At 38.5% G+C, this 72,089-nt stretch overlaps 2 protein-coding genes and 1 long non-coding RNA gene across 5 annotated transcripts in view; 2 read left to right on the top strand and 1 right to left on the bottom strand.

The window, feature by feature from the left end:
• Positions 1-14,978: 14,978 nt before the first annotated feature.
• On the bottom strand, positions 14,979-51,342 carry Gycalpha99B (guanylate cyclase 1 soluble subunit alpha 2). Its single transcript, XM_018023133.2, has 11 exons — positions 50,224-51,342; positions 31,467-31,540; positions 30,472-30,557; positions 19,722-20,067; positions 19,008-19,389; positions 18,534-18,713; positions 16,941-17,079; positions 16,696-16,862; positions 16,462-16,605; positions 15,557-15,711; positions 14,979-15,461 (listed from the first exon to the last, which is right to left on the bottom strand). The coding sequence occupies exons 1-11, from the start codon at positions 50,446-50,448 to the stop codon at positions 15,263-15,265; spliced, it is 2,097 nt and encodes a 698-aa protein (XP_017878622.1). The 5' UTR covers positions 50,449-51,342; the 3' UTR covers positions 14,979-15,262.
• A 1,722-nt stretch (positions 51,343-53,064) lies between these two features.
• Positions 53,065-53,924, top strand: LOC113464210 (uncharacterized). Its single transcript, XR_003389055.1, has 3 exons — positions 53,065-53,409; positions 53,522-53,679; positions 53,836-53,924. It is a non-coding gene; the product is annotated as an uncharacterized LOC113464210 (long non-coding RNA).
• Positions 53,925-68,543: 14,619 nt separating this feature from the next.
• Positions 68,544-72,089, top strand: part of Gycbeta100B (guanylate cyclase soluble subunit beta-1-like) — a 22,501-nt gene continuing 18,955 nt past the window's right edge. The window contains exons 1-2 of one of the 3 annotated variants that reach the window (XM_018023091.2): positions 68,544-68,658; positions 68,898-68,971. In XM_018023091.2, the coding sequence (XP_017878580.1) occupies positions 68,656-68,658; positions 68,898-68,971 (77 nt within the window). In that variant the 5' untranslated portion in view covers positions 68,544-68,655. Of the gene's footprint in view, positions 68,659-68,896; positions 68,976-72,089 lie in introns of those variants that run through there. The other 2 variants (XM_026812824.1, XM_026812825.1) reach the window with 2 other exon arrangements.

The following is a 72,089-nucleotide window of genomic DNA, read 5'->3' as shown; positions in this document are numbered from 1 at the left end:
ATTAGAGGCTGTCGAAGTAACGGCCGATGTATTTCCAATATCGGAGCGGCTCTAGAGAAGCCGAGGTTGAAGAAAAGTTTCACGTTACCCGGATACCGAAGACGAGAGGCCATCTCGCGTATATAATCAGCCTGCCTCAGCGTGCACCTGGATGCAACGACTGTTGCAGTACATGCATTCAATTCGATTGGTGTGCTTCAAACGAATAGAAGGAGACTGGAGAAAATATGACTAAATATTCAAAATTTGCTGAATCATTGAGTATAAATATAAATTAAGAGCTATTTTAACAGGTAGAACAATGAATATTGTCACAATAATAACTATACATTGTATTTATTATGTTCCTCGTATAAAATCCATTTGCACGACTGGGATGAACAGGGAAATGCAATTTATCCATGTTATATCGATTTGTTGTTAGTTTACAAATGTAATCAATATTATCATTGAAGTGAAATACATACATCGACCTAATATCTTTATATTCATAATGAAACATGTACAATCGATTACGAATTAAATAAATAATCATGAACATTAATCATAAATGACGACTTCGTGAAAAAACTAATTTACGACAAAAATGAGGTTTACATTTAATAAACGAACTACGGTGCAGTGTATGCACACTTTGAATTATTGTAATAATACATTGAATATATGTGCATTCAAAATTTAACGATTCAGCTTTATAATGAAAGTAGTCGAAAACCGTTTGGTCCGTGGACCTTCAATTAAAATGCATAAAAAGCCAGCTGAAGGCGACTGTAATCAGATAGCATTCTGAACTTGATCGAGAATGCTTGTCGCGAGAAAAACAGGTTATAGATCAGATTACTAAGAAATAGAGGGGTTTCTTTCACGCTACAGCATCGGAGCATGGAGCACGACAACTTGTCATACAAATGGAAATATGCTTCGCTTTGCAAACATTGTATAGCTCTGCCCGTCGTAAAGTATTTAATTCCGCGCGATTCTTACACAGATTCGTGCAAATTATAACTTCTCATGTCGCACAATGCGCTTTTCACGTATGTAATCAGCGCTGATTGTTGGGCAAACGCGAGCAGGAGAAGGAAACCGCGTTGTCCCAAATCATCAGAAAGCTACTTGTTTTAACCACCTATTGTTAGCGTTGCCAATATCACAGTTTGGATGTGTTACGAGATCATTTGGTTTTACACAGACAGAAGCGACAATAAATGAAGAATTAATTGTAACTTTCACGCAATACATATTAAACAAATCAAATCTCGTGCATCTCAATTAAGTATTACAACAGGCAATAACAAAGCGTGAAGTTATTGCTTAAAATTAAAATCACCTAAATAATAGTATGTACATCTGGATTAATTAAATTTCGCGATTGTTCAGAAGCGCATGATTTCTTAATTGAACTAAGCGAAACACACGTGTCTCTCGTCCTTCCTATCCTCCTCTCTTCCTATTCCGCACCACGTTACGCGACGATATTACGAATGCACAAGCAGCGATCGTAACGTAGCGTACATTATTACGAGCAAACGTAACAAGCCACCCACGTAGCCACTCAACTATCTTGAGTAGAGCATGGAAAAAGGAAACGCGTCCCGCTTGCCTGGATGCAATCAGACAAACGCACTTGGCTCGAGAACGCGCGTATAACAGCAAGGCCATCGATATAAAAGTCTGTAGGTTGCCCCCAAGGCTGCAACGTGCGGGAAAACGTGAGACGGACCAGTCGACCTACTATACAACCTACCATTATTTTTTTTCGTTTTACCAAACTGCTGATTGAGAATACGCTCGTGTGTTATTATCTGAGATCGTATCGAATTGCGCAGAAAGAGAATACCCAGCGCTTGTTACGATAGATGCATAGATATTGCTAATGCCGAAGCGTGCTTTTCTCAACAAATGAGACAAAGTGTGCTCGGATCATTAATACTGAACGGAGATGCATGTTGTGTAGAAAAAAAAACTATCAAATGATTGGCAATCTATATATATAACTGATGAGTAAGAAATTCTTCGTTCCGATCTAGACGGTATACATATAGAAGATAGAGGATTACTAATAAATATACTGTATTACATTCATCGAGCTCGGCATTTTTTTGTAAAAACTTAAACCATAGTAATATACATGTATAATGTTTACTATAAGTGCAAACTCAATATAAAATTGTCTAATAATAAGCTTATTGGACATTGCATTTTGCTAAAAGAGACTAGAAAAGATTCAATTAAATATAAATATGAATGTTAATAAACAATACGGATGTTAATAAGATGAAAATGTACATGAAAATACACAGGTATAGATACCCATGCACACACAATGTGTGCTAACTGTGTATTGCATGAAAATCTTAGACCGCGATCAGTCGTACCGAGAGAAGCAATTTATATTTCAACACAGTAGGTATGTATGTACGTGCGAGTGATCGGAAGTAAATCGAACTCCATAATTGATTCGGTCTTCGAATAAATGCGGTCGAAATTGTGAACGAAGAACAGAAAAAAGGAGATTCGAACAATACACGAAAGTATGAATTGTTTGAACCAAGACCCAATTATTTTTTCTCGAGTCGATGCACCGATGAAAAGCGCGTACATACATACATACATACATACATAGGTATTGTTCATATAAATCTGGTTCCAACAAAACGCGACTCGACATCGTGTCCTTTCACAAGGGAAGAACCTCGTAAATTATTTCCATTATGATATTTCCACACGTAATCTTGATATATTTTACCGGGCGAGCTATCATTTATAATCCATTTCATGAAAAATCCAAAGTCACCGGAAGGATCGTTATTATGCAAGCCACGGTTGGCTCTCGTAATTCTTCGTATTACGAATGCACGAGGTGAAAGTGTAAATCGTGTTGACAGAGCATAATGATTCGAACGTGACAGTATTAAACAATCATATAGAATATAGATATTTCACTTCTTTATAGATACGATTTTCGCGGAAGGATTTCCGTTTTCCTTCCGCGTCAGAAGAAGGTATGGCATTAAAGCCGTATAAAATTCTGAGCATTTTATTGTTCTTCACCCGTTTCGAATCGTATTAAAGAATTATGGGGGCCAGATGAACGCTCCATTTTGGCCAATATACAATATCGACAGCTAGCGCACACACGATGCAATTTTCGTCGAGGATGAAAAAGAGAAAAGAAAGGAAAATAAGAGTGATGGAAGTAGCGAGGAACGCGTAACGTAGCCGCGGCTTCTAACGGTTATGGCTGGTAACGACGGACTTTTATCTCATGAGAATATACCGAGCAATTTCTGTAAAAAATAATACATTTTCCGCGTCACGAAAAATTTCTAGTTTCTATTATCAGGCATGTGGATCGCGCTCGCGTGTTACACTTACATCTCGGCGTCAGAGTCAACGAACCACTGTACTTAAAGGCGAACCTTAAATCAGATTATCGTGTGCATTTTCCTAGCCGGTCGAGTCAGAATGTAAGGAAACATGATTCGTCCCAAGAACAATCGTACTGCTTCTTTAAACCGGACAACGAAGATTTTTAACCTTACCAAATTAATCTTGCACCGGTGCGATTTCTTAACAAATGCGCTATGATATACTTTTGTTTTCAGCAACTCGGAAAACTCGATAGGAACAGAAATTAATTGTAATAATGTCACCTATTATTGTAATAGTGAGATTCATGGAGCCCCCTATATAAAAATCTGTTGTTAACTTGCAAAACATAAACTAGTTTTCGACATACGACGAGTATAATAAATACAGTGCATGTAACTGTTTGTTCCACATTCGACGCGGAGTGCATCGTGATTTTTGGCTTGTTTTCGCCGGTGCTGCTTTTACAAATTTACGATGTGTGCGGCTTTTATCGAGGAACTCGACTGGTATGATTCACGAGATATTATGACAATGTTTACAGACAGCAAGATCGCAGATCGAACGTGACATATCAAACTTTGATTGTAAGCATCCGTCATTGATTTACGTTTGCCACTGGAGTTATTAATATGCATAATCTGATTTTTGTTCTCGAAAACAACATTACCTCTATATAGAGGACGTGTGTTTTTGATCCTTTTTCCCCGTTATTTTCGTATAATACACTCATCTACGCTGATGGCGTCACCAAGTTTAAGCCCAGCAGTCCATTCCATAAGGACGCGCGTTGAATTTGACGCCGTTTCGACATTTTCAAGATTTCCTCGCGATAAACTCAATGGACCTTTCACTTCGACCTGCATTTCGGCGCTTAAAATAACCTTTCTTGACCTGTTCACGCCAATGCTGGCACACTTTAAGCTTCAATGCATTACCATTGTCTGGTTAACCTTCTCGTATGAGGCATTACCATTCACGGTATACACGGGTTGTATAAAGAACTCTTGGAGCGAATACGTTTTTAATTCGAAAATTCGCAACACAAAGACAATTACGATTTTCTTCACGGACAGCATATTATTATACCTCGGTATAAATGCAATTCGCCGCAAAACAAAGTAAATAGAATAAAACACGCTTCTGAATTTAAGAACGCATTCACATTACAAGTGGTAGCCGTGGTTTGATATAACGAACTGTAGTTTTTTTCACTAATCAATGCAATAACTTTTTAACATTGGAGAGAACTATATCGTAACGAACAAATGGAAACGTACGTAAAATATAAATTCTATCTGCTCGTATAAAATTATTGTTTGTTATAAATTTTAATTCCTCTATGAATTTAATAAACAGTACAATATTCACTCAATTTCGTTAATAACAAACACTTGTGATAAAGAAGACATGGAAATTAATTTCATGGAGCTATCGATACGTTTACGAATTCTTTTAGACGTAAAGTGCTCAGAAATTAGTTTGGATTTCAATCAGATTATATCGGCTAGTTGAACATCGTAATCAATTTTCGTGAATCGAATGAAACCAGCATTGTGTGTCCAAGCCATACTACTCAAGAAGCTATTCTCCGGCTCTCCACATCTCATTATCGCTTATGACATGATGCACATGGACTTAATAAGCGTAAGTGCTTCGAAGTGCATCGGGATATCAAAAACATATATTAACACATAATTTATTACATAATTAGAAATAATTTTTATACACTACCGATCTACTTTATATTTTCACTAACTTAAAATTGCATGCCTGTTTCTTTCGATATAACATAAAGTTTCACAAGACTTATGTTATCACACATACAATATCTACCAGAGTACACATAACTACAAACATGTGTTAAGAGAGGTTGAATTTTCGATTTACGGGGACACCTTACGATATACCGATAAAGATAATCCAATACTAGAATACTGTTTCCTTAAATCGGCATTCAGTTCCTTGCAGACAGATAACAACTGGGAAGTAAAACGAAATCCATGGAACGTTTCATTGTCAGCATATGCGGCAATAAAATGAAAAGGCGGAACCATTAGCTAGGGCACACACATGTGGCGCGCGGCCAGCCGTTCGGGCCGGTAGTGCGTGGCATGTATGGGCATTCGTCACTTTCTGAATGGATTTCAAAAGCGCGTGAGTCAGCCTCTTCCTGGAAAGTTGATGCCATTTCAGCGTGTACGGAAAACTAAAGCGAAATAAAGCATGACTAACGACTCTCCGGCAGATTTACGTGCGTGGCTAGCAAACTCGGAAAGCCAACAAGCAACCATGCACGCACCCTCGGCTTTTCGACCTGTTTTTCGCTCTTCGTTCATCTTTTTTTTCATCTATGTTCTATCTTTTTTTACCCTGTCCCATCCTTTCACTCGCTCTCTGTCTTTCTCTGTCGTAGTTCTTGTTCTATCGCACCAGTGTCATCCGAAATACGCTCTCACCGCACTGCACATAACGTGCGTACCATACTACCTGAGACATTTCGTGTCACCATTTACCGGTCGCGTTTCCGTCTAGCCGAGCATATAGCTTTTCGTGGATAGACGGGATTTCCTATCTTACTACGAGGATTCGTTATAGCAGCCACGACAGGCAGCTAACAAAAACATCGCTGACAGGAAGAATTTTTGCCATGGAATGTGCGTGTACTCCGAACTCAACTTGTGACGCGGTTTCGATGTCGAGACGCTTTGCAGCCGGATGATATCACGCGTCCGGTTACCACGTTGTGTACGAAAGGATGCAGAAAATTCGTGCTGCTTTTTGATTCAGCTTATATGTATAATATGCGAATACTAATAATTGTAGATATGTATTACATTTTGATGAGTTTGTCAGATAATTAAAAATTTCTACTTCTAAACTGATTATCTACACTTCGTGATAAGCTAGTTGAATTAACCATTTTAGTTTTGCTACGCTTTCTGTCAAATTTAAGGCCAGTAGAAAGTAATCCGAATTTCATTATTTCCCAGGCTGGATTTAGTATCATAATTATAGAACACTTTTCACAAAATTTAAGGAGTACATAGTGTTCATCTACTTATCTCGGAATATCTTATATGTAAAAAATAGAAGATAACAGCTGCAGAATTTAAACACAATGCAAATCAGAGACACGTATGAGCAATTTACACCATCTAATTCTCCTGAGTAACCATAGTTGTAACATATAATGTAATCCTTCAAAAAAAAGAATGATAGCAGTGAAAATTGTCTTAATGACAGTAGTTTTAAAATTACGGAAGAAAGTAATTTCAAGAACGAAATCATTTTAATAGCAGAATAATTCGATGCTGCCACATGCAGCTTTATCGATAGAATTAACGGCTCTGTAGAGAGACACCGGAAACGCTTCATTAATTGAATTCCACTCACTTCTTCAGAGATAATGCATCCTTTCCATTTAAATGCGTTTAAACTCTCAATCTGAAGAAGCTCCTTTTAGCGTTACATATTTTAAACGGTATTTTCATATTAACGGTTGCATTACCACACATTTCCATAATAAAATCCTTCTCGTCTTGTTTGGACAAAAGAATTCTAATAACATATCCGCAGACTTTTTAAATGAAGTCACATAGCACTATTATTGCACGGATTTGACTAAATAAAAAAGAACAACGAGCTTAGTACATGTTTTACCAAGAGATCTCTTAATCTTCCAAAGTTATTACAGTAAAAAAATGCAAAAACGTTACTGAAGATCAAAGCAGAAGCGTTATTTATTATACCAACTCAGAGACTGCATCGAGCACTATTGAGTAAAGCGATCTTGGACCGTGTAGATTTGAAAGGACCCTAACACAATCACTCTATTTGGTGCCGGTTGGGGATCGACGGGTCAGGATCCACACCACTTTCTGGTTGACCGACCTGCTCTCAAATACCTGCGAGCTACAAAATCGTTGCATCGTTCCGAATACTTCGAGTAGTCGAGAAACTATCGCGCTTAGAAAAATCATTTAAAACTTCACGATGTACACAGTTTTTAATGTTTCCAGAAAGAAGTATTCTACGTCCGAAGTACTATATCCGGATTATAGTTTTTTGTATTAATGCTTACTTTGTAAGAGAAGATCTTTCGTGTCAACAGAATGTATTTTCGTTCGTGTATTTCGTTCCTCCAAAAATATTGTTTGCATTTTATTCTTTTTAAAATTTTTCGATTTCATTATGAAGTACAAGGTTGAATGGGGCTAATTGAATTTTCTAAGAGTTTTTTGCTGTAATTTTAACATGTGAAAAAAATGTGTCGAACACAAACGATTTACCGTTATAGAAGTAGAGTACCGAAAAACCGATTACACCGTAACAGAGTAATATTCAGAAAGCGAAAAGCGTATCATAATGTGTCACATAAATCGATCAAATGATTTCTTGTCGATTCTTAGTTCAAGGGACAAGAAGCCTGATTGTGAGAGGAGGAAGATCAACGTTCAAGTTCCTCGTGTACACAGAGGTTCGTGCTCCCGAGGCAAGATTCCATTCCGAGTGCGCCCAAGTTACTCGAAGAAAAGAGCGTGTTCGACTGTCCCGTCTGCCTCGTGTGCCACGGAAATGGTTAGCAAGGTAAGAGATCGACTACTCTTATTCGCGTACATCCCAACAAGGTCATAGGAAGGAAGACGCGGACACAAACGAGACCCCGAAGGATTCGTTAATAAAGTTTTTATTATCATTTCGATATTTTCTTGTATAAATGTCCATCGCGACAAACAAGAGAAACAACAGAATCCCGATTACGTAGGACTGTTAGCAAAAGGATAACTGTCAATCCTAATTTGAACTGGTTTTACTTATAAACCAAATAATTATGTACTATTATTGTACTTTTGCTTGTACGACTGAAGTAAAATCGTTTATAAATCATTTATAATAAATTTCATGACTTAATTAATATAAGATATATCTATGTAGGTATATGTAACGCGACATATAAAAACCAAGAACTCTTCGCGTAGTGTGAAGTAAATTTATGTAAAATACAGAAAAGTGAAAGAAAATGATCACGTGATGTTTGTATTGTACCCTATCGACGTGTTCTTGTATTAGCAGTTCTACGATGAAAGAAAAAAACCGGAAACACGAACGAGTCTCGAGCGCGGTAAAAAAGGTGTACCGAGCTCGTATCGAAGTACAGGGTAAGAAATAGAACAAATCAACACTTACTTCCATACAAGGTGACTGTTCTCCCGTCCCCGATGCTCCAATCTGTCAATCGGAGAAGCCGCCACGAACAATCTTGCTCCTTTTTCTTCCTGTTTCCCCTGACTGGTCGCGAGCAGGACGACGCCGCAGCTGTGGTTCACACAATGACCGATCCACGAAACCTTACTTTAGAACGGCTGCGCCACTCCCGTTTTGATTCTTTTTCCCTCCGTTTTCACCGTAACGCGCGTGTATTCGTGTTATATTTACCGCGGAAGAATCACACTCAATAATAATAAACACTCACTGAGAACGCCACACGAGTAACACGGTGTGCTTCTCCCTCGTGTATATAAAACTTGACGGAGGAAAGAATCACGTGGCAACGCGTTCGACGAACTTACAATTAGAAAGAATCGAACACAACCTCGATCGCAGCGACACTTGCGATCCGTTTGAATTGCACGTTGTATCCTCGCGAAATCGATCTATCTACGTACCTATAAGCGAAACTTATTGGCAATTGTCACTTAGCACATTACGTGTACGCGTAGCACAAAGGGGTACAGAAAATGTCGCGGTGACACTGACGTTGAAATTCCCTTACGGGCCCGATGAGAGACAGAAGATACACGGCAACACGAGCGCACCCACAACTTTCGCGCGCTGCAGACTCCGGCAGACTGAATGTCGTGAGAGTTTTGAGGCTAGCGTGCGCGATTGCTGCGCTCCTGGCGACCGATACCTGACTTACACACCGTCAGGCGTCTTCGGCCGGTCTCCTCTCTCTCTCTCGTCTTCTAACTTTCTCATCTTCCCTCTCTCTTACACGCCCTCTCGTTGTGTGCTCCGATTCCTTACAAACTGGAGTATACATTCCCGTAGTAGTATATACGGGTCGTGCACAAGCTAAATCAAATCCCGCCTTGCTCACCGATGCGGAAAATGCCATCCGGAAGTAACAATCTCGATTTTCGTAAATAATAACGAGGGCACCAACCCTGCGAGTTTGCGTTGTGCATTTTTATGTATGCGAACGCGATCACGTTGAATGCAAAAATTCTCATTCCAAGATTCCTCGTTCCTTGATATCAAAGTTAGATAGAACGATCACAATTGAAGAATATTCGTGTATTACGTTATGACTGTTGTCTTTTTAAGTCAAGTTCGAGCAACTAAAATATCCCAGAGAATTGTAATCTTCCTTCCTTCCTTCTGAGGAAGTCTGTATATTTATGCATCGCGATATTATTGAGTGTATTATAGAAAATACTGAATGTACAATGTAGAATGCAATCAAATTATTAATTAACTTTAGAATAATGTAGGAATGTAAATTTTAATCAGAATGATTGGCTGCGTGGTTGGCTGTTAACTCGTTTAGTATACATTCAATCCTCAGTTTGTTCATCACTCTCACTTCACCATTTCTAGGAATTCTACGCCCGCTTTAACAAATCGTGCGACACATTCACATGACAGTAGGGCAATTAGAGTAAACAATTTTTTCGGCTTCTAGGTAAATACCGAATGTAGGCTATCTACTGCGTAGTATGTAACACTTATTTGGAGCACACGTGGTTCAAATTATCTATAAGCTTGTAAATTCAAAAATTGAAAATTTACGCGTGATTGATACATATTACATACTATCTTCTGTGGGTGAAATGAAAGTGCAGTAATCTGCACTTATATAAGTAAAAAATGGAGCCTCGGTTACAATTTTTCATTTTTCCGAATTTTATATATTATCTTCCAAATTCGTCAATCGAATCAAAGAATCAACAACAGGACTTTTTTATCTTAACAGCATTGAATATTTTTCTTTCCTCTCGCTTTAGGGCCATTATTTAATACATAATAGTGTCAAAGTAAGTCAATAATATGTCGAGACTCTTCGATACCACACATACATAAAAATCAGTGTATATGCATTGTATATGTATGTATAGGCTACTCCTACACGTTTGCTTTTGGCAATTGTATTTTTCACCTTCATAATTTTTGAACACGTGGGAAGTTAATCGGAGAGATTGTAGGAGTATAAAGCTCGAGGAAACAATAGTCATTGTGTACGAACGATTAAATGCATAGACGAAAATATTGAAACTTATAACTCTGATACACGTTGTTGAACGTGTATGAAAATTATATGTAAATTCGTACTGTTACGAAATTAGAACAAACAAAAGTAATGAAAATTATTTTTAATAGTTGCAAATTATTGCAGATATATTCTTGAATTGGCATTCTCTATTTGAGAAATAATTGCTAACAGTTATCTGTAAACATAAATTGAAAAGAACGACGTATTTCATAGACTGATAAAAAGTTAGTATCAGATCGAGAACTAATTCTTGGACAGTACATATGCGATTAATTGGCGCTAATGTTTTTAACATAATAATTAATGTTAATGGGAAGGACGTGGCGGAGTGTCGGTTGAATTTTTGTCTGCACATATCAGTGTACACCATTTATTAAAGGCAATTGAATAAATTACGTTTCAATCACTGTGGTCCCCTCGTTCTATACGGTTTGTGCATCGTTCCACAACCTCTTCTCATTCACGGCAATAATATCTATTTATGATTTTTAATGCGTTGCGCATACACGCGATTAACCGAATCAGTTTCTATTTTATATTCCTCGGAGAAACATTGTTTGGCAATGTTGTTTTGTTGCGCATTGTCCGAGAACATTGTTTGCCTGCAACGTACTGCGCTTGATACACACATGCTATGAGGAATTATTATAGTTAGAGCACCCGGTGCTTTGCGTTTGGAAATTCGGTGACGTTAGCCGGCTACAAAACGTAGCGCACGTATAATATAAGTTCACCCGAACGCAACAAATTTTTGCATCTGTAATATTGACCGCGAACACGTTCGTACGTACCTAGGTACGTACGTGTACGTGACTCTGGGCACATCAAATCGACAGGATGACGTGCTATTCGAGATTTGCTGACTTTTATTGTTCTCTTTTATGCGTTCGCATACTGCATATCTACACTATCTTTGAGCATCATTTATTTTAGCATGTGGTCGTGTACAGTAAACTTCTAAATACAATTTGGTAAAATATTAAAAGAAATATTTAATTTCAAAGTGAAACCGAGGGTCACGAAGACACGATATTTAGAAATTGCATTAATTTATATTTTCTGAATAAAGCTGAGTACGAGTCCTATGAATTATGCACTGAATTGCATTTTTTACTCTCACTATTAAATTGGGTGCATATTTCTTTCGGTATATTATATTTACTTGATTCTATTTAGCAAAAATCTAGTAAACGGAAAGAACAGGATGTTGGTGTGAAAATAAATTACGGCGTGCTTCTTAATGAAACTTTTGTAGTAGACAGTAGTGCGGTAATTTTTCAGGCCTGTCTCATACTTGTCCTGTTCTCCGTGAAAGAGGACAACCTGGGACTGAAACGTGAAGAATGAAAAACATTTATGTCTCCACGTAAAAAAGCACTCATACGCACAGGATTAAAGTCTAATAATGAAACTAGTTATAACTGAAATTAAGTAACGCATGTTAAATTATTTCTATACATTTAATTTATTACACAAAAATTGATGTCGTGTACGAACGTTAAATCGAAACAATTGTAATTAGTTTCAAACGTTCAGAATAATTCTTAATTTCGTTGAAGTTGCATGAGTTTACCTGGAGCTGCTACAAACTATTAAGAGAATGTAATTAAGGGGAGAATGTGGATAACGCCATGTATACTAAACTGGGGATAGTTGAAACATTCCGTCGCTGGTGTTTAACCACGCGAGTATCTTATTAAAACATTTACATACCCGTGTAAAAATGAAGATTAATTCGCTGATGAATTATTATCCATCTGATTTGCTTCGCGGTTATTTGCTATTCGGAATACTTGAGTGACTCATGAAAATATAAAATAATGCAGTTTTATTCGAAACAATTACACAGACGTGTTCTCATTTTCATTTTTTAATCACAGTTGATCGGCCTTGGAAACACGTTGTTCTCCGCCGTTAATTAAAGTGAATTCGAAACTTTTCGAATTTCTCATATGTCAATGGAAGCTCTGCTTAATTAATTGTCTCAAATGCATGTCGATGATTCTCGAAATGCGTCAAGTGGCCACGAATCGATTACTTCGGTGCATTACCGTACAACGAGCAATCTATTGCAGGGAACCTCCTGGCACACGAACAGTGCATGCACCCAAGTGGAATAATGTTACATTTCGAGTGTAAACCGGAGATACTGCAACTTCAATGGAGAATATATTTATCGAATTCGAGTTATATTCAGAGTCAGGTAGCGGAAGAAAGAAATTATCGCTCACTTACGATTCCCCATTCAATCTAATCACCCATTCATTGTCAAGAGTTTATTCAATAACCATACAAACCGCGACTCTGCGTTTCTATATGTATAATCTATTCGTCCATGTTTCAATTACCTTATTGTACCATTAGGTGCAACTCCCTTCAACTTTTACACTACACTGAAAGAAAGGAACTTGGCAAGCAATTACGGTATACAATACTCATCGTCGTTACGAGAAGATATTCCACATTCTATAATCCCTCTGCAGATACGTGTATTTCTCATTGTACATCACCTAAGTTATTATTCCTGTATGCATATGTACTCCTTCTCCTCTCTCTCTCTCTCTCTCTCTCTCTCTCTCTCTCTCTCTCTCTCTCTCTCTCTCTCTCTCTCTCTCTCTCTCTCTCTCTCTCTCTCTCTCTCTCTCTCTCTCGTATTTCTCACTTTTTTTGTATTCTAGTATCAGAAAACTCCGACTGTCCCATTCCGTGAGCTGGTTCGTTAGTTTCACCGGGCGTTTGATTACGCGGCATTGCCGGAAGGGCCAATGTTTAATTTCTTTCTCTTTGCACGGCCGCGGGTCTGGTTACAGTGAATGGCAGCATAAGAAATAGTAAAGGTACGTTTACACAGGCAGGGCACGCGAGAAAGCACGCGACTGGATATACATACAAGTGCACACATTTTCCCTTTACTTGTACCAACACGAACGAAAATCAAAGAACGGGGAATAGTGCCGGCTCTTTTGTAATTCCTTTCTTGCCGGCTTTTTAGTTTTACGTTGTTCCCCGATTTCCTTTGTGGCCACTGGTGAAATAACGCAGGCACAACGCCGCATAACCGAAACCAGTCACAATAAGGACCGGTACTTTACTTATTAAACAATAATTAACGATCATTTTTTCATTTATATGCATGTATTTATCCGAGTATGTTGGATGGCAAACACAATTTATTTATTTTAGGAATAACATATACATCGGAGCAAGTGAATATGTACGAATAAAAAAATAATATATACTGCAGAATTTTTCAATAATTGTGTTCTATAAACGTTTGCAGGGAAATAGGGCAAATTAAACTCTCCGCGGGGTTTAAAAAAATGCACATAATTAACTAAAGACTAATTCAGAAATCATTGTCAGCAAACGATTAAATTTGCATTATTTTTATCTCGCAGCTTTTCTCGCATCTCGCAAGTTAAATACGATAGCTTCGTTTCTTTTCCCTGCTATTCGTGTTTCCTTTCTTTCTGTGTAAATGAAATGATTATTTAAGCGGTTATCAACGTTATGGATAAATGGGAGAAATTAAGGAAAACCGTAATAACCAGGGCCAGAAAAGCAGAACAAACACGTTTATGGGAATGTAACGTTTTACGGTAAATGAGTAATGTTGCGAGACGACTGCACCGATGGAGTCTCGTGTCAAGGAGGAAGAAAAAGTTGGTACTTACCGGACAACGCACCCACCGGGCCGCAGCCCGTAACGATAACCGGCTGCCTCGGTAAAGAATACAAATAGTTCTATTATTTCCGCGAACAAAGAACCGCCTAGTATGAGATTCGAATCTGGAACGAGGCTTATCAAAAATAAAAGCCAAGAAGCCCGGACCGGTCGGCTTCAAAGGGGCAGATGTAGGTAAAGAAACAGGTAAAAAGAACTAGCTTTATATTCCTTTCTATCGACTCGCAGTAAAGTACTTTCACATATTGATTTCCTGCGATTCATGTTGGAAAAATGGAATTTTAACTGGCCTGGTACACAAGCATCGTCTATGAAATAGTTTACTAATCGAATGGTAGATCGCAAAAGTAATTCCTTAGAATTTAATTTTTTTCTTTCGAAAGGAGTTGAATTTATATATAATCCGCGGGATTATACATACATATTTCTAACTCATAAATATGTTAGCAGTTCGTACATGAACTGACGAAGTCGAAATGACGAAATTTATCAATCTAATTTTTATGTCATCAAATCAAACACAACTGTGCGATCCAAGCAATATGTCTACGTAATATGCAATGGTCAAACAAGAATCAATTCATAGGAAATTTTATAGAGTAAACGACGAATATCGAAGGGAATGTTGAAGATTGAATTATACAAACATGTTTATCATACAGATTTATTTACTCATATGATCATAAGTATGTAATAATTGTAACCTAAAACTCTGCGTATAAATATTATGGGTCCAGAAAGTCAGTTAGGCTGGTTAGAATCAGCGTCGTCACACGGTGCCAGTTTGCGTGGAACTCATTAGAAACAGACGTTTACCGGAAGTGTACTTATTTTTAGTTAAGTTACGGACAAAGTAGCGATTGGTACAGTGACATTCACGAACGACGCACATTCGTTGGAATGGCTTCTTATTATCTTAATTTAAATAATATCTACACGTTGTTTCCAATATATTCTCTGATTGCACTCTGAATGTGTAACTCCAAAGGTAAATTTACGTTGACATCCTTGTGCTTGTAGTCCTTCAAGAAGTATGAATTTCCTTCTATGCTAGCCGGAAATTCTTTCGGCAGGAATTCTCTTCCTCGTGATTCGAGGTCAAATCCTGATATGGAGAACTTTAATAAGCTGCTACAAAGACACGTTCATTTATTCAGTTTAATATCTTTTTGTTTAGTATGGCAAAACAAAAATAACATTTTCTTTGAAACGTGAGAATTACTTACTCGTATGTCGTTGGACTAACATGGATGCGAAGTGGTTCGCTTAAAGATTCGAATTTATTGGCTAAGGTTACATTGTGCCCAAAAAGACAATACCTCGGCATTTTTTTCCCAACCACTCCAGCTAATACCATTCCAGTGTGTATGCCGATTCGCATCTAAAGATAATCAGGATCAGGACAATTTTCAATTTCAGTGAAATGAATTTATAAGACGCTAAAACAGGCATGGCCAAGTACATGTGCCCCACTGTAGCTGTTCTCCCTACTTCGTGCAGTAGGCCCAGGAAGCCCTCACATTATTTCAGTATGTTACGTGCGTGCATCATACACACACTATTAACCGTTCGGACTGCGTGCCCCACTCCGGCTCCCGGGCAAGGTCGTGTCGCGCGGCGACAACTTTGGCCATGCCTGCGCTAAAATGTTAATCCTAATAGCATTACATGTCGGAAACCTATTATAAATCCAGTGTAACTTAAAAGATAACTTTGCCCGAATTATTTATCATTATATTTTTTATTGCGAACAAAAAATATTTTAAATGGAAGAAGTTTTGTCTTCATTCTGTGAGAAACAAATATACTATAGAATGGAATGGCGTAAACACATATTTTGCATTATTTTTAATAGTTTAAAAATTTGCCGAGAAATGTTAGAAAAGTCACATGACTATCCTACTCTATCACCAATAAACAAAAACCGAAAAAATGAATTAAAAGAAATGGAACGCGGCGTAATGGCGGAGCTTCGCTCCAGTGCATAACATTGGATCGGGAAAAAAAGTGGAAGAGAAACTATCGATTGCGGTTCTTTCACACCTCAACAGGAAAGTGTCAATCCTTGGACACACTGGATATGTATGTCTGGTAATAAATGATTATTTGAGTATTACAAATGTTCTCTTACCCTTATAGGTTTACCCTTATGAGTCAGGTGGTGAGAACATGCTTGTATCATTTTTAGAGCCATCCAAGCTATTTGTTGTGCATGAGTAGAAGTGTCGCGATGGAGACCACATGCAACGCAATAAGCATCTCCGATTGTTTCTACCTGAAATTTTTATTTCAATTAACAAAGAAATTAGTAGTGGTTAACTGTATGTTTGTTGAGATGCGTTATGCGCGTATGTAAAGTTCGCACCTTATAAACATCTAACTGACCGCAAAATGAATCGAACTGTTCGTAAAGATTTTGAAGCATATTGATGACCATCATTGGCGTCGCGGTGGAACATATTTCCGTGAAACCAACGATATCGCTAAAGAGCATTGTTACTTCGGGGTAGGTCTTCGCCTCGATTGTTTCTCCTAAAAATACAAATTAAGTTAGTAAAATATGAGGATTATTAAAGTACCAGAATTATTGAAATATAATTATATTCTTACCTAGCCACAAGCGTTTCGCTATATCTGGAGGGAATATAAGATGAAGTAAGCTAACGTTCTTCTCTCTTTCTGCTGAGACAGCAAGATTGGCTTCCTCTATGGAACTCTTCAACTTATCCATTCGCCTTCTCAAGCCATCCTAAATATCAAAAATGTACATGATTTATTTTTTTATTACTCATAAAATGTACAAATGACTTTATCTACATCAATTTGAATCGTCTCATTGGACGGTAGCGCCATCTGATAATTAATCCTCTTGTAAGCTACTGTCCTCTATCGTGGAAGAGCAAACATCTCTCTAAAGTGAGCGCCATTTTTAAAAATCTAAGGATGCTAAACACGATCTGCTGCTTATACATATGTATGTATATGCGAGTACCCGAAAATTCGGGTCGGGAATTTTTTTCGGGTTCGAATGGGATTGAAAAAATATGTCAAGCACATTTTGTTCGTATATCCGTAATTTCCAATTCGGGATTCGAGAACTCGACTTGAGATTCAAAACTAAGTTCGATAGCCGTCGTTGAATTCGATGCCGATTATACGTATACCAAACGATATGAAAACACTTTCAAACTTAAAAGTGTAAGGTCTGTTTGAAAAATCCTACTGCGAATGTAATGACGGCTCCCGGCTTGAGTTTCGAGTGCTTAGTTGAATTCGTGTCCCGTAATTATGGGTGTGTACCCGAACAAAAAGTGTTGGTCAAACTTTCGGGATCCCGACCTGAGGCTGAAGTGACCGAAAATTTCGGGTATAGTTCGGTTAGAAAGGGTATACGGAAGTTGTAAATCTCCCATCATAAATTTCGTCATAAAAATTAATACCCGTACTTACCTATTGCGGTTATCCGCTTATTAGGGTCGCCTTTTCCAGATATGAGAATACCTTTTACTGAAGGGTAAAGAAATTTTTATGAAATTCCTAGCTGCGAGAACCTGGAGATTCCTGGCAGTTGGGAATTTCTAAGTTTACGAAGAAAGCGATCAGAATTTTTAGAATTCGCAATCGAGCATTCAAAAGGCAATAATTGCAGTTCTAAGGAGATGACATTAAGTAAATGCGTGTAAAAATACATATATCACTACATCACACTACATATGTATAATAACTTATATAATTGTGAAAATCTCAAGTTTCTCGATACGAATAAACTCGGAAATATATTCAACTGAAATTTATAACGAAGAATCAACACCGGATTTAAAGAGTAGGACACCAAGTAAATTTACTTGACTCGACCCTGACCCGTCTTGAGAAGTAAATCCTACCGGAGATTGTTATTTCGGTAGCTAAGCTGCAATAATTTTTATGACAGTTTTACGAGCTCACTATACCTTTTCCATTAACCATACCCGCACACCCTTAGTATGTATGTATCAAAAATTTCATGGATCATTATTATAAATTCATGCCGTAAAATTTCCCAGAGAAAAATTTAGAGTAAAACGTTTCCAATGCATAGTACGATTTAGTATAATATTGTGTATATAAGAAATAAGAACAAAGGTTATATGACATAAAATAAATGCGAACATAAGGAGTAAGGATAATATCAACTATCAGTATAAAATATGGATCTGATCGTACCTGCGCCCTGGCCTGTTCCCCAACCAGAATAACGTCTCTTGTGGCGTCGTGTAATGGAATATCGGATATAAAAAGTCCTCGACTAGTTAGTCCTTCTAGACCATTAAGGAATGGTGAGCTTACGAATAAGATGGAATCCGACTCCGGACAATGAACCATTTGACCTTTCATTTCTAAACCCTGGAATGATTGATATTTTATCAGCAGCGAAATTCTGGGAACGAGATTCAATAAAGAAATATATTGCAGCGAAACATATTAAATAAGGACTTTTAAAATATACTTGATGAAATAATTAATTTTCGTAAAAAATAAACGTAATAGTTTGCAAAACAATTGAATTTAGAATTTATATATATAGATTATGAAGCTCAAATCTGACGCGTTTATATAAATAAGCGAGTATCGACTTCCGTTACGCGTAACTTTATAATGTCGACTGATCTCCATGCGGAACATAATGTATTCGCGTACCTCCGCTGGATATTTATCGACGCCCTGCGGTCTCTGGAGGGTGAGCACAAACGGTGTGTTTGCACGTTTCAGTATCTCGTGGAAGGTCAGCGTAACTCCGCGTGGTCGTGTAAAAATGAAATACGTCGATATTTCTCTACCCAATCGGTTTAAATGTTGCCCGAAAATTCTCATAAACCCGACTCCGAGCTGCACGAGCTCCAGTTGTCGATCGACTACGAAATGCCATGGGAACGCTTTGCAGAAACTGGCCACCCCTATACGAAGGTCCGTGGCCTCGGTCGACAGTGGACGGAACGGAGATCTGACCGTGTCGACATTATCGTCGATCTCCGAATCGTCGATCGAATGTTCGCTATAACGCTCAGGGGTGATACGATACCTGTGAAACAGTTCATTAAACCGTATTGTATTATAACATATTCGATGAGATGTTAAATAGAATACGTGATGTTCAAGGAGCGGATGCGACAGTGTTTTGCCAAGTTTGTTCAGATTTTTGTAAAGAATTTAAGGACAGCGGATTTAAATTTTTATTCTATTGTTCCTCATTATTAAACGAACCGACTCAGTAAACGAACGCTATATTTCTTTTACATTTCGTATCATTTGTAAATTGTTTTCTTGATGACTCAGTAAATGATCTCGCTATTGTAAACACAAAATTATGTTTAATTACTAACGATAAGATGCGCTAACGTAAGATTCGCTTACCTAAAAAATCTCGTATTGTAGGGATCAGGCAAAATGTATACATTTGCATTGTCGTTGTAGTATTCTGCGGCGATACTCTTCAAGCTACCAACGAGAAGGTATGCGATAGGCGGATGGTCAGTTGTGAAGTGTAGCTCGATCGCTTCCGGGGTAGCGATGCACACGAACTCCGCCTCAGTCTCCGATCCGGATTGATGTTGGACGACGTCATTTACACCATCCAGAGTTGTGAGAAAGGCCGTCAAATCGTTCCCGAGGCAACGAAACGCCCGCTCGAGAAGACCGTCGCGAGCTGTGTGGATGAGATCCTGGCCGAGCTTATCAAAAAATATGCTCACGTCCACATCTGAAAAAGGTACCGCTGAATTAGCTTTGGAACCATCCTTGGAACCTTCGTCGTCGACGGAGCAAACTCACTTACTCCTTGAGAAAGTTGACTTTCTCAATTGAAGAAAGAAAGCTCTGTTAGGAATCTTTTATTCGGAGGTCGCGAATACTGACCTATGTGATTCGAGGTTGAATACTATGTCATATGTCGTATTGTTAGTGTGTCGGTCACTTGACTTATGGTAAGCGCTTGGTGTTCGCTAAGTCTTGAATCAATGATTCATTTACGGAGAGAACACGGATATTCATTTACAGATGAACGACCTCATACGCTGTCCTATCTTTCTAAATTTTATTGATTTTGTAAGATAATTAGGTCAACAAATTAAATATGAAATGTATAACTCGGACATATAGAAATCCTTTCAAAAGTTCAAAGTTTACTTTCTCATCCACCTTTGGCAACGAAGTTCGTGAAGAATATGCGCGAACGCAAGAAACTAGATGCAACATGTAACATTGCTGTTCATCATATGTAGCTCCTCGCTCAGAGTTTTGTGTGTCATTTTATTGGACTTTCCGCCAGAAACAATTTACAATATAGAACAAAGAGCTTTTGACAGTAGTTCCAAGAATTTTAGAAAATCTCGTTGCCAGAAACAAAAGGAATTTTGAACAAAATGCCAACCATCACTCAATCTTATTTTCGAAGAATTAAATCCTGAAGAAAACTTTCATCCCGGCATTATTCAACAGAGTTTATAGCGGAGAAACCTCAGAGACAAAAATCTCTAAGATCTTTCTGTCATATTGGAATCATTTGTCTGGTAAAATTATGGGTAAAAAATATTCCACGAAGAGATTGACCTAATTTCATTAATTTCTTACTTATTATTCAAGCGTTTCGAGTAGAATCCGTAATGTGGTATCATCGAGGTAAAGTAATTTAAAAAATTTCACAAGGCAGATCACGACTTTAACAATTCGTAGACTTTCAGAATTACATTTTTCTTCCCGGTGAACTTTTTCGCCTCGTATCTAATACCGGTCGCACTCCAACTGCCGAAGATAGCAGTTTTCCCGAAGCGAGGATTTTCTAGTTTGGAACTTGGTTCTTTCTGTTCTACTGTTTATAACCGCGGTGTGCAACCACTAACACAAATACCGGGACGCTCTTTTTGTACGCCAACAAACTCACAGGAATGGTCGTTACACAACTCCGATTCCAAATACCATTGGCCAGAAAATTTAATATCTACGAGCTTCGACAAGTCCGAATGATGTTTCCCGGTGGACGCGATTAAAAAGGGAATAAAAATCAGTGTGGAACCGTTGAGTCTCTCTCATTCGACCGGGATGTTCGTCGGAGCAGCCTGAATGCGACGGTAATTTCGCTGACTAGCGACGAATTACTTGAATCGAACCCTTACCCCTGATAAAGACCAAGGCAAAAAGAGAAACAAATATAAATTCCCGATCGTTACACGTAGAGAGCTTCCAATTTCCGATTTCGATTTCGCTTCGCCAACTTCGCATTGTCATTATCCTACTTTCTGTCTACATTTCGTGTGTACTCCGAAATGAAATCGATACACCAATCTTGTCTTTTCTTTTACAACGAAGGAACATTCAAGAACTGTGAAATTACATAAATTTTTTTCTGTAGTCCTTACCTTTTATTATATTTCAGAAATCTCCATTTCGCAACATAATTTTCTGGAAGTACAAGCGCGCATGTTATAAATTCTTCGCGTATCTTGACATGAAGTTTGTGAGCTGCAAATTCCGAACGCGAATTATCGCGTGTACTAAGCGTGCCGATAGGGGTAACGAAGGTTCACGCGGTCGTGGCCGAGGCCGTGTGGTCGATAAACAACCGATAGATTCGAGTTCACGATAGAACGAGGCGGCGCGGCGCGGTGGCTAGCTCTCTTGCAAATCCGGAAATTGACGTCGGCTCCGCTCCGACTACTTCTAATGGCCGCGCGTATTATTTCCCACCGAATGTCACTGGCATTACGCGATAATCGATGGCGGTCGCCCAGTTCGGTATGCAATATACAATATATGTACACAGCCAATCGTCTGGAACATCGCGTGATGCTTCTGTGACATACTGCCAAATCGTCCGGCAAAGCTTGACAAATCGATTGCCCTTTGGCAGCTTTCGTTCGCACCCGGCTATCGATTAGAAAAGGATCGCAATGGAGGTAAGCATGTTCGATTGTGAGGACGTAAGCCGACCAAGAGAAGCAGATCAAACCTTATACGTATGTACTTGCTTTCGGTATCACTTGATCTTGTTGTGAAGAAGATGAGACGTGGACGTAAATGATTTTGGTAGCTTAATGTATAATTTTTGTGATAGCTTACACATCGATCTTTCAATTGACAGAAATTAACATAGTTATTTGGAACTTGAAGAGTTAATGGGAGAATAAAATCTTGCAGATTAATTGACAAAATGGTCGTGATGATGGATGATGGAAAATTTGAAACGTACAGTGTTTCTTGGGAAGGTGAATAAACATCCGAGTTTTATAGGAAAAAGCTTGGCCAAGGTTCTCTCGGTGTTCTTCTATTTTCTTGTTTTGCAATCTAGTGAAGTGGAACACGGAAGCCTTCGAGCAAAGTAACACGCGAAATACATATCCTCTAGGATAAAATACTCTTTCGCACACTGTTCGAACTATAACCAGGATTTTGAAACATTTTTTAATTAGGAGAAAGGTGGAATTTCCTGTTCTATCATTGCAGAAATCCGGAGCCACAGTGACGTACTCTCGTCTATTAAAGGCATGTCGCCTGTTCCATTACCAAAGCGACGTTAAAGCAACAAGAGGACCATACGAAATACCACAGGCTTCTTCACAGTTCACTTTGAGTCGCGTTCCATTGGCAACCAGTATAACAATGCTCAGCCGCGTTTATTTGCGAAACGATTCCGATGTAGCCGCGCGCTGTACTCCCTTTGAGGAAACACTGATATCACGACTGATTGAATCGGAATAATGCGTCGAGTGGTGTCACTGAAAAGCACTAGGCCACGCGTTGTACATTCTTCGACTTCTTTATGGAAACATGATTAACACTTACTATCTAAATGCTTTTTAATTCTGTAAAGATGCTTTATCATCGAGGTGATTTCTCTATATGTTACATATACATATAAAACAGAAATTGAAAACATTTGAACAGCACTATTCAACCTTCTGCTTCGGGAATATTCTAGTGCAGACCGTAATGTATATTATAATGTTTATCGCTCTTCGCCTTCCGGAAACAGTCCTCCACTTCCACAATTAGCCATTTTAGCGATAATCGACTCAGATTCGCCCTTTAGTCTGATTAAAAGAGGTATTTTACTTACTAATGGCCACATGTCCGAAGAGGCGGATTAAGTACCCAGATTCGCTCGTCATTGGAGCGCGCAGTATGGGTAAAAGTAAACAGTGTAGACTGTGCGAGCGAGACAACAATAAAGAGACAAGAAGAAGAGACATAGATAAGACTGGAGGCTGGCGTAGAGCGAGCACTTCTGATAATTGGTGGAGATTGACTCGCGGCCATGTATCCAGAGACTAGTGTATTCGAATTCTAAAATATTTGTCAAGTATTTATTAAACGTGGGGCGTGTTCAGCAAAAATTATTTTTTGTCTGGATTTAGTAGCATTTACGACGAAAACAACGTAAAATATAGACCAGTCTCCGAAAGTTTCTGTCTTAAAGCGTTTCATCACAGCATTTATTTCTCTGTCGCTTATGGACGATGGTAGTGTATCGATCTCGATTGTGTGCTCCATTTCAGTTCGAGTCAATACTAGAAAAAGGTCTAATACGAAGTAGGTACGCCTTTTGGAGGTGAAGCGATTCCGTGGGTCCATCACGATCGCACAAGAAATCCCTTTCGCGCTTCGCCAACTCCAAAGAACGATCTCGTGATATTGCTAGCTTTTATTTCTCCCCCTCTTTCTTTCGCCCATTCTCGTCGCGTCGTTATCGGTAACGTCGGACTAGCACGATACTAGTCCACTTTCCGGAGGACAGAATACGTATACAGCGATCTATTCACCGTAAAATCATTGCAGCCCTTTCAACATTCCACGGACAATTCTAGCGTAAATTATCGGGATGATTATCCCTCTCTACATGTACTAAAAGCTGGGAATTAATTTTTTAACTAGAATAATTGTGTTAATTTCTGAAATTTTAAGATTAGGCTAATAATTTCCTGAGTTGACTCAATTTCGAGCCAACCATATTGTTGATTTACGCGGAAAACATACATCACCAGAATTTGTAAACGCTTTAATAGGCAAATATTTGTAACGTAACGTGTACATGCGACCATAGTCTGCAGGACGTTAATTTCACAAGAAAAACGGTCTCGCTGATAATTTCGTTGTCCCACGTGAAGAATAGCAGCAATAATAATCCGTTTGAAGGCGGTTATTGCATCACATAAAACATGAATCTTTAGCGATGTGTCAAGGGATGTTCCATCTAATTGCAAGAGAGTGGGTTATACAAGGTCGGGCACATGGCTGAAAGTTCGATTTTATTCTAAAATATTATGATCATAATGAATGCATGGTATTAAGTTAGTTATCATCCTTAGTTATCATCCTTAATAATATTATTAAAAAAAATTTAATTTCCGTTTAAAAATATGAGAAATAGCAATAATAAGAATAAATCGAGTGGTTCGATATTTGGTTCAATTCAAGCTACGTAGAATTTATCTTCAGTAATGTATGTCGAAATAATTGCTTTGGGAGTTGTAGCAACGACACCAATTACGTCACTCCAATAATTGAGAGCAAAAATATCTCCGAAATTAATCACGATGAATTAATTCCCCCTTGATATTATGCAACTTTATTTTAGACATTTTTATAGGAACAATTATTTTAAAAGAAATTTAACTGGTTCCAGTCATGTGGTTCACCCTGTATAGTATGTATGCAACACGCTGTGACGCAGTTACAAAGGGTCTACTTGACGTATTGCATGAGGGTACGATGCGTTGAGCTAATTAGTAACAAATTCGTTCCATCCACATCTCTCGTTACCTACTTATAATATAATCTTCTAATTTTTGCCTCATTTGACTCACAACAATGTAACAGAATTCGTGGTATTGCATTGTTCTCCGACGTATAGTCCTCCCCGGAGGAAGACGATTCGACTTATCGATAATTTCCGACAGGATGGTCGAATTTGAATACGTTGCCCTCCATATTGATTGTCCATTATGATTAATAGGGCGTTCGCGGAGCATACTCCACTGTTACTACAGTACTCGGCAACCGTATGCAAATTAGGTTAACATGCCCTCGAAGATGAAGGATCGAGTCAGAACCACCTGACAACGTATATGTATTGCATCTCATCGAACAAACTAGTTGGAATTCTCAGTAAATCATTAAGATCCATCGATGGAGCGAGCCATTATGTCGGTTCTCGTGACGTTCTTTCCTTGCCACTTGATTAAATTAAACTTTTAATGCGACGTTTCAGAATAATCGTTCTTCCTGAACTCGATGATTCTATTTTTTAGTAAATATTCAACACATTTAATGCGATGCATTCATTATAATGATACATTATAATTGTATATTATAATATAAGCGAGATTGAGTCTCTATCACAATAAATAAATACGTTAAAACAATAAATTAATATATTGTCTATCAGAAGCCTAATACAACTTTATCTCAGAGTGATTACCATAATATTGTAATGATCGTAGAATTAATATGGCCAATGGATTGGAATGTACATGCACTTTTCTTATAGCGATTTGAATTGTCCGTGAGTAGATATTATTACTTTAAGTAGCACATTTTCAATTCAAAGGCATTGAGACGAGTTCTTCCCGGGAGCACCTGCGTGGTCGATACTTTCATTAGAGGGGACAAAAAGGCACGAATTAGGCCACTTCATTAGAACCCTGATTTCCATCGCTGTGCTATATAATAAGGTCTACATGTGGATGGCAGATTGGCTCGTAGTTACGGTTCACGTACAGATACACACAGTCGGGAATTTAAAAGTTCGAACGCAATAAACGTCTATCATGGTTAACTGCTCAAAGATAATCGCAATAACTACTTTCTAAGTACTCTCGAACAGTGTCAGCTCGTTTTAAAACCAGTTGCTCTTCGCTCTTCAGCACGCCTGTACGTGCATTATTGAATATTAATGTCACAAGCTTGTATAACATTTCTAGTGTCGTTCAATTTGATAATAAAAATTAAGTAAAAATTGTTGGCTATCTCTTGCATAATTTTCGCTTTCGTTTAAATTGTCCGGAATTTTAAAGATGAATTATCCTGTGGCGTCGATTAAAAATACCACGAAGCTCGTCAAAATGTATTTAAGGTAGTTCTCGTGAAAATTAAAAATTGCCAACTTATAGAATTTATATGAAATAGAGTAAGAAAAAGGAATCAGAAGAGGAGAAATATGTTTAAGGGGTTGACGCTGTAAACTTATACTTAAAACTTTCTTTCTGCTCTCACAATCGGTAAGAACTACAGATGGTGTCTGTGTATTTATACGCAGCGAGCTTTCAGATGCCATTATAGCGACTACTACATATGTTAAAGTTCAACACATAAGACACCTGGCTACTCATTATGACAAAACAAACAATGGAGTTGAATCTGACGAAGTTACTTAAAGGTACGCGTACGTACTGAAAGTAATTATTTAACACCACCTTTCAGATGTCAGCATACTATCACCATCCAGGCACAATGGATCTGTTATACGAGAACTAAAACTTCACCACCAGAGCAAACAATTCCGAACCCGTGAGACTTGTTATAGACGTCTTCAGAATTGGAACGATTAATTTGAATCAGGAAGTCTTATGCAATCTCATAGAAGTTCAAATTTCAACAGACTGAATATCGAATCAACATATGTTCGGTAAATTGTTTTCCTTTATTCTGTTGTTAAAAATTATGCAATCCAACAATATTTTGTGTTTTAAATAACAGCACCTAATATGTTTTGTCTCACATATGGGAAACATTAGCAATCTTATTCTTTTTAGTCTCTTCTATTGTCAAGTACACGTATTTTACTACATTCTTGTCCCTGGGTCCATGTATTCAATATCGTCTCTAACGGAGGCCAGGCGCCCAATATCGTCTCTGTTGAGTCCACTGCTGTCCATATTGTCTTTATTAGGTCACACATATGTCAGATCAACTCAATAGTCCACATTCGCTTCCCATTATAGTTAGGTATAATTATACGTAGTTATATTTGGTTAGATATGCATTTCTCAGTCAGGTCTACACTTTCCTACTTCTGTCTCTTCTGAGAGTGCGGCCCCTTTCATGGTGCGGCCTTACAAATATTTTGACTGCGCGCAACCTGTGCATTAGTACACGGCCGACGTTGCACAGATGAGTATCCGGTCTTAGAAACGTAAATCGAGCAAAATGTTTCCGCCAAATTATGATCGGCGTTTATACGTGGAAACACGATCGCCGGTGAATGCGAATGCAATTTTCGTAGACCACGTTCGTCGAGCTCATTAATCTTCCGCGTTAAAACTAACTGGTGCACGTGCGTGTGTGTGTGTGTGTGTGAATAACCGTATTCCACCGTGAAAACTTTCGCAGGTTTCGAGGATCGTTTATTCCACGTCTCGCAATCTCTTTAGAACTGCGTCATCGAGATAAGGGAGTAAACGTGACTGGCGTAGTTACTGTAGTGTTTTCGCGTTATCGCGAATTCGCATTTCTTCGAGTAATTACGGGTCCAAGTACCTGTACGTACAGCTCTGACTTCCAATTTCCAAGCTTGTGCACGAACACGCACCCTATTTCTCAAGATCTGTGACAGTTATTCACTGAATTTGCAACGGGGGAATAACAAATTAATTCAACTACGATTCAACTTCGATTCACTGCCATCGGAATTGGGGAACTCGTACGATCCTTGGAGATTCAGCGGGCCGAGAAGCATTTCGATTCAACGCTACGCATAATTGGAAGGCTCTGTGAACGTGCTTTCTACTGGATTCAAGAAACTGAATAAGAATGGTGAAAGAATGTTATCAGATCTCGTTATTAAATCGAAAGCGTTGTCCACGAAAGCGTTGACCACCGTTACATTAAGTTTAAAAATTTTTAGTCAGTTAAAAATAAAATAATGTAATTAATTAAGAACATTTAATTGATAATGAAAACAATGGATGATACACGAATGTATTGGTTCTTCGTTATTCATCCAGTACAATTCCTTTTTTCGAATAGTACAATGTACAATGGTGCGCAAAATTTTTTTCAACGTAAAAGCCGTGTTGTATTTTCGGGGCATCGATTATGCAATGAAAATGGACGAAAACGAGCGGAACGGATAAAAGGGATTACAAATTGTGTCCCTGTTACCAAGATGGAATGTCTTTGAATATTTTATATCCGTGGGGCTACATATCGATTGGTTTTCACGCCATTCCGCGGTCATTCAATTAAAAACTCGGTCAAGCCTGTATTAACGAAGTGGCCCGTTATCAACGGCCGCGTGAAGAGTGAAGCGACCAAAGACGCTTAAGGGAGAATCATGAGGAATAGAGGAGCTTAACGAAATTAGTTCTGCATTCCATGAATGAATGGATACGTTTGGCGCTTTCTATTCATCGGGTTCCAATTTTTTTCTCCTCATTCATTCTCCCATTCTTTTCCTTCCCTCAGTTAAAAAGTCGCGACGATGTCAAATTCAGGAAAGAATTATTCAGTGCTTGACGTACAATAAAACAAGTGCAAAATGTAAATCGCTGTATGCACATTTGACGCGATTGTCGATAAAATGAAAATGTCCCATCGAACGTGCGAGCTTATATCAATTTTATTTTACCGTGTCTTGTGCAGTCCCGTAATTCACTATAAAATGTTTTTCTCCGAAGAAACTCGCGTGAAATTGATTCTCGTATCAATCTTGCTCGCGACGGTACACGCGAGAACGACAAAGGCGGCTGCGCGAATTTCTTTCGCGTGACTTGATGTTCCGATACATTAACGGAGGCAACACGGAATTCTGTTTTTCTGTCATATAAATGAACACCGATATACAATATCTATCTCGACGAATAATTAACGAACATCGAATTCATTCACGTTCAATTATTTTATTATGACATAATGTTATACACGAAATTATATTAATTTACGGATTCGAGCCGGCAAAATTATCATTGCATATGTGCAATACGTTTCAAGTTAATATCCAACCGTATATTTCACCATTACAGTGTAATGCGTAATTAATATTCGCGGGCCAATAAATTCGCATGATCGATGAAACGTACAACGTGAGCTTTCGCAGTGTAAAACGCGTGCAACTGCGAGAGCAATCCGAACCGTAAGTGGTCAACACGTGACGCGATGCGATAGAACGACTTGCTACTTCGGTACGCGAAACACGAAGCCAACCAAGTATCGTATAACTTTTCAACTGTAGAGACTTGAGGGAAGATTTGCCGGGTATGGCTTCGGAAAACGGCGAAACGCGAATAATCATCAGGCCGTTCTTGACTTATCGTAACAATTCTAGGAATTCCGATATGTGAAGGTTGCTCGGAACTGCAGATTAATCGACGTAACAGCATAATACTACGGAACAAATAAATTGTGGTATACATATATGTATTACAGATACAAATTCTATATATTTAGTTTAGTTTTTTATGTTTAAAATAATATTTAAGCGCATGTCTAGAGATGACACGCAAAATTTAATAGTGATCAATCACAGTGATCGCAAAATCACAATCGTGATTGTGATTTAACTTCATTCATTGTACACGACCATAGTTTTGATATTTTTATCCCGAGTTACTCATTCCGATGATAATTCTCGGTCTTAATTGGATTATCTCTTATAAAACGATTTAATACAGCTTTGATATAATGTAAATTTAGAATTACGTTGCCGTAATTGTAATTCATTTCATCCTATATGAATTTGTTCACTATAATAAAATAAAATAATACGAATATTTCGTAAAATTAAGTTTAAATTGGACGTAAAATTATACGTGCAGTTCATAATCGTTGATTTATTCCTCAGATTTAATTGTCCCTTATTATTCATTATATAATTTTAGGCGCGTGCAAAGAATAATTAAGTTCGTAATTATATATACATATATCAATCAGTAGCAATAACGAAAAATCACGAATCACTGTGGAAAATTGTTGTAATCGAGGACGAACTTAATCTGATCAGCAGTTCACGCCATCTCCACTCGTGTCAAACGATCCTGAACAATTGACTTAAACTGCTTTACACGATGAACTTAAAATGTGGTGCGATGAAGACCACGGCAATTAAAGTAATGGAGCAGCAACCTCGATGACACACGCCGTTAACGCACACATTCTGTTAGTAATAACGTCTTACCGCAGTGATAACTTAGGGTCTCGTAAATGTCCTCCAGTAAGTTATAGTTCTCCTTGGGGTCAGCGTTGTATAGCACCAGCTTCTCGCTGAAATATTGAGCAAAACAGTTTGCGGTTAGCACGCAGGGAACCTCAATTAGAACTTTCGTTATCGTCGCATCATTAACAAATAAATAATCGATCCGTACGTGCCCCAATGATCTTATACAATACCGTGACGTGAAACGCGTGTGTAAACACAGTGGTTAGCCGTTTCCACGATCAACGCGTCTCATTCGATCTCAATGAAATTCAATTAGCACGGATCAGATGTTCGCGAAACGATGCTTCTCGCCGTTTTTATCGGCTATCTTGTTACCTGAACGACGCGTCGGTGTAATTTCCCGCGTTTATCGGAACATTCATCGGAAAACAGAAAAGGTGGAAATTGTGTTTGACGATTGCCTAAGGCACTCGCGAGAGTACAAAACACACGCGAAACGCGGTATATGCAATGGATGAAAATGATTGGTCGGAACATTATTATAAAACGACGAAAAATCAACAGTTGTATTGCTGCATTAACGCTTCTGCAGAAAAAAAGACTTGTAAGTCTAAATTATTTTAGCAATGTATTATTAAAGTAAGCAACGTTGGAGCAAAGCGAAGAAATCTTATGTTAAGTTAGCAGACTAGATTATGTTATAAGATTTTTGGGACGTCATTTCTGTCGACCCTCATTTAGTCTACTCCTTCAAGTTATTTATTGTACATATACTTCGTGTTCTGATTCATGTCTGTATTGTTAAATATTTTTAATAATTTGTCAAAGTGTTTAAAATACGAACAAAAATATTGTGCAAAGCTACGAGGGTTCCAAACGTTTCAGCAACATGTAGACACAGTATTACTAAAAGAGTTGACCAACTTTTCAATCCTTCCGCTAATTTAGCGCATATTTATTGAAGTGATGGTTACTTTAGAAGCCGCAGAGTATTTGCAGGAAGAAATACTTACAGTGACCTGACGGTTTCGAATGACTCCTCGCCTTTGCTCAAACGGGTCGACAGAGCCAAGGCAACTACTTCATTCTGCAATAAAAACGAAAGTTGTTGTAAAATCGTGGATGTAGAAGTAAACGAAATAAGATAGACATCGTTGAGTGGGACGAAATGTGTATTTTTTTTGTGAAATATACCTATAAGTAAATATCATACGTTGCCACTGAATTCTTAATTAAAATTATGATTTAATTTCAACATTTACTTTCTTTCAGTTTTTTATGCTTGAATTTTCATGAATGGTGCAATAAACTTAATATCGTATACTGTACTGCAGGATAAATAAAAAAATGAACAAGCCACTAATTTAATAATTCATGATAGCATCCAATGCTCTCGGAAGTTTAATCTGTCGCAATACTTCCAATTAACTTAATAAATTGACCGTCGTATTGATTTCACGTAATCTGACCCGGCAAATTGCATCTGTACCAATCCGACTTCGTCGAGGAGATGGAGATTGGAGTCGCGGCAAATAAGTACTTCGAGCCCAGTAACCGTATTTCACTCTCCAAATTCCTTTCGGGTATTACATAAAAACCACATCTGTCACCAAGGTGAAGATCTATACTTTTCGAATAATAAAACAAATTCGTTATTTCAAAGAATCAGGACAACTGTTTCTCTGAGTTCTTATTATTTATTTTAACTTGGACTAGTATATCATTAGCTAAATTTCCATTTAATTTAAGGGGAGTGTATAGATTGCTAAAATCAACGTTTTCCTATCAGGAATTTCAGTGGCAAGAAATGTTTTTGCGTCATGAGATACATAGAATTGTGATAGGATTAATAATCGTCCAAGATAATTTAATAGAGGCATTTCGCATGGAGCTGATCTGGTTTTTAATCGTTAGTTATGACGCGCACTTCGCGGTAGAATTTATGGCCCACACGGTGCTCCAAGCTACAGCCAACTATTCTCCAAAATGTGAGGGTGAGTAGGGGGAAGAATCTCTACTCGCGGAACGATTATGCGAGACATTACTTTGCCTACGTGACCCTTGTTGCATTATACATACATATATGTATATGTAGAATCGTTTCTATGGCCAGTGTCTGGCTCAGAATTTAATTATGATCTGTATTATTCATAAAAGTTTCGCGTCCAAAAATGTCAAATTTTCATTCGCACATGTTTTAAAAAATTATTACTAATGGCTGAAAGATTTCATTGTCTTTTATAAATATTACAAGATACACCGAAAAAAATGATTTGCATAATAGTTTTGCTGGAACTAAAATATTATTGACAGTCCTCTTAAATTCGATTTAAAATGACTTGAACTTTACACGTATAAGTCGCAAAGTTCAGCTACATATTTCATCGTAGTACGTCTCGCAGGATGCAACATAAATTCTTAATACGAAACCACTGGTCCGTAAATTTTGTATTTTGGTTACTTGCGCTTGAGAGTAGCGTACGCGACACGCCAATCGCCGAAAAATACTGCCAAGGAAATATATCTAAAAATACATTCCACATAGGAATTCAAAATTAATGTCACAATGTTTCTTATTTTTCGTATCGGTATGGTAAAAAGTGTCGCGTATTTTACAATTCGACCACATGGAAATGTACTTAATATACTGTTTTGCCTGAACTGAAACCTTATTGAATTTTTCTGAATCAACAACTGAACGTAATAAAAATCGATTTTTTAATAAATACGAGTTTTAAAATAGCATTTCGAAGAACGTTTTGCTTCCTATAACCAAATTCCATGGCGAAATTCCCAGAGCCATAAACAGGAAGCAGCTCTTAGTCAACAAGCGATCGGTATTAGGAAAATGTATTACGTCGAACAAAAGACTGTGAAGCAAAGGTGTCGAGACGAGCCGACATCTTGTAAAGGCGGATCGAACGTTCCTTTGTGAGCCGCGCTTCTATTCGAAAAGATTTTACATGGAAGTATACGAGTTTTTGTCTCGGCAAAGGAACTGGGGCCATCGATCGATAATATAATCTCTATTATCGTCGACGGCGGCGACGACGTCGAGATCGTTACTTCTGTTTGACTTCGATATAGTCGTGCAGGGTGAAAAGTTTCTTCGTCTAAAAGCGGGCGACGCGGAGACCCGCCAAACCGAGCTAACGTCATCGTCTCGATTAAATTTCTTTACCGTCGTGAAACTTACTAAAAAACAAAAATAAAACGATCGAAAGAGCAGGCAAATTTTATTTCTTCGTCACCCTTTGACTTTAGGAGGCTTGACCCAGTTGGATAGGGTCGCTCAAATTAAATTTCCTACGAAACTTCCATAATAGTTGCCCAAACAATAATTTCATCCCAAATCTTTACCTTCAAAAGTTCGAGTGTTCTGTTATTACGTTGAGTATTACGCGCGTTTGCCAATCATAATTGAAATTTATTTTTTTATCAGCTGGGCGAAATTATAGCAACTTATTCTGTACAATCACAACATCAGGTCAAAGTATGATACATATTGGAACTGCATACATAAAATTTTAATAAACAGTGCATAGTTATCAACAAATATTTGTCTGTCCTCCATTTCCGTCTATCAATCAACTTACATTGTGGAACTTTGCAAATTTGTTATGTTTCGCGCTGGATAGAATATCTTCCGCACCTCCTCGCGACACGTGACAGTTTTTCGATGACGTTCGTAACTGTTTTTCCACATGATTGATGAGAGTCGTTCGAATCTCGATACATTTGCGTGCTCATCGATACGTATGCGAAAACCGATTAAAAATAGGTAAATGAATTTTCGCGACAGATCTGGGCTATTAATCGCATGAAAAACGCAGCCGTGATTCCAATTAATTTGTGCAATCGACTACGCGATAATGTTCGATCAATGGGGATACTAATGGAGACTTAATCCGCGACATCGGTTCACTAAATAATGTATTTATCTTCCAGGATGTGATTTTACTAAAGAGAAAACGTTTGTTTGTATGTTAGTCAATATCGGAAAATGTTCCTTTGTCACATAATAAATCATTCTGGTACATGTATGTATGTGTGTTTGCACGACTAAACCGAACAATTTATGTTACTTGAACACGAATAATTGGCGAAAGTTGCATAAATTCGTTGATCATAAATTTTAGTTACGTTTAGACTACCATAAAAATGTAAGTCAAGCACTGAAATTCGGGTGTTTCATCGAAATTGGACGCGAGTAACCAGTGTACACCATGCACTGCGTTAAATGGAATTTGGCAAAAGCAATGGTCGTGCTGGTACATTATGTCTCAATAGTACCCCGATTAAAGCCAAAATCGATAGCTGGGGTAATGGTAAGCTGTAAATGGCTGATCGAATCATTTGCGAAAAGCATGCGCCTTAGAACGAAACGATTCTCAGGAAAAATTTTCTCTCTCTTTCTCTTATTAAACGCATCTTCACGTTGAAAGCATCGCCCAAGTTCCTCTCAAGACTTTTACCGAGTTTTAAAGAGTGTTACGAGGCATGTTTGTTACACGGTCCGTTTTGTATTGCGTATACGTACGTATAATACACATGTACCCCCACCTAGTTTTTCATCCTGAATATGCATTAGAGGTTTCTGTATTCCCGTCTTTAGGCTCGGAGTTTGTTAACATATAGAAGGCGTGTATTTTTCCTTTTCACTGCATGCGTGCAAACATCATTCAGATATTAATAAAAATATCGCATAAAACGTTTCACAAGTAGGACTCTCTAATTTATGAAACTGAACGAAGTTCAGCTCACACGATTATAAAGTATTTTATTAGGTCACAATGAAGTAATATCTTTACTTCCTTTCCACACAAAATGCGCAATGCACAGCTGCAACTTCGGCATAGACGTCGGTGACAGAATTGGATTTCCCGACAGCGTTGAAACGACACGACGCGCCATCCAGTTAAGGTCGCATAAAAAAATACATCACGGATGTCACCGCGAGTCGTAGAAATAAGGTCTGACAGACGTCGCGAATTAATTGTTCCCCTCGGTGACAGAGACAAGTGTAGGGACACCCTCGACTCAATAGGGACGATGCTAAATCGACCAGCGATCATTCCAATTTCGACGAATTGGACGAACGAGAACTTGTAACTTCGTTACTTAGTCAAATTGTCAGGAACCAAGTTTTTTGCACATTCTCGTGATCGTTGTCAAACGAAATTGGCTGCGATCGAAGATTGTTACAAGAGGAAATTGTATTTCTTAAAATGAATGGCGACCGAACGCCGGGTATTATAGACTTATGTACTTTTGTGCATGTCTCAAATGCTCAAATATTTCCTTCATCCCTTGAAACATAAAGGAAGTATATTTCTGTAGACTATCTTTAAAATTTCGTCTTATCGCAAGTTTGCTTATGCGTTTGTGAGAAACTGATCTTGGTGAAGCATATAGTTGATGTAGTAAACCCCAAGGAGTTTGACCACGAAAGTCTGCAGCGTACATACATATGCAGACCGTACTTGGTCGTTGGATCTACTTTAGGTTTCCATTGAGCATTTAGGAGTAGGAAAGAAACTACTTCTGTGAACTCTTGATTTCTCGGAAACTTCGTATCCTTTCTAAGAAATGCTTTCAAGCTAAATTCGTCGAGAATGAAATTGCCGGTATCATCTCATGTTATTTTAAAGGCATACATTTGCGAGCGCTTCTGGCTGAGAGGTTAACAGATGACTCAGAAACATTTCAAGATTTACATTCCATTAAACATCGACAGCCATTCCATGCATATTCATTTTGCGAGGACCCGAGCGTATCAACAAATGTAATAAAAAATTGTCTTGTTCAATTCGATCGGCATGCGAAGCAGAGATCGTCTCGAGCGTGTATAGACTTTGTCGAGCGGCTGTTGAATTTTACAACAATTTATACAAACACCGCGCGAATTCGAATAAACATTTTACAAACGAAATCATTTTACACGCTCGCATTCTCATATTCAGATTTCGTTCGTACTCCGAACGAGCAAATATTGATATAATCGCATGGAAACTGCAAATTTTCATACACGCGGCGTTTATACAATCGACTAAAGGAGTTCGTGCGGAAAATCTGAATATGAAAATCAAACGAACGGGACTCTCGAACCGCGGCCGAACGAAAGATGCCGCCCGGGGGCACCGCGTGAATTTCCGTGCAATCGCGTCGAGCACTCGCGATGATAGAAGAACAATGCGGATTACAACTACCAGCAGCGTTGCGATGCCTTTGTTGTTCGTGCAGTTGCACGGTGCGCTGAAGATTCGTTTCAGATGTTAAAGAGCTACAGTTTAACGAAAAGACGTTTTATTCTATACAGCGTGCATACTTCATACAATTTTCGTTTATCATTTAATATTCGAAAGCGTTTAGATAATTTGTCAAATAATATGCAATGTATAAATAGTAAAGTATTACGGTTTTCAATTAAAACACGTTCAGAGTTTTGTTCTTCATACAGGAAATCCGTGAAGGACAATTACGTAGTCAGGAGCGAACATTTTGAAAAAGCGAAGGAACGTGAACGAAATCAGGTCGGGATGATAGAATTACGATGAAAGGGATTCCGTTCGTACCTGTGTGGCGTCGGATAATATCTACATACTTATTCAACCCATACATCTCTTCTTCTTTATCCTACTTCTACTCTGTCGAGCGCCTAATGCGACTAGAAGCTTCGCTCCATTCGCACAATACAAATCTTTATAAAAACATTGCGACGCGGTGAAATATTACAGTAGAATATGATGATAGGAGGATGTGTAATTAATATAATAGATACAGAGTTGTTTCCTTGGATAGCTTCGAATAGCTTATATTACTCTTTCGTAGGAAATTGTACGTAATTTGAGTAAAATAATATAAACGTGCAATGGAGAACTGGCCAACTAAATACTTGAGGCTATTCATATGGAAGCCTGTATAGAAGCCTGTTATATTCCCAACAATAAAGTATACATTCCAAGTATACATCAGTGTAATCTAATATCATTTATTAATTTATAATATAAACGGAGCTCATTAGTAAACAAGAATTTTCAATAAAATTTTTCTTTGACATAAGTTTCCATGCCTACATGTACATATATCAATTTTTGCTCGAGGCTGTTCATACCGAGAAGCATTGTATCTTGCTCGCTGGTTTCCATTTATTCCTGTATATGTGATCTCCGTTTAATCACGCCCACAGGTAAAGTGAGATCATTTGTCACATTTATACAGTTTGTATGCCATTGATGATATGGAAAGTAGTTGTGCGAAGAAAATTATGTGCAATACTTGGAACAAGTAACGGAAGGAATCGTTTCAGGATTTGAATAGGAGTGGCGCGTTACTCGGGGCGTCTTTTCCTCGCAGGTAAGATTGAAACTACCCTGTACAAAAAGATAACGAGATCTTTTGCTCGAAGATATGCTGAATCTAATAATGCGATGCGCTCTGACGAGTTTTCGACTCTAGCGTCAATTTCCCACTAAGCTGATACATTCACGCTAACAGCCGACAGGGAACGTAAGTTGCCGTTGATCTTATTTTATTGCCGCGTTGTCAGTTTATGGAAAATGAAAATGGCGGAATTGAATCTCGAACGTATTGGGAATAGAAGAGCAGATAAGGCGCGCGAAAAATTGAGCTGGAACGAAGCAACGGGGAAATGCAATTTTTAGACGTGTGAAAGATGAAAATGTCGTGGAAGAGCTCACCAGTTTCTATCTTATCATCTATCTGTGATAAAAATTAGTATAAGACAACATATTTATGATAAATATATTAATAAATTGTTCTATTTTCGGAATCGGAAATTTATACTTCTCGGATGCTTTCCAATTGGAATTTCTAACAAATGGCTGGCTGACGGAGACAGGCAATCTCGTTGTTCTCATGCGAACTGCAAAACAACAGCGAAATCTATTTACACGAAGATGACGACAATATGGAGCCACTTTGTCACTTTCGTGTCACTGTACGTGTACATATAGCATAGTTAAAGGGAATGCATGAGCGAAATTGTCTCTTATTTCAAAGAATTATGTCCGCACTAAAGCATATATAGCATGCAGAATAAATCGACAATTTATTGCTTTACTGTCGCGGAGTAATACGCTGCTTCCAACATGTGGACGGTGAATTCTTATGGACAAAGATGCTTCTCCTTTTTGTTTCTTTTTCGCAATAATATTAGCTGTCTCTTTTCAAGGTACACACACTGTTCTCAAAAAGAGTGTTGCGAATCTTAAATTGAAAATGTAAGTGAGTGTATTCAAACAAATATTCTTCGGACAAAACGAACCGCTAGGGGCAAAACTGAATGAACAGGGTTACGACAGAAGCATTATTCTTTAAGAATTCATTTGCTAAAAGTCAATATTGAATATATGCGTGGCACGAACAACGAGACAATGACGAAGCAACTGAACTCAAAAAGAACTGACGAAAAAAAAAGAAGCAAAGTCTCTTGAAACGATGCAGTGCTCAAAACTTTGCGGAACTACCTCCGGTGCATTCCATTGTTTCGAAGAGAAAATGCAAAACTGCGAGATCAAAATTGTCGTTCCCGCCAGCAACGCTAAATCTCCGTGGAACACTTTCACAAGAGCCTGTCCTATCTCACGCCTACTTTCGGTTAATAGTGCGCGCATTTGTGTGCGGCATATACATGTAATGCGCATTTACTTCAATGCGCGTTGGAAATGCACCTTGCGTTCCGCGACTCAATAAAACTTCTATCTGCTCGCGTTGCAGTTGTGCAACTGCCTATTTAGAGAATGAGTGTCTAGAGAGAGGATTATGAACGTGTCGCGATAAGAAAGGTTGTTCATTCGAGGCGTTTGGAAATTAAGATCAACTCATTATTAGTTGAAATTCTACCAGCAGGCTGATTTTAATTAAATCAGTGAGAACAAAAGTGCGCTCGGATAAGATTGCTGTTCATTTAATTGCTAATACGCATTAAATCTAAAAAATCGTGTATAAAAAAAAGTTTTGCTTCCGAAGTCTCTTTAGAAAGAATTTATCTCACGTAAATACGCGCAATGGATAACAAATACAGTAAACGAAGGCGGAAAGTAAACAGCGCTTGAAAAAATACGCAACGCAAAAGTGCAGCGGTGACGCAAAACATGCAAAACAGGTACGATCTAACGATAGAAAAACAATACAAACGAAATACCATAGGAAGAAAAAGTATATGGCAAAATTGACGATGTGAAGTCGTCAAATATCGTTCACAACGAAGAGAACAATGGTATTCTATACTGTAGGTAACTGTACTGCAAACTGCAACGTCATGAAATTTGTTACGACGCGCAAGGAGCAAAAGAATTTCAAACGCCATCGCACCGTTTTACTACTTTAGAAGGGGTTTTATTAGTTTTTAGTAGCTTTCGGTTATAGCCTGTGAAAATGACTTGAGGAATTATAGCTAAAATTAGTTCAGCGTTGTTTGAATTGCTGTAAATTTTTATACGACGCGTGGTTCACTCTATTCATTTATATCGCACACATACATTTTATGTACACGGATAAATCTGTAACGAACTTTTATTTTGTCGCTCGTCGCGATGCACACATGAAAAACACACCGATTCTCTAATAGCAAATCTGCCAGCTAACATAACAATAAATATCATTGCTTTAATAAATACCATACTAACAATAAATATCGTAAATATCAAGACCTATAGGTAGTTTTTAAACATGTCACAATTTATCAAACATTTGTCTTTAAAAGTGGATTAATCAGATGTGCGTTTCTGCGATGAGGACATCTGACTTGCGAAACGAACAAATTTTTATTTTCCCATTTAGACAATAAAAATATAATCAACAGTTAATTCTGTGCGTCAGACAACAAAAATCAATGAATTACGGTAACAAAATTGATTTTCACCTTTTTTAATCTGAATATGTATCCTTGTTACCGTAAAGCTCGCGACTCGAGATCTCGTAAATCCCTTTAATCCAGCCGACATATGCACCGACAACGATTCATTATTTGAATATCGGTCGCGGTCGATCGGTCGATGTTTCTTCGCGCTTACCGTGGCCCGTAACATCGAATCGATCACGACGTTCCCACAGGCTCGCCGCGGGACCGCAATCGTTGCCCTGGTATTCTATTCGAAACGTACTGCTAGCTGTACGATTATTTCGAGACCCGGAAGCATCATGAAGACGCATATCCTTGTATCGTACTACCGTTGCCTATCATTATGAATGGGTAAGCAATGCATCATTATAGCATAGCTCCGTTCATAAGTCTTAGGACACTCTCAAATGCTTATTGTCGATCCAAAAACCTGACAAATATTTCAATTACGAGGAAACTATTTAAATTGGGAAATCATTCAATAAATTGTACAGACGTAATTGTGCTAAAAATATAATAAATCATGGTTCATTCCAATTTCAGGGAACAGTAGGATCATGTATTTTTTTTTTGTTTTAAAAGTTAAATGGATAAGACCAACTTCCAACCTAAAAGCCACGAGCGACGAAGACACGAGCGGCCGCGTATATCGATCGCATCCAGTTGTATCGCGTGTGTTTTCTATTTGCAATTGGACGGTGACATCGCATCGCGTCGGGCCGACCAAAATCTCGGCCACGGATATTTTAAAGCTAAGTCGGAACTTGTTATTTGTTCTATTTGTACCCGTATTTTGTGGCCGGAAACTAGGCGAGCAAGAGCCGCCTAAGTTATTTATCGCGACTACGTCGCGACCGTGTTGAACTTGTTGATGATAGAAATTTGTTTCCTGATTCTTTGTGAAATGACGGAGAATTTTTGTTTCATCCTGAGCTCAATCCGGAAGTCGATGACGAAGATTTATTGGCGCAAGCTTTTTATCAGAACTCAAACTGTACCGAATACGAAGTGATAAATAGAATTCGGCGGTGTTGGAATCTTTTCGGGAAACGATGCAAAATTTCGCTCAGTTTTTGTGGGTATCCGTTTCTGACACAGTACATGGATAATAGAAATTTCACGAATTGATTCTACTACAAAATTGTCTGGAATATGAAATAATTTCCTTCGAAGTCCGAAGTGTGTTGTATAAAAAGATTATATTTATACACCGCCATTCTGTTGCAATTTAAACTGCTAAATCTAACAATGATTCGATTCTATTAATCTAATACGAAATCAGTAACAGAAACTTTATGGTTCGATTCCTTTCCAGCATTGTAAAGAATTTCACTTGTCAATTTCGTGGTCGCGATGGGAAAGACGCATGGCATTCTCTCTGCTCAGTGATTAGCAGTTGGTTAAATCCTGAGAGAGCAGTCATCGTTCTTTTATGCGCATTAAATGGACTGTAAAATTCAATTTATCGCGGTTCGAATAATGGAAGATTTTCTTGCGCGTAATTCATCTACAACCTCTCCTCGTCTTCACCGATTACTCTGTGTAATGGATATCGCGCTAGAATATTATTTATTCGTTCGTTTGTCATTAGAGTGTGTATTCACCTGAATATCTTGCTTCTAGTAAGTAGATATTGAAAACGAAACCAACATATCAATAAATCCATCTGCAGAGACATAATAATGAAACGCAGGTGGGGACAAAAGATTACTGATTTTTATAATCGTTTCTGTTTAACGCGATAACAATTTTTCTATCAGACATGATACCTGTGTTATCCACCTTATGTAGCAAATATCCTGCAGACCACGTTTGTTCGTGGGTAGAACGGCTTTGTCTTCTTTTATGAGCCATCAACACGCTCTCGGTAAGTAATCATGTTCACTAACACATACTTCTCACTTATAACCCAGCATCATCCAGCGTTCCATACCAGGATAAGAAATACGGAGTGAGACGTAAAACTCAGTAAGCTTGGAGCTTAGTTTGGACAACGCTGCCCTTACCACAAGCGTAGTGTTTGGTGTTTCTTAAGACTTAGTTTCTGATCCAGAGGCAAACTTTAAGATTAAAATTAAAAACAAACGATGCAACCATATGAATTTTAATAAATAACATCGAAATAAATCTTGTTGCACAATTTGTTCAGTGTTTAATATTGAGAAAATTATTAATTTCTTCGATCGTTTTGAATATTGAAATGAAACGAGAAATATTTATTGTGCGATTACCAATGAATAATTATAAAACACGGTACTTATATTATTTGATTTACAGATTTTAATTTGCGCATTAAAATTAAATCGAGAAAAGCTGCTTACATATTCAACTTAGGTTTGCGCTATAATCTGTTCAAACGTATGAAGACGTGGCATAGCACGTGGAACAGGAGACTCAAAACTTGATAAACTTAATATAAGATTTCACTTCATATAAGATGATAATGTAATGCATCTGTTAATACTTTGATGGATTATTCAATTAAGAGCTCACGCATAAAGATCTGTACATATATGCGTTGTCGCATAAGATGTTCTTCGTAATTGGAACGGAACATTAAGGTCACATACGACGCATTCTTCCGATTACATTCCCATCGGACTGCCATTAGCGATTACGCGGCCAAAGTGAATCCTAGTGGAATTGTGGAACTTAAAACGGACGATGTAAAAGCTGCTTGACTAAATTTGCCATGCTCCCAGGATTAGGCAACTTAATTCCTTTAATTCCCGTTTACGAGGCAACAGTGCACCTTGCACAAAGAGAAACGCGACGACGCGGCACGGCGGCGGCGCCTACTGAAAAATTGAATGCGCTATCCGAAACGATGCATCAAAGGTTTATACGAGGTTTGTGCAAAAAGAATCCTACATTGTTCCAGTAACTAATCTTACTACCGAGGACATTTTTGGGAACAATATCGTCAAACTAAACTGTGTTTTTTGAGCACGAGAATGAATCTTCTTTAATATTTTTGGATTAAGTAATAAAAATTGCAAGAAGACAATCTGGAGAATAAGAAGTGAGTCGGAAGGTAAGGAATTTCTATTTGATTTCGTCCTAAGGTCAGTCATCTTTTAGATAGATATCGGCAGACAGAATTCTTTCGTTCTCCATTGCATTTTCTCTTTATTGCAACGGCTCGCTGGCTTTCATTAATTTTTTACGAGTTTCACTCCCTCCAGTATCAGACAATAACCGCCATAGCTGGCTCTTCACTTTCTTTCATTATTTTAATATTTTACGTTCGCATTGTGTTGCAGTCGAAATAATAAAGAAAGCGGACGGTTTACTTTTATCCAATAAGAGTAACATAAATTGCAGAAATGAAGGCAAAGCACAGGAGAGCAAAATCGTATAGAGTATGAAAAATATTTGTTCCAATATTACACTGATATTTTACACGGCATGTTTTTTCATGGAAGTACAATTCTTTTCTTTGAGTTTCGCATATTTCTCGTCTGCTACTACTAGCATTGTCAAGATACATTCGAAGATACGGTTCGAGGATTATACGTATGTATTTATATGTATGTAGTATGTAGAACAACTTATAATATATCCATTATAATGACGTAGTGTTATTTATTAATAATTTCAATTTATTTATTAAATCTGTAAAACCATCTCTTAATTAGATTATACTTTCAACATTTCATTTAAATCTCAAAAACAGAGCATCTCTCGCGAGATGATTATTCGTTCGGTGAAAACACATAATACATTTTTTTCATTTAAATCCTTCATTTTCATTATCGGTAAGAATGTAATAAATGAACACCAGATATGAAGCGGATTGTACGCAAATAACGGGGTTCGGATTTTCATTTTCGAATGCCGTGCCACAATTAAATCATTATAACTTTTTTCGATAGAACGCCACGAGAGCTGTGATTGAATCAACAAGCCGTAAATTCGCCGTAAAAAACGGCGCAAAGTGGAAAAGAATACGACGTTTTCTGACACGATGAAATTAAAAGCGGAACCGGAGAAGCGCAAAAATAATATCTCGCCAACCGCGCCACTTCCTACGTTAATTGCTCTCGACCCTTTTCGGTCGAAGCAACCTACTCCAGCGTTCCTCTTTAAAAAACGTTCGATAATTCTTCTCTCGGGGGGAGGTGGGGGGGGGGCACGAGGAGATAGGGTTTGACTGCTCGAACAATTTTTCACAAAGAAAATGAATTCACATTGTCAATTTTTCTTCATTGTCATTATCATCCGTAATATTCGTTCCCCTTCAATCGCTGACAGCGAATAAAATGGATGCATTCTTAGTGTCACCGGCTTTACGTTTATGGCATTAATTAAAAATTTTCATAATAAATGTCACTTTGTGTTGATAAGAAGAATTTTTATCACAGACAAATTAAGACGTTTCGTTTGTTAAATCTAATTACATTCTTTCTCGATCCGACCATGTCAGAAGGTTTCTACTGTATTTAACCCTTCGAGGAATATTAACGGCAGAATTGTTATTTAGTAACACGTGCTGGTTTCTTTTGGTTTCAGTTTTTTTTATTTTTTAAAATTCTTGTTTCTCAAGAATTCATTAATTCTATCAAAGGTTACTATTTAACTAGAAAAAATTAAGTGCCTGACCATTTTTTGATCATCTTATACATATAGATACATAGATTTATTAGCAAACTTTACTCTTGTTTAACTCTCGTATCACTTTATGACAGTGAGAAGCGTAAGCGAAACGTTCAGGAAATAGAGATGATACGAGTCGTGTGCTTCAGATAGATGAGTGTTGTACACTGGAAGGTGAGTGTTTTTAAGGACGGTCAGTGCGTTGTGAGAGCAATACTGCGACAATATACCGAAGCGGAGAGGACATAAAGAGTTTTTTCGAGCGAACGTTTAAATGGACCGACCGAAGAAAGAGAGAGTGTGGTAGGTGTAAATGTAAAAAGCACAATTGTTCTACTTTAAATTATCTCTTTGCTAACGTGTTACGGGCAACAAATTGTCGGTATTAAACTGAAATTGTTTTTCACTTAAAATTAAACAGGACAGGAATGATTTATCTTCCTTAGTTCCTGGCTTCCGCAGAATGTTTGAAAGAATAAGTGGTGTTTGAATGTTAAACGTGGGATGTAGAAATGTATCTACTAATAAAATGAAATTAAATTTACCTTCATTTTTTTACGAGCCAGGACGACGTATAAGGGAGAGAGTAACGATATACGGCCAATATATTTCCAACTATGAAATACCACCGAACCAATTAATGGCACACAAAAACTAGTTTTAAAGGCTCATTTACTTCACATGATTGAAATCTACGGCGTTATTTATCCAGAGTGCACCGCGTCTTTTTGTGCCATCGCTCGCGATTCAAACTATTGTTTGCTCTCAAACACTGCTACATAGTTACCATCCAGAAGTACATTCTGGGTTACAAGCACGAGTGGCCTGACCGAGACGGAAAAAGTTAATAAAACAACGTAGAAAGCGGCTAAATGGAATTACAATGGGCCGAATTTGATATCCGGAAAATTTAAAGCTCTGGAAATTGAACATCCGATTGTCAGATAAATACGCCTTTCATCGATTCCAATTCTCTAGTGTAAACTTTGTAATCCTTAGTTACATTTATTGTTAATAATACTTAATCAAAATCTGTAGAACACCTTCGATTGAAACGAAAAACTTTGGCGTGTACATTTGTCGATGTGGAATATATAATAGTTTTGCTTGAACTTGTAATGAATCAATTTCGTTTCGTGTTATTTGTGAAATCCATTTTAGATATTGTATACGTATTCTACTGTGTGCTGCGAAAAAATTGTTCACATTGGTTTAAAATGAAAACCAATTAATTTCAAATAAGAGAAAATAAAACTCTATCAATACTTGTCCACCTTGGTTGTCGTTGTTTTTTTAACCTTGTTGCAAATACTGTTTCAATATCTGTACAAAACATTTGGATGAAAAAGCAGTCCCTCGATAACAATTTTCGACGGAGAAAACCCTTTCGCAGCAATTTCACCGTTCGTCCTCGATAGGTATCGATGAGTACTGTCCAACTCCGTTTCGATGGGACTCGCGTGTCCCGTATCGCTCACACGAAACTGACTAGAGCGAAACGCGAATTAACCAACGAGCAAAATCACGATGAAATCATTATATCATTTCTTGGGAAATACTTACATCGCGATTATTTAAAGTCGCGATCGTTGTTAAAAACGCAAACGGTCTTAACTGTGTAACCTGCACGAAGCTGTATTATTCGTTCGATGCGGCGCACTCCGAGTTACAGGAAGGAAACGAAAGCTAAGAATCGCCGTGATTACCATTGATGTTTATGCCAATAAAGTGTCCTCGAGTTCAACAGGTTACGCCTATGAAGCGTCGTTAAACGAAGAACAATTTTATTTCCTTTCATCGAATTTCTTTGACCCTCGCTCCGAGTAAATTTCGTCTAGGAGATCGCGGGAAACTGGCTAGATTACACAGAGTTCAGAAAGAGTATTGGAAATAAGCTTGATATTGCATTCCATGTTCAATTGGTCTCGTTGGTATCACGGATACTCGTTCAAGAGGTTACCATTCTGATCTCTCCTTTTCTGTAATTTTTCTGGTGTTAATTACTTGAAAGTCATTCAAAGACTTGTTAATAAATTGCGTTTGTAACACTGGCAAGACTCAATTGTTTCGAATAGCTGAAGAAACTACTTGTTCTTATTTACGTCTTCTTCTTTGATTTCTGTGTGCAACTTGAATTTATGTTTATATTCCTCGTTTAATTATCTTTTGAATGAATTTTTTTTAAGTGTTTCCGAATGATCTCCATTACATTACTTTATGAACTTGTTACTACCTCTGTAATGCAATTATAATTCTATTACAAACTTCTGCCGAGTTAAATGATATGAAATTCAATCTCTCTCTCTCTCTCTTTGAAACTTATATTAATAAAATGATTATAAAGCATCTAATTATAATTTATCTGTTAAACGAGACTCTTGGCAAGAAAGCAATCGAGCCGAGGAATTGTTCTGAAAATTTGTTTCACAACCATAATAGAAGATAATCAAAGTAAAAGAAAACGGGAGTCTTTTCGCAACCTCTTTTACTGGTTAAATCGTCGAATACACAGGAGATCCCTACAATCGAACGCATTAGCGCATTGTGCATTCGCGTTTATATAACAACTTGAGAACGTGAATTCCATTTCCGTAAAACGAGCGTTAACGAGCATACCTGAAAGAAATGGATCGGTTCACCGCATAACTAATTGACCATTTTAAATTATAAGTTTACAAAGAAACAAAGAACTAAAATTTGATCACCATCATTATTTATTAATTAATTCCTAGTAACATTTTTTTCTTTTATAAGAATTTATAGAATAACAATATTGAATACTTTTTATTTTTTATATTTTTTTTAATCCAAACAAAATTGAACATGGACCGATAATCTCTTCTTCTGAAATTGCTTTAATATTACGTACGCGTGAAAAACGTCAGCTGAACCACGTTAATTACAGGCGGACGGACGCGCATGGACATGAATGTCTCTTTAGTCAGCCAATGCAAACTTGAACACGCGAAATGGAAATTTTACTGGAGGCAGAGTTCCGAGGTATCGGATCTCAAATTAAGTGCCTGTAACCTGAAACGTACGTATGGGACAGTGTGCACGATTTTGGCTAACGGGACGACTCGACGGCTGTGATTTGAAATTCATATTACGCGTTAGCTCACATTACTCACCGCTTCCTCTAAACACAGAGACGAGGCACTGACGGGTTCACGAATGTTAAATGCTGCAGCATTATTCGAGACTTCCTGGAGCGGGAGTGGATCGATTCCTTACTCGATTGATGCGTCCTGAACTAATGGGAGTTCCATGACACGGGTAAAGGAAGGAAGAACTCGAACGAGGATGCCTCTTTTTTTTCCTAAGCTTGTAGCGAGTGCTACATTTATTACGTTCAACTTTGAACGATGATAAATGTCTTAATAATCGAGTGGACATTTCGAGACTTCTGTGCGTGAGATTAAGACACGTACGTTCCTGATCGTTCTTATTTGTGTAATAACGGTATGAACAATCTTTATATCAAGGAGACCACTCCCACGAGTGTTTCTTTGAATTCATTCGACAGAAAATCATTTAACAACGTGAGTGCATTAGAGAAATCTGTCGATAGCGAGCTCATCGATCATTCAAGCTGGGATAAACTCGCGAAATGTTGCGTCAGTTTTTTCGCCTACGCGCCACACAAAGATTTTCATAAAACGTCGACAATTATTATTAATCGACGCCGCGCCACACAGGAGTGCATCTCATCGTGCGACGATAGATAACTTCGGCGACGGTTTCGCGGCTGGTGGCAAAGCGGCAAGAGGCCACCGTACACGTTCATTGCACACTTCCGACCCAATTCCCCAGGAAGAATTCTAATTTGTATTACAAGCGAGATGCCAGTCGTATTTCTCCCAAACGATCTTGGCGATGTTATCGCGTTTAATAACGAAACGGTTACACGAACTGCTAACGAAACGGTTCCCTGCCACTCCGCGATCAGATGATTGCTAGAAACATACGGAAAAACAGTCCATTCCGGCCATTATTCTCCTCTCGTGAAATATGTGCAAAGTAGATGATAAGCGTAAGAAGAAAATAAAATATTTTGCTTCGCTATTGTGAATTTCATCGGACACTTTCATTCATTGATAGAGATAATTTAAAAGAATAACGAAATACTGATAGAAGAACATTCGTAAGTAAGCGTGTAATAAATCATATTTTTGCAGAACATCGATTCATTTTCGTATATGTATCAGTTACTTTTGATGTCATGCATAGTAATACATTTCGCATATTTTATTTATCATTATTGCATGCAAATGTCACCTACAATTAAACGTGAGATTGAATCCGATTGGGTGATGTTAAAGTTTATTACTGGGACGCCTACATTTAATTCCACGTTCGTCAAATTGAATAATTTATGATGTGAAATTCATGTTGCAAAGAAATTAGGACTATTCATTTATCTAAAGAGATAATAAAAAGTTTATTCATATGAGACGTACAGCGCGTTTCTGTCTAACTGGTATGATGTACTCTTCGTTCAAATGATAAATAATAAAAAGAAGAAGATGGAAGTATAGCATATTGTGTACTACCATAATATCAAGTTACAATCATAACAATCCTGGAATGATCAGTTAACAAAATAATTTGAAACTTGATATTTTGCATTTCCACTTTACTTTCATTTATTTGAAAGTGTAATTTTGTGGTTCATACAGCAAATTACAAAGAGACATTTTTATTGGCCAATTTTGAACGATGCATGCTTTTTGCAAACCTAACACTTTGTTTTCAAAAATTATATAATATCACAGTAATTATTTGTATCTCATTAAAAGAGGCAGGATGGAAAGTGCTCATTTTTAAAAACTGTCAACTGGAATCACTGTACGTTATCCAGGATTTTTTTACTTCGATTAACGAATTGTATTATCCTACAGCTTATCCTACAGTCTACTACAAATCCCGCATGATAGCCCTTGTAACCCGCATGGATCGTGTGCTTTCAGTGTAATAATTGCGCGCGGGACTGAGAAACAAAGAAAAGAAGACAGAGGAAATTGAATTCCCGTGTTTTATAAAAAATTGATCGAAAGTCGAACTCGTCGGGCGAGGAAGACGCATAAATTTCCAACCCCTCGTGTTCACCCTAAACCTAGATCAAACTTTTATCTCCGTATTTCTCTATACTCTACAACTTTCTCTGGTCCCGCTGTCTTCTCGTTTCCGAAACGAGAAATACGATCGCGTGACTTCTACATAAGTGTGCGTTCCGCGCGTGATTTCGTTCTCGTTTGTTCACTGCTATGCGAAGAAAAGCATAAAACAAAAATACATGAGTACGATACCGATGGGTTTGTCAGCATGAGCACAGCAGTCCTCAAGTGCTTCAGATTTAGGGTCTGCGTATCTTCGATTTCCTCGTTCAACGACGACACATCGAAGGATGATTGCCTGGATTTGCCGCCGTCACTGTGTCCTAGTCTAGCGATCCTCGGACGACCATTGTCTTCCCTGTCGCTCTGCTCATCGCGTCTAGCCCTCAGTAAATTCCGTGAGAAAGGACATGCCATGTTGTGGTCGGTAGGCAGTCCACCTGATCGCTCACAGCGATTCGTGATACTGAAATTCTATTACGCGAGGATCGCCCGATCGTTGAGTCGGATTAAAATGACATGATTTGTCTTAATGGTTTTTATGCTTGTCATATGTGACGAAGCACAGATCAATTGTTTTCAATGTAAACTCTTGTTATTCTCTTGTTTCCTCGTTTGCTACTGCCTCTCCACTCTGTCCAATTTTGTTTACCGTTGATCGTTTTAACTATTAGACAAGCAAGTCCAGCGTTTATTCCCTTCTAATCTGTCTGGTCGTCGTGCTTGATCCATTCGCATCGCCTTAGTACTCGTACCGAACAAGATATCTGTCCCGGTTGCCATTCGAAATCCTCGTGGTTAGCGACGCTATCATTTCACTTATTACTGACTGCTACCGCGCGCTTATCGCAAGTCTGCCCTCACCGCAACGTAATCAGCAGTTACCACCCGGCGTTTTATGCGATCTCGTCACCGGCGGTGCACGCGGTTACATGCCAGCAACCCCTAACTAGCCACTATCACCCTCTCCGACCTTACTCTCTGGAGCGCGCGTTTTTTCCTTCGTTGCTCAAAATTCTCATTGAACGGAAACAATTTGTGTGATGGGAAAACTAGTTGCCTTTCCTTTCTTTCACTCCGAGAAACTCGTTTCCCTCTTCCGCTCCTGAACACAGCTCGCGATTAATATCAATTAGTGAAATACCTTTCGAGCGCGCTACGATTCGCGCGCGTCAACCCCGTTTCTCGGCTCTATAATCGCGATGCACGATCGGCCGTCGATTGACAAGCACGCTACGTACGGTGCCGTGTCTGAGCGCGTAGCGCCATACTAGTCGCGGATTGACCGAGGCGCAACGAGCAGCGCCGAGCCGTCGTTTCTCGGTGGCGAGGGGCGGCTGGAACGTTGGGGGTGGATGGCGGGGTGAACCGTCGCGAGGGGTTACCGAGGCGCCACGATATGGAGGGTGGTGGAAACGCCTGCGCGAATTTTCAACCCCTCTCAACCTACCGCGAGAGAGAGCGGCTTTTTCTCTTTACTGCCAGCTCTTTCAACCGCAAACGAAAACCTGTACCCTCTGCCCTACTTGCCTGGCTGGCTGCTTGGCTGAATACCCGCTCGCTCGCCTCGGCCAGGCTCGCCGACGCGAAGGGATCAGCAGATACTGTCGATTTGTTGTTTCCGCGTGGAAACTTGTTTCCGTTTGTGTTCCGTTAAATCTGTTCTTGATCCGGCTCCCTGTAAAAAAAGCATCTCGTGTACGATTAATGACCTCAATTAATTGTCCTGCATGTTTGATGTCACGAAGTACTGTTTCTTGTGTATTCCCTAAAATAAGTACAATGTGTATGATACATAAAGTACAATATTACACATAAAGTATCACGGTGTCAGTGACGTATGTTCACATGAAACATTACTCTGCTAAAAGAGCATCAACTCTTATGAATAACAACTCTTTATTTGACGGAGATCATTTTGCCATCTTTTGTAAAGTTTTATATTTGCATTGTCTAGAGTCTAGAAGATAGATCCATTGGCACCTTCATAACGCGAGTATTAAAATCGAAGCTTTCCGTTCACATCTTTTACATCTTTGTACATCTTCTTTTATTAAGATTGTCCTCGAAATAGTTCGTCGATTTTATTACATTCGACGCAAAACATCCCCTGCAATTTGCATTCAAAAATTGAATTCCTTGCCCGGTAATAAAACCTCTCCCATTCACGTGGCGCGCTATCAGATTACGGGATTAAGCAGATTCTCTTAAAACTGAGGCTGCAAATGTGCTGCTCCCGGTCCAACGGCAATTCTAAACAAAATTCGCGTCCCTTTTCCCAGAATTCATCCCCGTGTTCCTCTCCGGTTGATGATAAATTTCCCGATACTACCTAACCAGCCCCGAGCGTTAAGCTCATACTTGTTTATCGGAACAGATCTCTGTTAACAGAGTTCCTTGTAAAGGAGCGGCAAGTTCGCAGGGGCGTACATACGTATACGTATTTGCAAACTAGGTGACATGTACATGAAGCTGTAGGAAGAAGGACCAGACCAAATGTCAACCATTGACCGTTAACTTTGATTTGTCAATCGTACTTGCTGTTTTCACATTAGCGTTGCCGAAACGAGACCGAGGTACGTAAAAGCGTGATAGTAGAATTTGACGCTCCAAAAAATTACGTACGAATGCAATAAGCAAAAAAATTCAACAACCCTTTGTAAAACTACGTTTTTAAAGAATTGTATTATACGTACTTCGTTCCTTTTGAAAATAATTTTAACCAACTTGTGTACAATTCGCATAATTATAATGAATAAAAAAGTTCTATTTGATGTTCCGATTATTATTGCAATATACATATAATTCGAAGACCTGAACTCTTAATCGTTTTCTTCTATTGTGTGCGTGTACATACTTAGAGAAGTTAACAACAGTGGTATGTGAGAAGAGATAGTCATTCGAAAACCAGACGTATAAAGAAAGACTCGAGGAAATTGACGTCCGAGCTACGGTCGCTGTAAAAAAAGTTGACGGATATATGTATATTTGCATCCCCATGTTTCACGCAGCAAAACGTCAAAAGCGGAAGTTTATTTAACAAAAGCTCGGGACTGGTTGAGTGAAACGTGGACAGGACACAAGGGCAATTTCCCTCTCCTCCGCCGACTCGTTTTTCCTCCTCTACATCCCCTTTCTAGACTTTCGCTCGTCTATAAGAAACCTTAAAGAATGATGGTACGAGAAGATAAAACCAACTCTGCTTCAAAATGTAGGTTACTCTGCTGCCACAGCTTTTGATATTCGGGTTCATTATGGTATTATACAGGTACCTAGATGTACTAGCTGTGCTTTTGTCATTCCTTAAATGAGAATCCCTTATATTAGATATCTCAGGTCAACGTTCTTAAAAAGATGCTTCCCTCTCCTCTTCGTCGAGTGAGTTACGTAATTTATACATATATTTTTTAATAATTTTTTTCGGTGCAGAAAACAAAAACTATTCAACGAATCTCAATGCGAATTAACCTACTTTCTTTGTTTTTTGCAGACAATTCTTTAGGAAATCGTCGAATTGCCGATTGCTTGAAACTTTCGATTACGCGACTGTTCGGAAATAATAACACTCTCATACTGTAGTTTTCTACCCCTCACAAGTTTGAAAGTTTCTCAGATTGTCAGATCATTTCTATACAGTCGTCGACAAAGGTACGTATTTTTCTTCGCATTGTACATACTTAACGACAGGCAGGAACTTGGTTCAGATTAAAAGCAATATCTTAAAAGGCCGGAATACTTTTTCCTCCCTCTCTAATAACCCGTTCTTATTTCAATACCTTCCGTTGTGTTTTCACGTTCGTGTAGGAGACTTTCAAAGTTAATTCTCGGAAGATATTACAAGATAGAAAGATGATAAATGCGTTTATGAACACTATTAAAAGGAGACAATAATGGCAATTTTATGGAGAAATTTGAAACGTAAGCTTGTAGTATTTTCATAACACATTCCTTCATTTGAATGATATAGCTGTGCCCTGAGATTGATTTAGAAAGGAATTGTACGAAAATGTATTAATGGACTTTTACCAAAGGACAATTCTATAATCATATTAGAACGCCTCGAATAGAACGCGTGTAATGGACACGAATGCGTTTCTGAATATCACGAGAGGAATTTCCACGGCGAGAACGCGAAAATGAAATATCTCACGAAATGGGTATACCTAATGCTTCAGTGCCGCTAATGGATTCCTTTGATGGTCAAACAATTTTCAATAATGCAAGGAAACACAGCTCGTGCACGTCGTAGTACTTAATTCGCTATACATATACCAACGATGCCAAATAAATTACCCCACTTTATTCATAGAGTACTGTGTACAAATTTAGCAGAAATTTTCGCGCTCAAAGTATCTATGTCCATATTGAACATGGCGTTCAATCATCGTTCCGCCCTCTTTAATTTTCCTGTGTTTCTCAATTAGCAGCTAAATTGTCTTCTACCTAAAAGCTTCCTACTGCGTTTAAAATGTTAAACTGTTATTACAAGTATGGCGTATCTCAAAATGTGTCGTTCGATGTTCGTATACAAATTTCCCTACAACGCGAATGAGTTAAGCTTTTCGAAGAAGACAGTCAGTAATCGGCAAGAAACGTGATAGATAAATCCGGATCAGATTCGTTGTTCAATCAGTGACAGTACGTAATTCCCAGAACTTCGCGAGCGCCGTTTGCACTCGGATGCGTTCGGCTCGTTGCGAGCGAAATAAACAGACTTCTAAATGGATTCGACGACGAACCGTTATGCTGCGACGAAGTTAAGCAATGGCAGCGTTACGGCGCGCGCGGCGGCGGCGGCGGCGGCGGCGTGACATAGTGATATCTCACCCGCGAGACCGGTTCTGTGTCACGTACGTCGTTCTATACATACGTTTGTACTACTTGAGAAAGACGGCATGCACAACCAAATCGATCCCTAGCCTAATTAGCGTTCACCACGGACTTTCTTCTCATCTACGTACACGCAGTCGAGAACGTTGCGTAATTAGGCGTCTTTCTAGATCAGATAGAATAACATGATAATCGAGAGTTGAAAAAAATCGGATGGTGGCCTGATAGGTGATCATTTTCATCACTCGCTGCGCCATAACACTTTACTATAATGTTTGATGCATGCGAGCAAGATGGTGCGTGTGTATGTATCGCGCGCGCGTCATATGCACGTCGGTGTTAATAGAATTTTGAATTGTGCTTGAAGTTTGACGTGATTTCATTATGAGTCAGCGGATAGTATAAATTAATTGCTGCACATGGGCCGACAGGAATTACTTCAATGTTTTTCCTTTTACAGAAATAGCAGAAAATATTCCCTTGTATGATTCTAAAAGCTCATTGTCTTCTTACTCGTTTTTTAAATTTCTCGTTTACATTATACAATGTTTAACGTGAGGGGATCCGATATCGATCAGATTATAGGGAATGAAATTTTATTGAATTGAGTTTTATTTACACCTTTAATCGCATTAAACAATGGAAGGGAATTAATTTAATGCGTTCCCGTACATGGAGATATTGAAGTCAAACTCAAGCAAAGTAGGTGCTTGCTTTGCATGGAAAGCAGCGGTAGGTATTAAGTTAATTAAGACGCTAATATTTTACAAGCGATGCGAATGGGAAGAGCGAAGTGGGCGCAAGTACACGTGATAAATACGGATTGCTACAATAATTCCTCGGCGAGATCGTACGTTTACGAGAATGGGGAAGTCAACGAGTAAAAATGCCACGATCATTGAAAATGTCGCGGAATTACCGAACTTTAATGGATACAAACAATACGAGGTATAGTTGGAAGACCTATCTTCACGCAGGCAATATATTTCGCGTCACGCGTTTAATGAAAATTGCAGCAGGAACTCGCCGCTAGAACGTCACGAAGAAATATCGATACTGTGGTCGGTGGTATAAGCGCGTGTGCCGGCACTACTGTTTCACGGGAAACAGAACGGGAACACACTATACGTTTCAATTTCCATGTAGATAAGTAGAACTGTTACGCTGATTTAGTTTCCCGTCGCGAAGGCTCTACGCATTATCCGACGGTTCCAATGGGAAATTCCAGGGCTCTTGTGAATATTGTAGATGGGAATACAAAATGCGTGTCAGGGATTCTCATATACCTATGTTAATTCCCTTAAACAAGACTTGATTTAAAACGGTGTTCCTGCGTGTGGTTTTCATCGATATAATACTATATAGGAAACAATCGAAAAGACGGAAACAGTCTGAAAAAATGGTATCCTGTTTCAATTTAACCTGAGACTATGTGATGTTGAAGAAGGAATTGCAATTTTCCAGCCGACGCTTCTGTTCAGGAAATTAACTCATTTCACTGTACAAAGAGAGCTGAGCTCGAAACTGTGGTTAGGCAAATTGTGCGGACTGGCACGTAGCGTAAAAACTAAATTTCTGGTAGCGAGATCCTTCTTCTTTTAACCACGAAAGCGGTGGTGCGTCTCGTGCAAGTCATTCGACGACACGTAGACACAGATTGTTTCTCATAACGAGAAGGAATTTCGAGTTTGATTGGTTTTCGAAAGACGTAAGCTTCGTTTTCATCCCCCTTGCACAACATTCAACAAAATCTCGTTGCGTTTCAATTGTACCCGGACTATGGAAGTTCGTCGACAATTTAACTCGCTCAAGCATGTATCCGCTTAAGACTTGTTTCGCTAGTCGCCAACTTAAATGATGAACAATTATTCGAGAGGATCCAGTGGATTTGAAGAGGGGCTATTTGATTTGCGACTCCGGTAATCAACGTTGTATTGTGTAATGGAGAGTTTAGTTTGAATCGATTAATTGTAGCATACACAGGAGTAGTTGGTGAATAGGGTATTGGTGCTCATCGATTCGATTAGAATTTGATTGTTCTTGGACATTCCATCATCTTGGCATACTATTCTTCTGGATAGGAATTAAAGATATGATCGTGTGTGATGAATTAAAATATGTCCTTTGATACTGGCGAGATAGATTGAGTTCAAATTGCTTTCGAATAAGTACATATATTTCGACGTATTTTTTTCATAACGCGTTCACTTGTTTGTAGTACAATTATTACCGAAACATTTCAGCTCGTGTGACTGATCACTTTTTCACTATGACCGAAATTTATTCGTTCTCGTTTAGTTTTCCATATCACTAGATTCTAGACAGTTCTACTCTTTTAAAAGCTGTATATGCAAATCTGTGAATATTGATGTTTTGAAAATTTTCGCATTTGAAATTCATTCCACAATTCAACTCTAGTGTTATCAATTATTATGTATCAGCAAAATAGTCGTTTATCTCTAGAAAACCAATTTATAACTCTTCAAGTTTTCTTCTCTGAGGTTCTAATCAATTATCAAGCTTTATTAATTTTAGCGATTGCTTTACCTTGTCCGATGATTGTTATCTTTCATCTCTTCATATAAATATTCGGGTACGCGTTTTATTTATCGAAGAGGACGGTCAGGTGTAACTTGTATAAATGTCCGTTATCAGCTTAGACCCTCGTTGACTTGACCGGATACGCCTCGAGCCATTCTGACCCACCCAGATTCATCTGAAACCATTTCGGCAACCTTCTGTCAGACCAACCATCGTCTACGTACTTCCGGAACTAGCTTTGATTACGTTCAACCTTGTTGTCCCGAATCTCTGATAAACCTGAAGCAAATTCGTCTCGTCTTGTGTAAACTTTCGTCAAAAATTGGCCTAAGGAAACGTTTTAATGAATCCCTGTTGACTCCAATCGACTCTAACAAATTTAGTTACACCAATATAGTTTAAAGTTTTTAGGTACAATACTTATTGGCATTTATTTTAATATAGGACAGAAGATAAAATTAACAAATTAAAGACTAGATACTCTTAGGAATTTCAATACCATGGAAGCAGATTCTCATTATGGTTCGTAATAAAGTTTTCTGTCGGTTTAATTAAAAATCAGGTCTGGCTGTGCATATTTAATTTTACCTTTAAAGGACGCTCTACGAGCTTGAAAATTATCTTTATCTATATCTTAGGCATGATTGTTGCAAACAACGTAAAAACCAATAAAACATCAGGTAAGAGAAACGAAAGACACAGACTTCTACTTTCTTCTCATTTAGTTAAACGTTATTGGACGTGCCTTTCGCACTACCGAGTCCATCGAGTTTCCCGAACTTTTCCCGATACCTTTTAATTCGCCGTCCTGTCTTATCGTTAGACATCTCCCGTTTCCTTCTAATTTCGATTCCTCTTTTTTTACACGGAAACTCCTACGAATTAATCTGATTTGCTCAGCCCCTGTTCAGACACCTGTCTTATCCGAACGATACGGCTTAGCTTGACTTACGTGAATCCTCTCGGTTTCAAATAAACGTGCTTTGCACCTGGCTCACTTTATACGAAGATTTCCTTACTCCGCTTGATTTGCTCTTTTCAGCTCTTACCAAAATTTCATTTCTTAATGCAATTTAAACGAACATTACTGTGTAATGCTGGGTGTCTGGAAATTCCAATATGCTCTAAACTTTTGAGGATTTGACAGCTGGAAAGGGTATTTCATTTATTTTGTACAAATTCAATCACGTCACTCCAAGAATCATCATCCTGTTTCAAATTTTAAGTTCAAAACCGATCTATCGCCTCAGTGGTACGAGCATTGGACCTTTCTTATTGCATCGCGAGCAGGAAACATGGAGACTACTATTTGAATAATTGAATTCCGAGAGCAGATAGTTGACTGTAAGTTAATCCGAGTTGAATTAGATTCAGCGTGAATTATTACGACGTGAACATGAATAAGATAGACATGGCTTTATATTTCGGTAGGGATTATGGGCAAGATGAGCGTGCGCGGATGAAGTTGAGAATAATCCTGAAACTTCTGAGAAAGACCACACTTTGGTTAATAAAAGTTCTTGAATAACGGGATGGTTTAGAGCTCGATACATACACATTTGTACTTTATATGCGTTTCGTCTTCTGCAACACGAGGCGTGCAAGGCGAGACAATTGAGCGCAAAAGACTTGAATTATAAATCCTGTTCCAAAATTGTGAACAACTTACCAATGAGACATTATTTAGAATGCATGAAAGAATTTTTCTTTTATTAAAGATATTTCCCTTTTCAAAAAATATTCTTTCTACCTAAAAAATCCTCGTGTATCAAAAAACAATTATTTTTTAATAGCGATTGCCCCTCGAAGTTGTCTCTCGATTGGGATTGGAAGAAGCAGGTAGTAAGAGATTTTTCCCCTGTGATGTATTTTTTAGAAGCCACGAAATCGTGCTAGAGAATCCCTTTGAGACACGATATTGAAAAATGTTTCCCAATGGAAGAATGAGAAAGACTTATAAAAGAGCGTGCAAGATTTCCCATTGGATATCAGAGGTTTAGTAAGGGTCGCAGCTGCGCTTGTTACGTGCAAGCTCCTAGACATTAACAAAGGTTTTATCATATTCAAACCGTAACACAAACGAACAGCACGATCCTTTTATTGCCAGTCTTCGTATTTGAGGACATTTAACAAACAATTGAACTGACCGTCCGCTCGCATTCGCATCACGTAATTATTTGCTGTCTGTGTGAACGTAATAATGAAAATCCACCTCTCTCTCTGTATTGAAGGTTTTCGATTGCAAATATGTTTTAATGCATTTCGTTCGAATGATGAAATACCTATCGCGATTGAATCTCGCAGTTGAAAGATATTTTCCAATTTCATAAAACGCGATGGTACTTCGTTTAATAAAAAACCAGACGCACGTTATACGCAATTTCAGATATTCACTCGGCTGTAAATTATTATATACCCATTTTACATATTAAACACAAATTATTTATTCCTTTTTTTACATATATTTATTCGTCGCTCGACTGTAGTTTTCTAGATACTCCCAAGAATATATTTAATACAGTGTATGTTATGTATTTTTAAAAGTCGCTCCCTCGTCGATTGCGATAATTCGTGAACGTATTATAGAAACTGTACATATATGAACCAAACAGCAATAATATCACGTAATATCAATATATTTTTGCAAATATTTAGAAAACCAAAACGCAGACGTCAGTAATATGTATAGCAGAAAATTGATCAGACTCAAGCCCCCCGCAACATACATACGTATATCAAGATCAAGATCATTAGACTGGATCTCTTAAATCTCATATTTACGACACATTCTGAATACGTAAACTCACGCAATTGCGATGTGTCGCGATGCTACCTATTTATTTTTTTTTATGAGACAGTAAGTATAACAGAATAGGAAACACTCTCATAGCAGAATACATGTATACATACATACTACATATTTGCCCGCATCAGACTTTCATATTTCGCGAAACAATATCGTTACATACAAGTAACATACACATATATACACGTGCGACGGCCTCGCATTTTTATCGTACCGCTTGCATTATACTCGTCATCGATCATGGAAATCGCGTAGTTCCCTTATCCAAACACAGCCTATCGCGAAAATATGATTCGAGACAGTCTTGACGGGATGATAAGTCGATGTTGGCGGTGTTTCAATCGCTCGTTCGGACTTGATCCATGAATCAAAAGCGGAAAAGCGGCACGGAATCGTAAATCTCGGTTCCGTGATACCTGCTTGTCAAGATCATAACGAACGGGCGGGTAACAATACAAAAGTATCTCATTCCGAGGTGGATACTAAAACTCAATCACATCTGGGTTTCACGCTATCGAAGCTTCTTTTTTGCAAAAAAAACTCTTTTTTTATTTTTTTGCTAAGACTCTGCTGTATAACAAGTTTTGTTATACACTGTAGACGCAGCTTAAAGTGGGTCATAAAGTATTGCGTTGTCCAAGAGAAACCAAACACTACTCTCCCACGTCTCCGCTCCGAGACGTCCTTTTCCTTTCCATTTCATTAATGGAATATATTAAAATATCCCAACGTTTGTTTCGTTGAATTCCGATTGAGGAGACCGTACTTGACTGTGAATGTAATCCTAAGAAGTGACTCACGTCCCCATTAATTAATATCGCCGTTCGTTATTTCTGCACCATAAATTAAGCGCACTCGACACACCACACTCTCGTTAGCGTCCTTTTTGGGATATCCAGTCGGGCGACGATTATCGGATTCGCAGCAATGGGAATATTCACGAGATTCGCGAATGAAACTACATTGCGACCGAATTTCTCGAACCTATTTTTGTCGTTCGGTTGTTATCGGGTGGAAATACATAAAAGTTCCGGGCGCCAATGGAGCTGCTCGTGGAAGTGTTTCTCGCGATCAACAACGACAACTTCTAAATATTTCCATGCAGATTAACCTTTGAGTGAAGAAGAAATTTTCATTCGTTGATATATTTGTTCATATGCGCTACTATAAACACTTATGAATTTATTGTTCGGCTATACTTTTTGCTCGATATAACATGGTGTTTGTGTGTTTACTTGCATTCGATACAAGGAGTATTTTGCGGTCGGTTACAAAGTCTTATTTACCATTTTAGATGATACGCGATGATTAACTGAAACTTAACGATGAATCAGAGAACTTGTTATAAGAAGTTCCGTAACAAGTTTCAATTTCGCGCGTGGATGCTCCACCAATATGGATTAATCATAGTTAAAAACTTGGTTTCGAGTTTCCAATACGACACAATGCCACGGAAGTTTGATTTCCTGGATTGTTCAAGACGAAACACCGGTGATAACACAAGAGAACGAGCTACTCGATAACTTATTCATATAAATGTTGCTCAAAGTATAAACAAGCCTGTACTTCATTTAGTAGTAGAAACATGTTCGCAAGCGTAACCCCTTGTACCGTGATCGTTGTTTTTCACCAATCAGTGGAAATAAAAGATCCGATCGCGGTAGCACAGGTGCAGCCGAGCGGCGTTATACCGGGATGTCGATCGATTCACTTACATTAAACTTCAATCGAGTCGCGCAGCTAATCGTCTTAGTAGGTCAGGAACGTAACGGGAATGCTGGAGATGGGAACGGATCGAAAAAACCGCGAAAGTCGACATTAATCTTCGCCCTAGGACAAGATCATAGAAGAGGGAAATTGATGATCGCCTTGGGATAGCTTAACATGACCACGTTTCAGCGATAGACTGCGACGCCTTTTCATTATAATAATTTACAAGGGACCGGCGAGAATTTAAACTCACTTCTATCTGACGTATTAAATGCTATGTACGAACTGCAGGCTTTTGATTTAAAAAGTTATTAGGTTCTATCGAATTTTTTATATAAAATAATATACATGTATCAATAAAATCAGATACCCCATATTATATTACTAGCATCCCTGTAGAACATCACTGTGATTGCACTATCATTTTATTTCCAAAGTATCCTCTACTCTAATATATTACGTGTACGAAAGTTCAATGGGTATTCAATGACGCCGGTCATTTCAGCGTTATTACTTATACGATCCGGTTCGTGTACAAGGGAGGCTTCTATGGCAGCATCGAAACGATACGAAAGCGGAACAGGGAGACTTGGAGCGGGGCGAGCACGTCGACCAGAATCATCGATATTCGATGCGTGACGGTATTTTTAATTAACTCCGGGATGGAACGCTACTCATCATCAGTCTCCAGGCATCGGTGCCGAAGGAACCAAATTACGTCGGACGTCCTTGACTAATTAATTTCGAGGGAGCCGCAAAGCAGCTGGATAATTTTGTTTCGCGTACTTGAAACGAATCGATTAATAAAGGGATACCGCCTCGCTGCGTCGCGTAGCATCACATCGTCGCCGTTCACTCGCCTCACTCCTAGATTCTAGGATGCAAAGTAAGTTGCCTTTACGTTTTCTACAACCGGCCCCGCAATTTGTTATCGTCTTCGCCTCGACCTTCGTCGCATCTTCCCACCTTAATGTCCACTTAACGGGCGTCCTGTTTTCTATTGATTATCTTGTTACCGAGAACAGGTCTTCGCTGGCTGCGCTGGTTGAAATACGTGAGGGCGTCGAGCCAGGGAGGACGGGAAAAGATCGTGATTGAGATCCAATTGGTAGGTAAAACGGTAGGTGTAAATGAAAGGCATTGGAATGGAGATAGTTTGAGGATTTGCGAGACCCGATGAGATCATCGCCAATAAAATCATGTACTCTTACCAAGGTATCTTATTATTCCTCACGAGTGAAACGTGAAATTGTTGAAAGTTACATTCATGGAATCCATTGTGCAAGACGTTTGTACAATAAGACTAAAGTTTTACTTGATTTCAAAACGATTATTTTAATTAAAAATTCGTACATTGCGTATTAGTATAATACAAATACATCCTTTTCGTAATTATCAGGTACCTATTTCAGAAGTATAAGAATGTCAACGAGGTAACGCTCGTGTGAAACGATAAAATTTGAAAATCATGACTTCTAGGATGAAATTAATGTTTACGACTATTTCAAGCTTGTTCATGTCCAGACGCAGTAACGAATAATCGCATTTTATCGTCAGGGCGTAGAGTATCAGAAATTTTATTCACTTGGCAGGCAATAAAATCTACAAGCCGATGAATACAGGATTCTTAAACTATTTTCAACGAAGCTTCTTTTATCATCATTTTTAGAATATCCTCTAAATTCTGAACGTCTTCATGATAGGAATTTTCGTAATAGCATGAGATTTCTGTAAAAAATACGACAAAATGTTTCTAAATTCCACGTATACCATCATTAACATTTTTCTATACGTGCCTTTCGACTCGCAGCCCGCTGGAAATACTGAATTTTCATGTCGGAGCAGCTAGTTGCGAAAGAACTGGATGTATTTAGAGATGCATCGCCGCTATTCGCAGCAATTGCGTTTGCTAAGTGGTAAGCAAATTTGTATGCGACCGGAAGGGATCCTAAAACGTTAACGGAAGTCGCTTTGCGTCGTTTTTACGAGAACGAGATTCCTCGTAAATAAATCATCCCGTTACACACGACAGGAAAAGAGAGCCATGGGGCTTGCACAGTATGTTCAATATTTACACGTCCATACTTTATGAGGGGGATAACGTTTCGAAGTGCTTATTCTCTTCTTTTGTTTGACTTTGTATCTGCGGGCCACCCGTTCTGTGTTGAGAGATCAGGTGCACCGTAGATCGGACACATTCGCAGATTTTGCTTCTTAGCCGTTTCATGATTGTCATATGCCCCGGATCGTTTCACGGTTCAAGTAATTCTTTCAGGAAACGTGGTGTTAAGATCTAGTAGAAATTATTTCATATTTACAAAAAAGACGTTTGCAATAATTCTTTTATTACATTGTATACGTTGAAAGTTCCAAGACTGAATAAATCCGACATAAATATCTTGGACAATTTCTTTCAAATGAAAATAAAAGGTACTAAAATCACTTGGAATACTCTCTGATTTGAATATCCCAGTGTAACTTTTTCAATCGAGTTTCAAAGTACCATTGAAACCACTACGTTCATTGTTGAACAGTTCAATCGGGATCGACTCAACTAGGATCGACAAGTTTCGCAGTTTGAAGAGTTAATTAGCCCGCTCGAATTGAATATTCGCGTACGCATAGCTGCCCTGAAGAACTCCTCAGAGATTATTATCGTTCCCAATTATCAGTAGTTAAATTAATATTCAGTGAATTTCTTCATGGTTTGACAGTATTATCATATTCAGATAAGCTTCCATTTGTAGGAGCCTCTCTAGTGATTATTAATGAGCCTAATTGGATGCCAAGTATAGTTGGCGTGTTGTTCGGTAATATTATTGAAAGGTATGTACGTACGAGAGATTATTACGAAGTTGTAAACGATATGACGAAATGGTACCAAACGATGCGGTCAGACATTTATAATAATTGATTTAATTAAAGTCCCCGATCATTATCGTTCGAATACGTCTGAGATGCTGTTAATTACATTGGATCCATAATTTTTTCCCGAGAGAAAAAAATAATATTTTACCATTTCATAACCTTAATGCTCAAAAGAGATTATTGCAGAGGATATTAATTATTCAAAGAACTGACATCAATTCCTCGTAATTAAATATCTTAGCATATTAAAAAACCTTGTGTGAAAGAAATTCAATATCGATGGAACAGGAGCGTACATTATTTCATAAATTTCAACGACCGGTGCTAACGAGTCTTCTCCCACTCAATTACTGCCGCTCTGATGAACGTTCGACGACATCGTGACACATCCGAGATCCGCATCGGTTGCGTTTTTTCCCCGATTGGACTCGTAGTTATCCCTTCGTGTCATCGCGAAATATGCATGATTAGAGACTCGGGAGAAAACTTTTTTCTCAGCAAATCTTCAAAGTACAATGATAATTATTCGGTCCACGCGAGCAAGAAAATAGAATGCCCTCGACTATTAAATATATTATACGATAGAACAAATCCGAAGGCTTGTTCCCACTATTCACGATACAGACTTCTTCTGTTAAACAAAATGGAGATAACATTTAATTTTGCCATTCTCAAACAAAATTAAAAAGTACGACAGTCTGTGTGAACTCGGCGACTCGGCGAATCAATACGTGAACAAAACCCATGCATTTGTACGTTTGAAACTAGATTATCCTACGTAATTTTTCTAAAACATTCGAAGCCATTTTAATCGGTGACAGCTATGTGCTTCGTGTAACAGCCTGCACAATTGCTTCCGTTGGCTGCGAATCGTAAACTCTGACGCTCGTAAACGATCTGGCAATTATATAACGGCCATTACTTCCATACTTTTACGAGCAAACACTAGCGCCCGATAGAATACTGTATCTCATTGTTAGCTCGTAACTAGTCCGTTTGCGAGCCTCGTAAATCTTCGAAGTCGTATCAATTCGTGGTATTCCTTCGCTTGCAATGATTATAGCGACTTTTGTGCTGTAGAAAAGATCGTGGTGAACCCGCGTTACGGAGTACAAAAATTATTAAGAGATTCGTAAAAAAGGACATTTATGATTGAAAATTGAGTTATTTAACAAGCGACTGAAGGATGTATATGTATATTCGCTGAGGATTATAAACTGCACTATTCTCTTATTTTATTACTTTGATTTTCGACCCACAAAGTGAGAACCTTCTGACTTTTCGTAATGAGGGCGAGGTCTTTGCGATTCCCCTTGGTTGCCCTATATACCGATATTACTGCCTCGACATGGCCTGTTCATCTTTGAAGCCACGCGACAGCTGCGAGGGTAAACAACTGCGACAGTTTGGGCGAAAAGTGTGTCGGCGTCAAGATGCAACAGCGACGCCACCGAAACGGGCGACCGATATATCAGAAAGCGATTGCTGGCAAACAACATTCGAGGAAAAACGAGGATATTCCGTCGGGCAGGATTATAAGAAGAACTGACGCGTGAGAAACTAATAGGAACTCGAACTGGAGTTACCACGGGGAAAGAATAACGAAAGTAGTTATCGGACGCACTTTCCACCCTCCGCCCCCGATGGGGCGGTACTTGAGGAAGTTTCTCGACGCGAGAATGTTCGGTTGCGAAAAAGAGGTCAACTTTAAACAGTCGACGCCTCGAGATATCAGGCTCGCGTAACTTTGACTGGACCTTAAATATTTATGCCCTATTCGGCGTCCCTGGTCGCTGAAATTTTCCAATTCTCCTTTTTCGTCTTCCGGAGAAAAGGAATTCGGAACGGTGCGCTCTGTTAAACTTTCATTCGCCTTAAAGAAGCAACGCTTCGCGACGACACCGTAAAGACATCTTTGTCGTCTTTCGAAGCTCGTAGAAACGAGCTCTCTAGAGAGATTGTGCCTGATGGAACCTGGTCAACTCGTGAATTAATTAAAAGTGTCTGACTCGCAGGCCAAGGGAATCTCGGATCGAGGTTTCGTCCCTCGTGTTCCTCCTCGTTTGCTAATTAGTTCGTCGAGGCCTGCCGACTCGGCTTGTAATTCACGTTGACATGAATTTTGTTCTCGTAATTATAACGGGGATCGTATTTGACGTTAACGAATTTGTCGGTGGAATATTGAATGACGCACTCGATACCATCTTGTTGTGCCGTAGTGTCTAGTCGAAAATAACGAGCTATACTTGGATGCAAATAGCTAACGGATTTAAGAAATATCAAATTGTATACTGACAATATGTACAATATCTATAGATCAAACATATTGAATCATACATATACTTTTGTGCTTAAATAACATTTAATAGATTGCATATATATGCTTTCCAGAATCCGTCTAAGCTACTTTTACGATCCTTTTCTTGGATATAATTCGTAGAGGGATATAACAAATGTTCCGGGATATTCCGAGTGCACAGAGTAAGAGAAATATAGTATGCAGTTATAATCCTTTAGAGTCACTGTGGCATTTTCACGGAAAAATTATGAAATTCAGCTTCAAAATAGAATTTTTCATAAACTTTCGATAGATTAATTGTTGAAAATAATTTTCTTTCCATGTAACAGACAATAACACTTGTAAGTATTTTGAAATTAATAAGAACGTTCATTGCACAAAAGTCAGTACAGTTCGACATTTCAAAGGTATGATCTGTAACAGCAGACCGTAATTCAGCTAACGAAGCCATACTGGGATCGCACGTTCACTGGTAATTTCCGGTCTCGACGTCCCGCGATTCGACGCGTGGCGCCGCGCCGCGATAAATAAAATCTGTCTTTTCTTGACGTTCGGGGCTCTTCTCCGCCAGAAGTTAAAGTTTTATAATTGCCTACTATTGCATCGTTTTTAATTACAATCTAAGTCGAGCTTACTGCCAAAGTCGGAATTTTAGATCGGCCGGCCGGAATATTACACCGCGCCACACCGATTTCCTCGCGACCCACGAGATTAAACCTGTTGCCCCCCTTCGTCATCGTTGTTTTTCAGTTTGAAACTCGGCTGCACAACCCTAAGCTATTCAACGAGTTCTCGGGTCAGCCGTTCCGCAGATAAAATCCCACAAAGAAGCTCGATACCGTCTCCGAAAAGCACGTTACTAGGACGCCCAAATGAAACTTCCGGTGATGAAGCTCAAGGAAAATAAATGATGAAAATAATTTTAGAAATCTTTAGTTTAATCGGAAAAGAATAAAGTTTCGAGTGACAGTAGGTGTTTGTGAATGTCTCGGAAACTAAACCTGAACGACAGCAACATGTATAGGGAAAAGATGTCTTGAATCATGCCCCCGACGACATATTTAAAGATCATTGAAATCAGTAACAAAGTACCTGTTCGTAAAAATTGTCAAAGATGGATAGAAAACTTGGAATAGAAACTACGGGAATAAGACTGATTTTTTAGTTTTCAAATGACACAATAAATGAAGAAATTAATGTATATTAAGGAAAATTATAGAATTATTCAATCAGGGAGAGTACAAGCTCCTTCGAGCGAGTCTCATCAGCTTTTCGTATGTATTCATCTGACGAATAATGTCGCTGCCGATGCCGGGGACGGCAGCAAAACGGATTGGCAGCGAGAAGGGTGTAGGAGGCTTATGGAGGAGGGCGAGCCGAAGACGGGTAACAGGGTTGTATCTAGGTGGCGCAGTTGTGAGGGTAGAAAATCGATACCTGTCGTCTCCAGCGAACCGACTTTCCAGTACGCGGCTCGTGTGCACGACGTAAACACGGCTCTCATGGCAATTAGAATGGAATGATATACGCGGAGAAGCCATAATAATCAGTCTGCTTCTCTCCGATCATCATGGTACGTTCGTTGAGATAAAAGACGGTAACGATAATCTGTGACAGAAAATAGAATTGACGAGTACGAATTGAAAAACTGTCAAATTGACAGGACCAATTGACGATCGGCAGATGTCAGTTGTAATCACGTGATATATCAGTGTCTAAACAATCCATTTGCACGTAAATCATACTGTCACGTTTCCGTAATAACGTTCCATACTCGCGCCAAAAGTATAGTTATTTTTGTTTTATGTGCAGTACGGTTTTGTGAATTACGCCCTCGAGCTGCTGGTTGTGAAGACCTTTGACAGCGAGACATGGGAGGCGATAAAGTAGGTAAAGTGTGACTGCACGACGCGTCGACTCGATTTCGCATCAATCACCATCTCTCTATGTCTATTTGTTTCTCGCACATTGTTTTTATGCTGTTATTTCCTTACCTTTGCTCGTTTTACACAATCATACTCTCCATGATGTTCGACTCTTGTGGGGTAGAACGGAAGCTGTTCGCCAGACCACGTGGTGTAACCCCGTGCTTGACCAGCTTTATTTTGCTCTAACCCTAACCTACGGTATCTATGTATGTACGTACGTATGTATGTGTAGCTTGATGCATCCGTGACCCGAATCCTTCACATTCTTTAACTAAAATTTCGTCGGAACGTTTCTTCTCTCTCCTTGCGGTGCCATTCGGAATTTATATTGAATTTTCTAGCCAATGTAATCCTACGCAAATCGGAGAAATGACTGGATTCCCATCCCGATGGACTGTCACCGGAACGTGTTCGCTTTGGTGCCAAGAGGATTATGTTTGACAAATCTGAAAACTAAACGTGATGGAAATGAATTTTGTTGCGTACTTTTTACCATCTAGTATGAAAATTTGATATGGGAGAGAAAGTGTATCAATCACAGTAATATTCACCCCTGTACTCATATGAACCTTTTTTCCATTACCTGTCCCACTTCCCTATCAATAAAGCTGCAATCCATGTGGTATCTAAATCATATCTAAAGGAACCACCCTCCCGTAAAGATGAAATCCCTGAGCAATATAACTAGGGTCACGAAGGAAAACGAAGGAAAGGATTGAACCCTTGGCAAATTTCTTTGATCAACAAGTTCATATAATAAAGTTTTGCTTACTCGATCTATTGATTCAATGACGCGGGCACGAAGTATTCGGTACGCGTGTTGCTGTTTGTCGAGCGGATACCACCCGCAGTCCACCAACACGTTCTTAAATTCTAGATCGAGCTGAATGCACAAGGTTTCGCTGTTTGTTGATCAAACGAGCCATCAGTCCTTGGGGCGTTGTTTGATGTACGTTACACTTTGGCTACCATACTAATTCCTAGGCGGTTCCAGTAACTGAAGTAACTGTTCGGAACGTGTGACATCATTTGTCATTTCTCAGACATTCGGATGAGAATTCCGCTCGTGTGCGGCAATGGTAATATGGTGAGGTAACAAGTAGATCTTTAGAGAGGAAGGCTTTCACAGCTCGGAAGTTGTTGCCGTTTCGAGGATTCTTAAGCCGTGTCGTGTAGAAATTTTTCCGTACAGTTTGTCAGCAGAATGGTTTCATTAAAGGTTAACATAGTGCCACTATAAAAGACAGGTGCGTGATGCGAGAACTTGAAATGAAAGTACTAAAATTCACTGCACTGGACTTTAATTAGCGAATACCGCCACGCACCTGTGGCAGTGGTACGATACCGTACGGTTTATACGAAGGCACGCGCATGCTGTTGAAATTAATCTCCAGTTATGGCTTCCGAGGAATTGAATAATGTTTTAAATGTCACTAAATTTCGTCTTGAGCGTACCCCAAATTTATTTGTCATTAAAAACGTGGATTATTCTCGGTATCTGTTGCGAGATAAATGGAATAAGAATATGAAAATGCAGAATGAGAAAACATGTTTCAAACATGAGTTTCAAAAGAATTTGTGCGAGTCTTGAAAAGATGTATTTTTGTACGATTAAAAACCACATTTTGTGCAATTGACGAATTGTTTTACGATTATATGTATGTTTCTTTAACTGGGAAGAAATGATTACTCGCTTGGCGTGGTCGGCCAACTATGCGTTCCCTGGTTTACTGAGATTTAATTGAAGCACGGCTTGAAACACACTTTGTGTTCAAGAATTCACCACCGAGCTAGCTTGCGGTTGCGAACATTGGTTGATTATGCACTGACGTATGAAATTCTAATTTCGTGGAAATGGCGTGTTCATCAAGTACTACGATAACTGCTATCAGCGGTATTACTTGTTAATGTATATTTCTTAATTTACTAGAGAATACGAATTCACTCTCTTATAATTAAAAATGATAATGACAGAATAATATTTAATCAATATTTATACGAGCAGTTATTTAATGGTTTATTTGTTATGTTTAATTACAGCATTTTTAACAATCGTGAATAATTGTAGTAATGTTCACAACGTTGCATTATTCATATCTATAATATCGCTGATTCAATACATGGCAAACACTTGGCATATTATAAATTATACAACTGATACAGTATCCATGATCTGCATTTTAACAAAAACTGCATAATGTAATTTGGTGAATTTTAAAAATAACAAAGTTATTTAGTTTAGTGTAAAAGCTCAAATTTTGGGTTTCATAGAAAAAGATAGTACAACCTTTCTTTTACACAAGACAAGGGGTCGGGACGATATTGTTTATCAAATATGTATACTGCAGGCGAGGGATGTGAAAATGTGGGTTAGTTCAAGTATAAGGTACGATGACTCTTGAGAGCTGTAGAAAAACGGGTCAATTTAGTTGCCCCTAAATGATGTTTCGTCGTCGCCGTGTTCACAAGATACGCAATGTAATTTTCAAGATCAGTTTTCCACGCGATGCAGAAACAGTGGACTTTGCGGGCGCAAAGTATCCCATTTTCGTAAAACAGTGTGCATGCTATCGTAAAATAATTGGTGACATTAAAGAATGTCTTTGACAAAAATTAATTTTCATTCTCATGTAAGATATACTAGAATTTGAAGACTTTTATTGTGACTTGAAATCATCAAGGAAAGTAATTTTCACAAATTAATACTTGATATTATTTTTGTGCTTCATCTGGAATTCATAACAGTTTTGTCGACCGTCGAGAGAGGTCGGACAAAATTCTGCGAGAACGCTGGCTGCAAGCTTGGAGTGACAGCTCATATCCATGTCAAACAACGGAGTGCCATTAAACTGTACTTTCTAAATTTAATAGAATACCACCGCAAGCACCCGACAAAGCCTGTTAAAGTTAAAATGCACGGCTTTTGCTGCTGAGAAATATTTGCTTTACTTTAAGCGCGAAACTAATTAATTTCCTATTACACGCTCGTATTACTTTGACCAGCTGGCAGATCGACGCTTCGCAATGTAATAACCAGGCTTTTACGTGTGTATGCGGCTGCGGTTTCAGTTTTCAG

The sequence above is a fragment of the Ceratina calcarata genome, unplaced genomic scaffold (genome assembly GCF_001652005.2).
Source record: "Ceratina calcarata isolate Rehan_Ccalc_2016 unplaced genomic scaffold, ASM165200v1 scaffold297.2, whole genome shotgun sequence".
Taxonomy (NCBI): Eukaryota; Metazoa; Arthropoda; class Insecta; order Hymenoptera; family Apidae; genus Ceratina; species Ceratina calcarata.
This window is presented reverse-complemented; position numbering and strand designations above follow the sequence as displayed.

Bases quoted from the DNA above. Each gene is read 5' to 3' on its own strand.
- Gycalpha99B (XM_018023133.2), bottom strand. From the start codon at position 50,448: ATGGCATGTCCTTTCTCACGGAATTTACTGAGGGCTAGACGCGATGAG. The intron at 18,714-19,007 runs GTACGCGAATAC...CAATCATTCCAG, and splicing joins TCGATAAATATCCAGCGGAG to GGTTTAGAAATGAAAGGTCA. The intron at 15,462-15,556 runs GTAAGTAATTCT...GTGTCTTTGTAG, and splicing joins GTTAGTCCAACGACATACGA to CAGCTTATTAAAGTTCTCCA.